Source organism: Triticum dicoccoides, chromosome 6B, assembly GCF_002162155.2.
Source record: "Triticum dicoccoides isolate Atlit2015 ecotype Zavitan chromosome 6B, WEW_v2.0, whole genome shotgun sequence".
Lineage (NCBI taxonomy): Eukaryota > Viridiplantae > Streptophyta > Magnoliopsida > Poales > Poaceae > Triticum > Triticum dicoccoides.
In genome coordinates, this window is record NC_041391.1 from 309493606 (window position 1) to 309565694 (window position 72089).

Consider the following 72089-nt stretch of genomic DNA (forward strand, 5'->3'; position numbering starts at 1 on the left):
CTTTGACGCCGAGGAGGGCCCGACTGTATCATTGTTTGCCTTTCTTTTCGAAAAGGCGACATGTGCAAGCGTCGTCTTCTTAGAGGACGCCTTTGCTGTATCACGTTGGCTCAAGCGTCGCCCCTTGGGAGTATGATATGGTACAGTAGGTGAGTCACGGTGGGAAAACCCTTTTTGAGGAGACGTCTCCTGGGTACTTACATGGGAGGAAGGAAGGAGGCCGGGGTAGAAGGCTATAATGGCCACCTCCGTACCGTCGTAGCTTGTCTGATAAAAGACTCCATCCTCAAAATCTTCGAATATGTCTGGATCTTCTTCGTATCCTGGAGCTCAGTCTCAATTATGGTCCTCTGGCTGCGGAGCGGGGCAGTAGATCCCCTCAACAACCTTTCTCCATTCCTATTAAAGGCAGTTGGATTAAACTCATTTATAAAACATACTTGAGAAAAAACAGATCAATTAAGGCGTATAATTGAAGACTCACCCAGTCATGGGTTATACATGGACAAACCTTCTCGTCACTTCAGGCGAGCAAAGTCTTCTTTTCCCCTTTGAAATGGTCGGGCAATGTGGCACCCAGCGTGGCAAAATTAGCCAGAAATTGTGCCCACAACTTGTGTCGTCGTCCTCACCATTATAACGCCACATGAGAAACCCCTGGATTGAAGTGGATGAATGCATCGCGTTATGGAAATTGCCATTACCTCGACTATGGGTAGTCCGGAATGGGCAAGTATTTGGACCTTGCTCCCTAACCGCTTAACCTCCACGCTATCTTCTTGTTCATAGCTTTGGGGACGCCAGCTGGCGCGCTTCTTTAAAGCAGCAGAGCAGAATTTGGGAAGACCATGCTGGACAGGGTCCAGAAGGGCAACATCGTCAGTATAGAACCACTTTGAGGGCCAGCCTTTGGATACCTTCTTTAGAGTACCGGGCAGGTATGCTGTTCCGCCTATACGCCATACTTCGGCGCCGCCCACCTCAAAAATAGATCCCTTCTGGGAGCAGGCGACGAGGCAGAAATATTTTCTCCATAAATCGAAATGGGCCTCGCAGCCTAGGAACAGCTCGCAAAGGGCAACAAAGCCCGCGATATGCAAAATGGAGCCGGGCGTGAGGTCGTGTAGTTGGAGACCGTAGTACTCTAGAAGACCTTTGGGGAAGGGGTGGATTGGATATCCCACGCCCCTCAGTAGAAAGGAAACAAAGCACACCCGCTCCCCTGGATTGGGATTGGGGAATTTCTTCGACTGGGCTTCGCCATTGTAGGTGGTTAATCCCGCTCGAACGGGGACCAAATCCAATGGAGGGAGGTACCCTGCACCTGCAGCATGGCCAATTGAGTGTGGGACACCAAGCATATCTCCCATTCACCTTCTTGAGGGCCTTGGGGACGCGAGGAAGAGCAAGGAGTGTTAGCCATCTTTGGCTGGTTTCTTGTGGCAAGCCCTAAGGATTTTCGTCTGGTGAGGAATGGAGTCTGAGATTCAATCTCTCTTTATAAGCACCTTATCTATATGGTCAAGGGGTTATTTGTAAATATGCTTAGACCCTTCGTTTTCATCTGCCACGCAGAAGCCGAGGCAACGGCGGCGCGGAAGCTGGAGAGCACAATATTTAATGCAAAAGTTGAACTATATGAAGCATAGTGAGGAACTTACCTTGCAAAGGCCGAAGACATAAATCCGGATACAACATCGTCATTGAAGGCAAGTTCGGGGGCTACTAAGGGAGTCCTAGATTATGGGGTCCTCTCGAAGCCGACCTATGTGACATGGGCCGGACTATCAGGCCGTGAAGATGCAACAACAGAAGGCCTCCTCTCATGTCCGGATGGGACTCTCCTTGGCGTGGACGGCAACCTTGCCGTCTGGATGAATAGTTTCCTTCCTATGTAAACTGACTTTGTTCACCCCTAGTCCCCTCTGGTGCCTATATAAACCGGAGGTTTTTAGTCTATAGGCCTGATCACAATCATACATGCTAGACATATAGGGTTTAGCCATTACAATATCGAGGTAGATCAACTCTTGTATCCCCTATATTTATCATAGTCAATCAAGCAGGAAGTAGGGTATTACCTCTGTTAAGAGGGACCGAACCTGGGTAAACATCATGTCCCCTGGCTCCTTGTTACCTTCAATCCTCAGACGCACAGTTCGGGACCATCTACCCAAGATCTGCCCATTTTGTCGGTGTACTAAAGTAGGGGCACTCCTTTGTACCCCATACTTGTGCGTGGGCAGTCAGAGCCACAGGCCGAGGCCACACTCAGGAGGGAAGCCGGAGAAAAGCCGAAGGCACAAGACAATCAACGCAATGCCAAGGACCGAGACCACAGAGAGCAGATGTACGAAGCAGGTTTCCCTAGCAAGACCCTTGCCGGGACGGCTCGCCCACACTAGCAGATTAAGCCACCATCGAACCCACGGTCTCCAACACCATCAACCACGTTGGGCCAGGGCTCGGGAGGCACCTCCATGGTGGCATGTAGATCTTTGTGAAGAAAAAGAACTTTCAAGATCAGATGAGGATTGGAAGGCAACAATCGTCGTCAAGATTCTTGCCAAGGAAACCCACAATACCCCCGGCAAGATCCTTGCCGGGGACGACGGCGCGCCACGACAAGACCCTTGCGGGGCCACCCGGCATGACCCTTGCCAGGCGCGTCAGTGGGGCCACTGCCAGGCCTGCACCAGCCAAGTATCCATCACCGTTCACATGCAGCTGCCAGCCCGACCAGCTGGGCAGGCACCTGCGTGGCAACATGCAGCTTCTAGGCCAACTTAGCACACGCCTGCGTGCTGGCATTCAGATCTTCGTGGAGGCTCCACCACCGTGCCATCTCAGCTGCTTGCCTGCCTACATGGCGCCGCATGCATCGCTGGCTAGGGCGCGTGTCAAAGCGAGGAGGAGAGGCGACGGACGGGACGGGCCTCGCTCCCATCCCCGATAAAGCAAGAGGACACCTAAGCTACGCATTAAATGCGTCTTGTCTTGTAATATGAGCGATAAGCTCGTGGCACTGTAGGCCTTTCCACCTCCTGTGTGCCACTGTGGCAGCCCCTTTCGACTATAAAAGGAGGCCCGTGGCGTACTGGGGGGGGGTCGGCTCTTTTGGACCACGCGGCCTCCGTAGCTAGTTCAAGAGCTCAAGAACACTCAATACATCCACCAAAGCAGGACTAGGGTTTTACGCATCCTCGCGGCCTAAACCTTGGTAAACGATCCTTGTGCTGGTTACTAATCCTGCTCTTCTCACAACCCCGCGCCCGCAATCGTAGTAGGGATTCTTGTGATCCCATAGGTGTCGTTTCCTACCGACATCTTTGGCACGCCAGGTAGGGGGCGGAACTATGAGAATCTGGTCTAGTAGTTGGCCCAGTAGTTCTTCATCGCCATGGCTCCTAAGAAGAAGACGACCACGGCATCGGTTCATCTGGGACCGGACTGCTAGTACCGGTGCGGACCAGTAGCGGGCCAGTCGTGGAGAGAACCCATGGTGCAGCCCGCAAACATCCACATCACCCTGGCAGTCCAGGCCTGGTGAGCGGCGTCGTTCATACGCCAGGCGACAAGCCATGCGTCGCGGGCTCCAGAGACGGAGTCGGACCCCCCGCAGCCGGCGCGGGGCCCTCCAAGGGCATCGTCGTGCCGCCAGACGGCGGCACGGCGACCTCGAAGACACCAACACCGGCGCCCATGGTGCGCACTTCTCAGGTCGTGCGCGATGAGCAGCGCCGCCCTGCTGGTGACCCTGGGCGCCTCCCTGGTAAGAGTCCCATGCGCCCTTCACGGGATGAAGAGGCCCAGCATGCATGCCGAGGTGCTGGCGGAGGTGGCGAACGGCAGCGGGGCTGTGATGGGGCTCCTTCTAACGCGGTTAGAAGTCAAGGCGCATCACGGTCCACACTGCTTTCGCCGCCGCCCACGCCAGCAGAAGCCCTAGCACGCGCGCAGCTGCTCCTTAACTTTCCTCCCGCTGCGAAGAAGCTTGACGAATGGAGGGCCACCTTCTGGAGCCTCGTCGGTATCGCTAACAACGATGAGTTGCGGCCGGCAGGACCCGTTGGCCATCGCTCCGTCGAACCACCGCATGCTAGCGAAGGTCGGGCCGGAGGCGATGCGTCCACGGTGCACTCCCCTCTCCATCCCGGCCACTACAGGTGTCGGTCCGTCGCGACGACGCTCGTGATGATATCTCCATAGCGTCGTCCGACCCGCGAACCCACCGCGACCAGCACCAAGTTCTTCGGGAGCGAGCTCATGTAGACGCTCGAACCACCATCGAGCGCCGATGTGATGCCCGCCACCAGTCGGACAGACGGGCAGGGCCCACTACGGACCACCCGGCACCAGGAGGCTACGGTGGCTTACCCTACGAGGTGGGCTTTCCGGCCTTCACCCGTGAGCTGCGGTAGTTCTAGTGGCCCTCCCACCGCATGTTCAAGCCCGACGTTGAAGAGAAGTACAACGACAAGACTCACCCGTCAGAGTTCCTCCGCATCTACACCATCGCGATGCAAGCTGCTGGGGCCCACGGCGATAAGGTGCTTGCCAATTACTTCCTGCTGGCACTCAAGCCCAATGTTATGTCATGGTTGATGCACTTGCCGGTGGACTCCATTTCTTCCTGGGTGGATCTGTGTCATGAGTTTGTTGGCGCCTTTACTGGAGGCCACCAAGCTCATGGCCAAGCGAGCGACTTGCACATCATCCCCCAGAAAGAAGGAGAAAACTTGCGTAAGTACATCCAAAGGTTCAATCAAGTGCAGTATAACATCCCGACGTTCATCCTGCCGCCGTGATCAGTGCATTCCATCGGAATGTGCGCAATCGTAAGACGCGTGAGGAGCTGGTGATGAACATGGTCAGGGATGTGGCCAAACTTTATGTTCTGGCCGATCGGTGTGCTCGCGCTGAAGAGGGAAGGAAGTACCCTGGCGAAGACGCCGGCGCGGAAACCGACTCCACGGATGATACCGCCACCCCGGTGAAGAAGGGTCGGCGCCGTAACAGTAAGCGCAAGGGCAAGACCGTGCTTGCTGTCAAGGGGTCCGACGATACTGGCGCCACCAAGAAACCCAAGGCAAGTGACCCCGACAAGGAGGTTGCCGGGTGTGCCGCTTGCCGGGCCTTGGCGGCTGCCGAGAAGCCAGGGGGCTCTGACAAGCAGTATTGCAAGATCCACCGCACCGAGGGCCATGACCTCTAGAACTGCCGACAAGTGGAGCTACTCGTTGAGAAGCAGAAAGCCGAATACGAGTGGCGGGACAACGAGAAGGGGCAAGAAGGTGTCGAGGGATCTGGCAAGAAGCATGGCGTCCAAGGAGGCCGCCGTGGCAAAGATAATCCGCAGGAGAGGCCCGCCCGGGGCCATGACAAGAAGCAGGAAGACGATGATCACGACGAGGACGATGAGTCCGACGACCACGAGTTCCAGAAAGCCACAGAAGCCATGTGCATCGACGGTGGCGCCTCGCTGCATACATCCCACCACCAACTCGAGCAGTGGGTGCGTGAGATCACAGCGGTGGAGCCGTCACTCGACGCACATAAGCCGCTGAGCTGGTCTAGCACGCCTATCATATTCGACACCGAGGACCATCCTGACTGCACTACGGTGGTTGGGTCCTTGTCGTTGTTGGTTTCACCAACAATCCGCAACCTCAAGGTGACGAAGATACTGGTTGACGGCGGGGCCGGTCTGAACTTGATCTCGCCTGTTGTGATCAAGAGGTTGTAGATCCCTGATGGAGACCACGAGGAGATGGGCACGTTCCAAGGGGTCAACCGGGGAGAAGCCAGCCGAAGGGAAATGTCACGCTGCTCGTGACGTTCGGAGGCGAGCTGAACCACAGGATGGAGATGATTCTTTTTGATGTAGCCGAGATCCCCTTACCCTACAACGGGATCCTCGGCCGCCCGGCACTAGCCAAGTTCATCGCGGCTTCACATTACACCTACAACACACTGAAGATGCCTGGGCCGATGAACATAATCACCATCCCCTCCGACAAGAAAGACCCGTTGATTTGCGCCGACCAACTCTACCGGGAAGCAGTTGCAGCAGCTGTCGCCAAGGCACCTGCTCCTGCGGACGGAGCCCAGGGAGGGAAAAAGACCGGCGAGACCCCTCGCACCCACTCCGGCAAGCGCACCTCTTCGGGGTGTTGCGCTCCCGTTTAGGACGTGCTAGAGAGATCCGCCGGCAAGAGCAAGAAGTCCAGAGCTGCACCCCCGGAGACAAAGAAGGTTCCCGTCAAGGAGGACGGCACGGGGGGAGCTTTTACCATAAGCTCCACCCTCAACAGCAAATAGGAAAGTGAGCTCGTCACTTTCCTGCAGGCGAATGTCGATGTGTTTGCATGGCAAGCCTCCGACATCCCCGGCGTTCCCAGGGAAGTGATTGAGCACCATCTTGCTATCTGTCCTCATGCACGACCCGTCAAGCAAAAGGTTAGGAAGCAAGCTCTAGAGAGGCAGGAGTTCATCACGGAGGAGATCAGGAAACTAGAGGCGGCAGGCTTGGTAAGGGGGGGTGCTCCATCCGACGTGGTTGGCCAACCCGGTAGTAGTGCGCAAGGCAAACGGGAAGTGGAGGTTGTGTATTGATTACACAGACATCAATAGAGCTTGTCCTAAGGATCCCTTCCCATTACCGCGCATCGACCAAATTGTTGACTCCACGGCTGTGTGTGACCTGTTATCATTCCTCGACGCCTACTCAGGGTACCACCAGATCTTCATGGCAAAAGAAGACGAGGAGAATAAAGCATTCATCACCCCATGTGGTACGTATTGCTTTTGACGGATGCCTTTTAGGTTGAAGAGTGCTGGCCCAACCTTTGCAAGAGTAGTCCAAATTGGTTTTAAGCCCCAGCTACATAGAAATATGGAAGCCTATATGGATAACATAGTGGTTAGAACCAAGGACAAAGCAACACTTGTGCAAGATCTGGAGGAAACATTTGCAAACCTGCGCAAGATCAACCTCAAGTTGAACCCTGAGAAGTGTGTCTTCGGTGTCCCGTCGGGCAAGCTTCTCGGGTTCTTTGTGTCGCAGCGTGGGATTAGGGCAAACCCAGACACGATCAAGTCCATCAAGTAGATTGAGGCACCTAAACACATCAAGGACGTGCGTGGGCTCACTAGTTGTGTTGCCGCCATGAGAAGATTCATCTCTCAGTCCGCGGAGCGTGCCCTTCCCTTTTTCAAGATCTTGAAGAAGACAGGCCCAATGGAGTGGACCCCGGAGGCCGAAGCAGCGCTACAGGATTTGAAGAAGTACCTTTCCACTACCACAGTGCTGGTTGCGCCCAGACCACAAGAACCATTGCTGCTGTACCTGGCGGCAACGAATCAAGTGGTTAGCGCCGCACTAGTGGCGCAGTGAGAGGACGACGAAGAGGCAGCGACAGCGGCGAAATAAGCGGTTCACGAGCCGGAACCCTCCCCGACAGGGCTCGGTCCCGGCAAGACCGAGTCCCCGGCAGAGGATGACGCCAACACGACAGGGCCCGCACGACCGGGTGAAGTGATGCAGAAGAAGAAAATGGTGCAGCACCTAGTCTACACTGTCAGCTCCCTCTTGCAGGGGGCTAGGTCGAGGTACTCAGGTGTGCAAAAATTGCTCTTCGGCCTCCTTATGGCCTCGAGGAAGCTGTGTCATTACATCCAAGCGCACGAGATCACCGTGGTCACCCGCCTCCCATTGCAACGGATACTACATAACACTGATGCAACGGGGAGGATGTGGTATGGGCCCTGCAGCTTTGAAGTTTTGGTTTAAAGTTCGAAACCACCTCGACGATTCGGAGCAGAGTCTTGGTGGAGTTTGTTGCAGAATGGACCTTGACGCCCGACAAAGAGGTACAGGAGACCACTCTCCCTGGCAAGGAAACGAGCCGCAACTAGATCATGTACTTTGATGGGGCTTTTTCGCTGCAAGGCACCGGTGCTGGTGTGCTGCTTGTCGCACCCGCCGGAGAGCCCCTCAAGTATGTCATCCAAATGCACTTTCCCCGGGAGATCTCAACTAACAACACCGCCGAGTACGAGGGCTTGCTTGCCGGTCTCAGGATCGCGGCGGACCTCGGAGTCAAAAAGCTCATCGTCAGGGGTGATTCGCAGCTCGCCGTTGTCAGGCAAATTAACAAAGATTATCAAAGCCTGTTGATGTAAGCTTACGTGGATGAAGTGAGGAAACTAAAGGAGCACTTTGACGGTATACGGGCAGAGCATGTCCCTCGGACGGAAAATGACGTCACCGACTACCTGTCAAAGCGCACTGCCCTCAAGCTACCTGTGGAACCAGGTACTTTTGTGCTTCGTTTAACTCAACCATCCGTCGAAGCATCAACCGGGCAGAACAAGCGGAGGAAGCTGGGCCCTGTCAAGTACTTCCCCGCCGATCTCCCCGGAGCCGCTGGCGAAGATGTTGCCGTGGATGCCGATCCTGCCGCGGGGCAGCCAGCTCCGGCAGGGCCTCAGGCCACGGCCGTAGAGACGGCCACTCCCGTGGTAGAAGAGATGCCTTTGGTCCTTGTCGTCGAGCCACAGGCTCCGGCATTGGCGTAGCACACCGTCCGATTCCTCCAAAAAGGAGAGCTTCCTGAGGAGCAGGAAGAGGAAGAAAGAGTAGCCCACCGGTCTGCTCTGTCCCAATTCATTGACAACAACTTGTACAGAAAAAGACCGAATGGGGTGAAATTGAAGTGCATCTCCCGGGAGGAAGGACTAGAGCTGTTGGCAGAGATACATGGAGGCATATGTGGCTCCCACATAGGGTCGAGGGCCCTTGCCGGCAAGACTTTCGGGCAAGGTTTCTTCTGGCCCATTGCCCTCTAGGATGCGACGGCACTAGTAACCAAGTGTGAAGTGTGCCAGTTCCATTCAAAGAAGCTTCATCAACTAGCTCAAGCCCTTCAAACCATCCCTCTCTCCTGGCCCTTCTCGGTCTGTGGGCTCGACATATTGGGCCCTTTCCCTCGTGCCGTCGGGGGCTTTGAGTACTTGTACGTTGCAATCGACAAGTTCACAAAGTGGCCAGAGGTGGAAGCGGCGAGAAAGGTGACAACGCAGTCGGCCATCAAGTACTTCAAGGGGCTAGTTTGCCATTTGGGGTACCCAACAGGGTCATCACCGACAACAGCACACAGTTCACAAGCCACACCTTCATGCAGTACATTGAGGATCTCGGTAGCAAGGTCTGTTTTGCTTCCATGGCATACCCACGAAGCAACGGTCAAGCAGAGAGAGCAAATGCTGAAGTTATGCGAGGCTTGAGAACGAAGACTTTTGACAGGCTGCGCAAGAGTGGAAGGCGCTGGATAGATGAGTTGCTGGTGCTTTGGTCGATCAGAGCGACGCCAAATCGAGCCACCAGCTAGACACCCTTTGCCCTGGTCTATGGGGCAGAAGCAGTTCTCCCCATGGAACTCATATACGGGTCACCTCGAGTGCTCGCTTATGATGAGCTTGAGGAAGAGCGATTGCGGAAAGATGACGCAACATTCCTTGAGGAAGGTCATCCCCGGGCGGCTGTGAGAGCAGCACGCTACCAGCAAGCCTTGCGCCACTACCATAGCCACAAGGTTCATGCCCGGAGCTTTGAGGAAGGCGACCTTGTTCTTTGGCACGTTCAGTCGGCCAAGAATTCAAACAAGTTGACGCTGAAGTGGGAAGGCCCTTATCCGGTAACACGAGTCACCAGGCCCGACACAGTCCGCCTGGAGACCGAAGATGCCATACCAGTGAGCAACTCCTAGAACATCGAGCATCTTCGCAAGTTTTACCCATAAGGCGCGGCTGTCGGGCTTCCCGGCAAGCCACCTTTTGTAAAAGCCTTGCCAGCAAGGCATGTAACACTTTGTACAAAGCCAGGCGCAGACCCTAAGCATAAATAAACGAAGCGCTGGCACCCTAAGTTATAGCATGCATGCTAGGTCGAGTCTCTCCCTCGGCTAGGGTTGATAGTGCTTAGCGGCGGCTAACCCCTAGCTTAGAGGTCGAGTGAGCGTCTCTCTGTTCTTTTCTATCCTCTTTGGTTCGCAGGGCACATGAGCACTTCTGCCGAGCTATTTGGAAGAAAGGGGACAGACCGGCACCCCGACCCCATCAAACCAAAGTTGCCGGGGGCTGCAAGTATAAGGATCCAACCGCGGCAAGCCAAGCCTGCCAGGGGCTGCAGATCCAGATAAGTCTTGTATCCTCTATCATGCATTTCGATATGGAACTGGGATATGTGAAACCTCGTTTTATTTCTAGGCTATCGTACTCCCCTATTTCTGTACCCAAGGATTATCTCCTGGGTCCGGATTTGGTTGTAGTCGCGGCAGCAAGGAAATGGAACGAGGAGCCTAACCCACTTCATACCTGCCTCCGCCAAGGACGCGAGAAAGGTTGAAGCAAAGTGGGGGGACGACAAGGCCTGTTGCCGCGCGAAAAATGTTTATCTTAAATAATAACAAGGATTCGCTCCTTGTCACGGGGTTCACCCATGAACGAAAAACCCGGCAAACATCCCTTTTTCATTAAAAACATCCCGTACAGGTACAGTTCATTTGGAATGAAAAACATGAGCAAGAGGATTACAAGTTCTCAATTTAACAAAGGCCCGAAGTCTTACAGACTAAAAAGAGATAAGATGCCCGTAATCCCTTTCTTGACCCTCTCCTTAGGAGGCAGGTCAAGGAAGCAAAAAGGGGCAAAAGGGGCGCCTAAGCGAGCAACGAGCGGCAGAAAGCACCAAGAGAACATCACGGTGGCCGTCCAAAGGCTGGCTGGTGATGACGGCGCCGGGGGAAGAGCTCGAAGACGAGGCGGCAAGACGTCAATACGCGACGAAGGCGTCGGTGCCCGCGTACTCCGACTTGACGGCCTTGGCGCCCGCTCTCTTCCTCTTCCGCAGCCTCCCAACGCCAGCCTCCCAAGGAGACGACCCCGAGAAGTTCAAGGAGCAAGTGACACGGATGATGGGGTTGCCGGTGTCACCCGGAGCGGCGCCCGACGCTTAGTCAGACCCGTCATCCCGCCGCCCGCTACCCTCGTCGTTGCTGCCGCTGTCCTCCTCGCCACTCTTGCTCGATGAGGAATCTTCATCGTCAGAGGAGCTCTTCACGCAGCACCTTATGCGAGTCCCGAAGTGCCCAAAGACCTTGATAGAGAGGAGGCCGCTCTCCATTAATTTGAAATGGAGAATGAGCCCCTTCGTCAGGCTGTGGACACGGGCAAAAGACTTCCACCCTCGATGAAGATACATGACGTGAGGGGCGGGGAACACTATGTCCGCCCATGTGCGGCTGTTCCCACAACCCCTCATATGCAGCCGCAGCACCTGCGGCGGGTCCAGCTCCATCTCCCGTGCAAATAAGGTCGGGAGGCGAAGACGACAGCGCAGCGGCTGGCGTAGCCTGATCAAGAACTCGTAAGAGTTATCCCAGACGTGGCCCTCCACCAGGGAAGGGGCCGATGGCGGAGGCGAGGCCGATCTGTCGCCCCATCCTCCTCTCCCTCGAGTGCCGCGACGGCCTCGACCTCGCCCCCTCCCCCTCCCTCTAACGGCCCGCTCCTCTGCTAAGAGCTCTTGGGGAGGAGCAATGGGTTATCTAGCCGAGATCCTCGCCGCCACCGATGAAGTGTCGCCATGCCCCCTCGCCATGGCAGAAGGAAGGAGGAAGCAGGAATGGGGAGAAGCGGATGATGAAGGATTGAGAGGCATCATTCCTCCCGCTCCCTCTTTATAAAGGCGCGGGGGCGAGGCTCGGCCGCCCCTCTCGGCCAATCTGGCCCATTGAGTGACAACGGGCGGGGCAGTCGACCGCCCTCCCTGCTCAATTGAAGGCGCGTGGGAATCGACCCACGCACGCGCGACTTCTTGTATCCCGCGCACCTGTCATTCGCTCTGTGTCATGCATGCAGCAAACATGGCGCAAGAGACGGGTGCAGTGGGACCCGTGGAGCGACAGTTCCCAAGTAAGGGCAGTAAATGGGCAGTGGCCCTGCGGTCTCTAGGAGACATGCATGCCGCCTCTTTGCTATCCACCACAAGATGACGCCAGCATGCTTCGGTCAGGCGCACACGCGCGACCCCCACTTCGCGCATTCAGCGCGGGTCGTGGAGAAGCACAGCGGACGAAAGGTTTTTACCACGGTAAAAAATGCCCCGCCTGCACGCGCACCGTTTTAGGCGTGGCCCAACAATGCGTTGCGCCTATGTGTGACCCAGGACCGGGGGCTCTTATCGGTGTACTAAAGTAGGGGCACTCTTTTGTACCCCTTACTTATGCGCGGGCAGTCGGAGCCATAGGTCGAGGCCACACTTAGGAGGGGAGCCAGAGAGAAGCCGAAGGCCCAAGACAATCAACACAACGCCAAGGACCGAGACCATAGAGAGCGGATGGACGAAGCAGGTTTCCCCGGCAAGACCCTTGCCGGGGGCAGCCTCAGCAGCCGCGGCAAGTCCCTTGCCGGGGCGGCTCGCCCACACCAGCAAAGTAAGCCACCCTCGAACCCACGGTCTCCAACACCATCAACCACGTTGGTCCAGGGCTCGGGAGGCACCTCCATGGTGGCATGCAAATCTTTTTGAAGACAAAGAACATTCAAGCTCCGATGAGGATTGGAAGGCAATAATCCTCGTCAAGATTCTTTCCAAGGAAACCCAAAAGTCCCCCGGCAAGATCCTTGCCAGGGACGACAGCGCGCCACGGCAAAACCCTTGCCAGTCCACCCGACAAGACCGTTGCCAAGGGCGTCCGTGGGGCCACTGCCAGGCCTGCACCAGCCAAGTCTCCATCGCCGTTCACATGCAGCTGCCAGCCCGACCAGCCGGGCGGGCACCTGCATGGAAACATGTAGATTCCAGGACAACTCAGCACACGCCTGCATGGCGGCATGCAGATCTTCGTCGAGGCTCCACCGCCGCGCCACCTTAGCTGCTTGCCTGCCTACATGGCGCCGCATGCATCGCTGGCCAGGGCGTGTGTCGAAGCAAGGAGGAGTGGCGACGGACGGGACGGGCCTCGCTCTCGTCCCTGATAAAGCAAGAGGACACCTAAGCTACGCATTAAATGCGTCTTGTCCTGTAATACGAGCAATAAGCTCATGGCACTGTAGGCCTTTCCACCTCATGTGTGCCACTGTGGCAGCCCCTTTTGACTATAAAAGGAGGCCCATGGCATACTAGGGGGGATTCGGCTCTTTTGAACCACGCGGCCACCATAGCTAGTGCAAGAGCTTAAGAACACTCAATACATCCAACAAAGCAGGACTAGGGTTTTACGCATCCTCGCGGCCCGAACCTGGGTAAACGATCCTTGTGCTATTTACAAATCATGCTCTTCTCACAACCCCGCGCCCCGCAACCGTAGTAGGGATTCTTGTGATCCCATGGGTGTCGTTTCCTACCGATAGTTTTGACACCGACACTTGCCACTCATAAACTTCTTTGTGGAGGCATGCCACCTCATGTTCTTGCGTAGGCTAGACAAGAACAGTATGCCTCACAAACAAAGGAGTAGCTTTGAACTTCTTGTGCTTTGGTACACCCTGGACAACATGCCTGACAACAGTGAGTCTAGAATACATCTCGACATTTGTGTAAGTGCAAATGGCTTCCAGGATCCAACAGCCTAAGAACTCTATTATCCCAGTGCGTATATTCAGGTCATCTGCCTCATAGCGGGTGACATGTACAACCACACAATACTTCTCTGCATCAGGGCTCTAATTGAAACAGAAACAAATTCTAAATTACTTTCCAATATAAGAAACACAAGTTATTTAAACCACTATGTAGAGCCAAAAGTATGCATGATAGGGAAGGTAGAATGGCATCGAAGCTAATACAATTTTGCATTATTTATCACCACACACTTAGATGAAAAACCACAATCGAGATCAGCAAAGAAGAAAACTCACCTTGGGAGCACAGCAGGGGGACACATCCTTGAAGGGGGAAAACAGCTCCTGTGGGGCCACGGGAGCTGTAACCTCAAATGGGGCGTTGACCATCCCATTAGTGGTCGTGAGCATATCTGGGGTCGGCTTGGTGGCTGCCTCCATCTTCTTGAAGCTCTCTATCTCGTGGGTATCAGCCTCGCGCATCTGGCCCAACATCGGCAGATCTTTTCCTGGTTCTCCTTGGTCCATCATGAAACTGACGAATACTAGGAGATCACTGAAAGGAAAACACAATCTCCATGACAATGAAACAAAAAAGAGAGTGAGGATGGATTACTACTTTTCAAAAGTTAATTTTTTTTTCTGAACAAAAATATACCAACATCACAGATCCGCTTGCCTTCCCTTCGATGGGAGAGAAGAACAGTGGCAGATGTGTGTGTTTGCTTTCTTGAAGACGGTGAGGGAGAAGGGGATTCAGCAAAGAGTGAAATGATGGTTTCTTTGTCCGTCAAACTTAGACTGTGAGGAGGTGGGGTTTTGTGATACGACGGCTCGTTACTACCGCGCTACGACCGGGTGACTCTCTGCCTGCATACTGCCTTCTAATTTGGTGGATAGAATTTGGCCCCACGTGCTGCATGGCCCGCATGTCGGTGAACAAAAGTAAAATGGCATTCAGTAGAGGGAGACACTTCGATGACCTCGGAGGAGCCAGAAGCGGTTGAGGGAGTCCTGGACTAGGGGGTGTCCGGATAGCCGAACTATCATCATCGGCCGGACTCCAAGACTATGAAGATACAAGATTGAATACTTCGTCCCGTGTCCGGATGGGACTTTCCTTGGCGTGGAAGGCAAGCTTGGCGATACGGATATGTAGATCTCCTACCATTGTAACCGACTCTGTGTAACCCTAGCCCTCTCCGGTGTCTATATAAACCGGAGGGTTTTAGTCCATAGGACACAACAACAATCATACCATAGGCTAACTTCTAGGGTTTAGCCTCCTTGATCTCGTGGTAGATCCACTCTTGTACTACCCATATCATCAATATCAATCAAGCAGGAGTAGGGTTTTACCTCCATCGAGAGATCCCAAACCTGGGTAAAAACATCGTGTCCCTTGTCTCCTGTTACCATCCGCCTAGACGCACAGTTCGGGACCCCCTACCCAAGATCTGCCGGTTTTGACACCGACATTGGTGCTTTCATTGAGAGTTCCTTTGTGTCGTCATCGATAGGCTCGATGGCTCCTTCGATCATCAACAACAACGACGCAGTCCAGGGTGAGACTTTTCTCCCCAGACAGATCTTCGTATTCGGTGGCTTTGCACTGCAGGACAATTCGCTTGGCCATATAGAGCAGATCGAAAGCTACGCCCCTGGCCGTCAGGTCAGATTTGGAAGTGTGAACTTCACGGCTGACATCCGCGGAGACTTGATCTTCGATGGATTCGAGCCACAGCCAAGCGCGCCACACTGTCACGATGGGCATGATTTAGCTCTGCTGCCGGACAGTGCCCTGGAGGCCGCACACGAGTCCTCTTCGACCCTCAATTCGGAGTTGGCTGCGCAGATCGAGGACGGGTGGCTAGACACCGCCTCGGGGGCTGCAACCTCTACGGCTATGAAGCCGAATACTGACCTTGTCCCTTGTGAAGCTCGTGACTCCGAGGTGCCGGACTCCTCGCCGGACTCCGAACCTCCCGCGCCCCCTCCAATCGAATCCGATTGGGCGCCGATCATGGAGTTCACCGCTGCGGACATCTTTCAACACTCACGTTTCGGTGACATCCTGAATTCGCTAAAGTATCTCTCGTTATCAGGAGAGCCCTGGCCGAACTGCGGTCAGGACGGTTGGGATGCGGACGATGAAGAAATTCAAAGCCCACCCACCACCCACTTAGTAGCCACTGTCGATGATCTAACCGACATGCTAGACTTCGACTCCGAAGACATCGACGGTATGGACGACGATGCCGGAGACGACCAAGAACCAGCACCTACTGGGCACTGGAAAGCCACCTCGTCATACGACATATACATGGTGGATATCCCAAAGGATGGGAATGGCGAGGGAACAGCGGGGGAAGACCCCTCCAAGAAACAGCCTAAGCGCCGGCGTCAGTGGCGCCGCTCTAAATCCCGCCACAGCAAGAATGGAGATTCCGGCACCAGAGACAATAACACCCCAGACAGTGCCAAAGACAACCCCCTCCAGCAAGATTCAGCACAGGAGGACGGAGAAGCCAGCCCTCACGAGAGAGCGGCAGACGAAGAGGTAGAGGATGATAATTACATGCCTCCCTCTGGAGACGAGGCAAGCCTTGACGACGAAGAATTCGTCGTGCCTAAGGATCCCATCGAACAAGAGCGTTTTAAATGCAGGCTTATGGCCACGGCAAACAGCCTCAAGAAAAAGTAGCAACAGCTTAGAGCTGATCAAGATATGCTAGCCGACAGATGGACTGAAGTCCTTGCGGCCGAAGAGCATGAACTCGAACGCCCCTCCAAAAGTTACCCCAAACGCAAGTTGCTCCCCTGATTAGAGGAGGAGGCATATAAACCTGCATCACCAGTGCACAATATGGCTGACCGACCACCTCGTGGCCGCGACAGAGAGGCCTCTAGGCCCTCCACTAGAACCTTACCCTGGCATCGCTCGAAAAGCACAAAGCCACAGGGGAACGCTCCGGACTTGCGAGATATATTGGAGGATAAGGCAAGACAATCAAGATCGATCTACGGATCGCGTGGGCGCCCCATGATACGCGACGACATCCGTCGCGCCGGACACAGCAAGTCCGGCCGGGCCGAACACAGTAGACAAAGCTCGTTTGAGCTACGTCGTGATATAGCCCAATACAGAGGCGCCGCACACCCACTATGCTTCACAGATGAATATTGAATCCTACGATGGCACAACAGACCCCGCGGTTTGGATCGAAGACTATCTCCTTCATGTCCACATGGCCCGCGGTGATGATCTTCACGCCATCAAATACCTCCCACTCAAGCTTAAAGGACCAGCTCGGCATTGGCTTAACAGCTTGCCAGCAGAATCAATTGGGTGTTGGGACGACTTGGAAGCCACATTCCTTGATAACTTCCAGGGCACGTATGTGCGATCACCAGACGTTGACGACCTAAGCCATATAATTCAGCAGCCAGACGAATCGGCCAGACAATTCTGGACACGGTTCTTAACTAAGAAAAATCAAATTGTCGACTGCCGGATGCGGAGGCCCTCGCGGCCTTCAAACATAACATCCGCAACGAGTGGCTTGCCCGGCACCTGGGACAGGAAAAGCCGAAATCCATGGCAGCCCTCACATCACTCATGAGCCGCGTCTGTGTGGGAGAGGACAGCTGGCTAGCCCGCAGCAACAACCTCAGCAAAAATTATGGCTGTCCGGATACCAAGGACCGCAACGGCAGGTCGCGTTGCAACAAGCACAAACGCCGCATTAACAGCGACAATACTGAGGATACGGCAGTCAATGCCAGATTCAGAGGCTCCAAACCCGGTCAGCGGAAAAAGCCATTCAAAAGAACTACTCCGGGTCCGTCCAATTTGGACCGAATACTCGACCGCTCGTGCCAGATACACGGCTCCCCCGAAAAGCCAGCTAACCACACCAACAGGGACTGTTGGGTATTCAAGCAGGCAGGCAAGCTAATTGCCGAAAACAATGACAAAGGGCTGCATAGCGATGACGAGGAAGAGACCCGACCGCCGAACAATAGAGGAAAGAAGGGTTTCCCCCCACAAGTGCGGATGGTGAACATGATATACGCAACCCACATACCCAAGAGGGAGCGGAAGCATGCACTCAGGGACGTATACGCGATGGAGCCAGTCGCCCCGAAGTTCAACCCATGGTCCTCCTGCCCGATCACTTTTGATCGAAGGGACCACCCCACCAGCATCCACCACGGCGGATTCACCGCATTGGTTTTAGACCCAATCGTCGATGGATTTCACCTCACCAGAGTCCTGATGGACGGCGGCAGCAGCCTGAACCTGCTTTATTAGGACACAGTGCGAAAGATGGGCATAGACCGCTCAAGGATTAAAACCACAAAGACGACCTTCAAAGGTGTCATACCAGGTGTAGAGACCAATTGTACAGGCTCAGTTACACTGGAAGTGGTCTTCGGATCCCCGGATAACTTCCGAAGCAAGGAGTTAATCTTCGACATAGTTCCGTTCTGCAACGGCTATCATGCTCTGCTCGGACGGACCGCGTTTGCAAAGTTCAACGCGGTGCCGCAGTACGCATACCTCAAGCTCAAGATGTCAGGCCCTCGAGGAGTCATCACTGTCAACGGAAACACTGAACGCTCTCTCTGAACGGAGGAACATACAGCGGCTCTCGCGGCAGAAGTACAGTGCAGCCTCTTAAGGCAATTCTCGAGTCCGGCCGTTAAGCGACCGGACACGGCTAAACGCGCCCGGAGTAACCTACAACAAGACCACCTGGCACATTCCGAGCATGCGTAGCAATGCGGCCCCAACCCTAGCCCTTGCAAAATTGCAAGACTGGTCCTTTGCGTACATCATTACGCTCTAGAGATACCATGGGCATAGCGGGAGGGGCACGACCACGACAGGCCCAGAATGCGGCTTAACCACACCAGGGGCTCCCAAGTGTGTCATCCTTTTTTTCCTTTTCTTTTTTTCTTATCCACAGGACTCCGTTCACCAGAGGCCCTGTCCGGCAGTAGACCTGCCGAACTCACGATGCAATAGCCAGGGAAGGAGAAAGGCTACGACGAGTATCCAGGTGGTCTCCACTGCGAGCATTAAATCTGTCTTATACACCATTCCGCAGCCTACCCCTGGAGGGGCACATGTTTAATAGTCCCATCCCTTGCTTACCGCACTATTTGTATCGTTCTGCATTCACGGCAGTATTTCTTGAATAAACAATGCATCGCTTTTTTGCTTATAATTGCATTCCTTTCTTATACATATGTTCATTTATGACATGTTGCATCCATACACTTTGGTACGGCTAAATACACCAGGGGCTTAAGTTCCCCACATTATGGTGTGATAAGTTCGAACACTTTCACAAGTGCGGCACCCCAAACTTATAGCATTATATGCATCGGCTCCGAATCATGTCTTGGATCAATAGTTGGGTTTGCCCGGCTCCCATGTTTTGGTACCTTACGTTCCATTGTATCGGCTAAGGTAGCGCTGGGAGAACCACTACGATTGCGCCCCAGTTGAGCTGGGCGAGCACCTCAGTGGAGAAAGCTAAAACTGACCGTCATGATGAGGCGACAGCCGGTCGCTGTTCGAATAGGTTTTTTCGAGTCCCTAAAGACTTATGCCGCTTAGAGCGAGGAACCGGCTTTGTCCGGCCCAGGCGTGGATAGCGCCCCGAATTCGGCCTTCCAAACACTAGGGGCTTCGCCGAAATTTAAAATTATAGAATTCTATGGCTAAGTGAGAGTGTTCAAGCATTATAAGTCCGGTTGCCTCGTTCGTTGTGTTGAGCGCCTCCCTAGATGGACCCAAAAATGGGAACAAGAGTGCTCAAATTTATCCCGAACACCCCAGCACTCGTGGCATGGGGGCTGAAGCCGATGACTTGCCATCTCTCAGATTTGATAAACGGCCGCACAGAAGGTAATATTTTAAATTAACAAGTATTGCTTAGCGCACATGAACAAAGTTTTCAGCGCACAGGATAACAAAATGCGAGTCTACTCAAATATTACATATTTGGAGCACTCACCCACAATAATGCGGGCACCCTTCAGGACACCCTTATAATACATCTCGGGCATGCGATACTCCTTGCCCGGTGGTGGCGCGTCCGTCACAAGCTTCTCAGCGTCCATTTTGCCCAGTGCACCTTAGCACAGGCAAGGGCCCGACGGGCACCTTCAATGTAGGAGGAGTGCTTGATGACTTCAACCCATGGACAAGCATCCACCAGCTGCCACACCAGGCCGAAGTAGCTCCCAGGCATGGCCTCCTTGGGCCCCAGCCGAACTATGAGGCCCTTCATGGCCTGTTCGGCCACCTTGTGGAGCTCGACCAGCTGCTTCAGCTGGTAGCTAAGGGGCACCGGATGTCCGGCCTCAGCATACTGAGACCAGAAGACCTTCTCCGTCGAGCTCCCCTCCTCGGCCCTGTAGAAAGCGGTAGCATCGGACACGCTGCGGGGCAGATCTGCGAACGCTCCTGGAGAGCTCCGAATTCGGGTAAGTAATAGGTAATTTACATTCACATGCTTGCTTTGCATGAAAAATGCCATACCCGCCGCTATTTTATTCAACGCCTCGATTTCCCGGAGGGCCTTGTGGGCTTCGGCCTTAGCGGCTTTGGCACTCTCAAGAGCCGATCCAAGCTCGGACTCTCGAGTCTTCGAGTCACGCTCCAAACTCTCATGTTTTTCCATGAGAGCCTGGAGCTCTTGCTGTACCTCCGCCACCCGCGCCTCCTGTTTCTCTCGCCCAGCACGCTCCGCAGCCGCATTAAGTTCGGCCACGGACACCGCCTCCTTCAGGGTCGCCACCTCATTTGTGGCCCCTAGAGTACCCACGTTATCCTTGCCATTCCTCTTGCAACCAAATCCTTTTCTGTAAGGTACAACTTTAATAAGGTGTTACTCACCTTCCTTGTCCTCGAGCTGCTTCTTGGCATGGCCGAGCTCGCTCTCGGACCGCTCGAGGCTTTGCTTCAAAGCATTGACCTCCGTAGTCAGTGCGGCAGAGGTCAGCAGCGCAACCTGCAATCCCATATTGACATATTTTTTTAAGACTCCTGCGTATAAATTTTTAGATCCTTAGTCCGGCTTTTCTTTCTGAACACCGAACCGAGCATCAGGGGCTACTGTCTATGCGGTACTATTTTACATATATTAAAATACTTACCTCAAAGCCTGTTAGAAAAGCTGTTGCAGGCCTCGGTCAGCCCGCTTTTGGTGAGCTCAACCTTTTGAATCACCGCACTCATGACAGTGCGGTGTTCCTCTTTGATGGAAGCGCCGTTGAGCGCCTCAAGCAAGTTATCCGGCGCCTCCGTTTGGACGGAGGCCGCTGGCATCACAGTCTTGCCCTTCTTACGAAGGGGCCACCCACCGGACTCCGAAACCACTGCAGGTTCCGGTGCGGAGTCCAGTACGAAGTCCGGGAGGTTACTCTATGGCACCTCCGGGGCCTCCTCCTCCGGGTGGGTCCCTCTCTAGGATCCCACCTCGGTGTCGTCGGCGTCACGAGGGGTGGAGGCGGTCGGAAGTGAAGTACTATACACATCTGACATACCCAAGGACCCGCTCAACGAGCGGGAAGATCGTCCTTGGGCGGACTGCGGGGCTGTATGCGGCATTAGAAAGACACCGTGTGGCAAAAAGAAAAATCATGAAGTTATTCGGGAGCCCGGATACTTACGATCTCGCCAGGGGCTTGGCCCTTGAGGGCCACTCCTCGTCGCCATCGCCGACGTTGGCGGAACAGTCCGGGGGAAGGGTCCTTCCCCTCTTGGAATCTTCGGCCTCCCTCGTTGGGGAGGCCTTCCTCTTCTTCTCTACCGCCGCTGGGGGAGAGGCCTCTTTCTTCTCCTCCTCGTCCTCGTGGGAGGAGTCCACCTCGGAATCATCGGACGATGAGTCCGATACCACCTGACGCCGGGAACACCTTCGGGTTCCCGTGGCCTTCTTCTTGGCCTTTTTCTCCGGCACTACGTAAAGTGCCGGGACCAGCAGCCTTGTCAAGCGGGCATCCGTTGGGTCTTCTGGAAGGGGAGCCAGACAGTTAACCTGTCCAGACGTCGCCTGCCAAGCCTGTTAAAGGTATTGGGAGTTTAGATCCCGCATAAAGTGAAAACATGAAAAGCAAGTGTCCCATAAAGGATAACATGGCTTACATCGCCAGCCGGACGCTGCGAGCTGAATCCGCGATCTTCGGTAGCGGATACGGGAGCTTCGGCTCCCTTAAACAGCACCCTCCAGGCATCTTCATACATAGTGTCGAAGAGCCCGCTCAAGTTCCGGTGCTGTGCCGGATCAAACTCCCACAAATTGAAGTCCCATTGTTGGCAGGGAAGAATCCGGCGGACGAGCATGACCTGGATCATGTTGACAAGCTTGAGCTTCTTGTTCACCAGGGTTTGGAGACAGGACTGGAGTCCGGTCAGCTCTTCCGAACTAGCCCACAGCAGGCCCTTCTCCTTCCAGGAAGTGAGCCACATGGGGACGCCATATCTGAATTCAGGGACCGCTGCCCATTTAGGGCCACGCGGCTCGGTGATGTAGAACCACCCTGATTGCCACCCTTTGATGGTTTCCATGAAGGCGCCCTTGAGTCAAGTGACGTTGGGCATCTTGCCCACCATGGCGCCTCCGCACTCCGCTTGGCTTCCCTTCACAATCTTCGGCTTGACGTTGAAGGTCTTGAGCCACAAGCCGAAGTGGGGCTGGATGCAGAGGAAGGCCTCGCACACGACGATAAATGCCGAGATGTTGAGGATGAAATTCGGGGCCAGATCGTGGAAATCCAGGTCGTAGTAGAACATGAGCCCCTGGACAAAGGGGTGGAGTGGGAAGCCCAGTCCACGGAGGAAATGGGGAAGGAATACCACCCTCTCATGGGGCCCGGGGGGTGGGGATGAGATGCCCCTCATCGGGGAGCCGATGCGCGATGTCGCTGGACAGATATCCGGTGCTTCCACTTGCCTCCCGCTCTGGACATGGCTGGAGAAGGTCGAGGTGAGGTGTGTGGACTTGGGCGCTGGAGGTCAAGTGCGCAGAGATGGATAAGCAAAGGAGGAAGAAGGCATAGGTAAAAAAAGGTGGATCCTTATCCCCTTATATATGGAGGGACGAAACTATGCGTCCCCACCGGCCTGGTAAAACTCGCTTATCTCCCAAGCGCCGCAATCAATGGCGCGGTTGGGTTACCCATGTCTGTATTGATGGGAATCCCGGAATAAGGGGAACACGATCTCTGCTTCGACAAGACGTGCCAAGGAAACCACTTCTCTACACGCGCTGAGGTGGTATAATAAAAACGATTCGAGTAAAGGCTTGGTTGTGGTGTGATGTCATGCCACAAAATACGTCAGCAGATTGAACTTGTGTAAATATTATTCTCTCTACGGTGGTATGTGGAATTTATTTTACAGAGTCGGACACTATCCTGGTGTTCACAATCTTCTATGAATTATTCGGAGGAGGAACCCGCCTTGCAATGCTGAAGACAATATGCACGCCGGACTTGTCGTCATTGAAGCCTGGTTCAGGGGCTACTGAGGGAGTCCTGGACTAGGGGGTGTCCGGATAACCGAACTATCATCATCGGTCGGACTCCAAGACTATGAAAATACAAGATTGAAGACTTCGTCCCGTGTCCGGATGGAACTTTCCTTGGCGTGGAAGGCAAGCTTGGCGATACGGATATGTAGATCTCCTACCATTGTAACCGACTCTGTGTAACCCTAGCCCTCTCCGGTGTCTATATAAACCGAAGGGTTTTAGTCCATAGGACACAACAACAATCATACCATAGGCTAACTTCTAGGTTTAGCCTCCTTGATCTCGTGGTAGATCCACTCTTGTACTACCCATATCATCAATATCAATCAAGCAGGAGTAGGGTTTTACCTCCATCGAGAGGGCCCGAACCTGGGTAAAAACATCGTGTCCCTTGTCTCCTGTTACCATCCGCCTAGATGCACAGTTCGGGACCCCCTACCCGAGATCCGCCGGTTTTGACACCGACAGCGGTAGTGTATCTATTTTACTAGTAGTAATTGTTTTTCTGGTAGCTGTAGAGTGTCTCCACTATAGTAGTAGTAATTGTTTCTCTAGGCCCAAGGCAAAACAGCCCATCAACCCTAGTAAATAACAATAAATTCAAAAGCCCATATATTTACTTAATGAGAGGCGCTACCCAGCAGACCGCCACCAAAAAACCTGGGTGCACTTATTCCTCCTCACTCCCACCCACCTCACGTCAACTTGCTCCACTCATACCTCCAAATTTCTCACCTCACTCCTATAGAAAACCCCAGGTCCCCTTCTTCCTCACTACTACAGAAAAACCCCAGCTCCCCTTCTTCTTAACTCACACTACAACTAGGCTCGTCATTCTTTACTCTGCTCAAATCCGTGAGCTCGACGTGACACCCTCGAGGAAAACAGAGTCGGCTGTCCCCAGTGCCAACAAGATGAGGCTCCCGCCAGCGGCAACGCCTTTGTAGATCCCGCACCCAACAGCACGGGGAGAAGCGGCGATCCCGCCCCCACCGGATCCCAGGAACCCGTAGAATCATGGGTGCACCGCATCAGCGATGTCCCAGACGCCATCCTTGGGGAGATCATCTCTCTTCTCCCCAGCAAGGATTGCTGCCGCACCCAAGTTCTCTCAATTCAGTGGCGCCCTCTATGGCACGCCGTGCCCCTTAATCTCGAGTGTTGTCAGCTATCTATCTTTAATGATTTGAACTCCCTGGAGCCATGATCTCCTCCCACCAGGGCTCCATTCAAAGCCTCTGCATTCCGTCATGATACCTGAGCAAGCATACCATGCCCTGCATGGTGGACGCCCGGCTGAAATCCCCTAAATTCACAAAACTACATCTACTTGAGTTCTACTATTCCCCGAAAAATCACCTACCAGATAGCAAACGCCATGTACTTGTGCCCTCGTCACCAATGTCTATCTCGCGGTATTCCTCCACTCTCCACACCGCCACCTTTGCGCCGTGCTACCTACCATACAATCTAGTACTAAACCTTCGACCCCCATTTCTCAAAAAACTTTCACTTCTGCGGGTTCGTATATCAGAGGCCTCATTGCATAGCATCATCCACTCCAGTTGCCCTTCCCTGGAGGGTGCTTGTTTTCACAGTTAGAATCGGTTGTCTCCAAATAAATTTGCCTAACCTTCTAAGAATTGGAATTTCTTTTGACAGACGGCAACTTATCATCCAAGATGCCCCTTCACTTCAAAGGTTGATCCATGATTCTAGTTATTCACCATCGCAAATAACCATCGTCTCTGTGCATAAACGGGAGACCTTGGGTGTAATACATAATCTCTATGCTCATTTCAAGATGGTGTTTGGCTCCATAGTTCTTCAAGTACACTTGTAACCATAAGCTTCATTTTGAATTTCTGTACATAAGTTATATATCATCTTGGAGTACACATTTTGTACTAATATTATGTTCTATGATCAGTAAAGAGTTTCTCCATGGATAGGATATCAATGGTGCTGGATTCTATCAAGATCTTATATATCCAAATGAATAGTTTTGATCTGAACAAGATTATTGGCTTGCTGCAATGCTTTCCATGTCTGGAGAAGTTGTATGTAAAGGTGATAATTTCACACACATTGGAATCCCACATATAGCGTACTAGATTTAACTATTTAGCAGTTGCTCTTTCGACACTCTATTTTTAGACCTTAACTGTTTTCAATCTTCATGCCTATTTAGGTGTCAGGACCCTGACTCAATGCCACACCGATCTAGCATGTAACACCTCATATCACTTTGCGGCCTCACGCACGGTATTCCCATGGGTGTCGCCTTACCAGGCACGGGACCATTTGCGTCTTTTGGCGCACATATATGATAGTGTCGCTAGCATTCATATGACAAGGAGCCCAAGCTGACATGGCTAGTCGTGAACCCAAACTGGCACTAACTTATAGGGACAGGCATACATGACCCAGCAACGAACGTGTCGGTCATCAGCGAGTGAATCTGGGCTGTAGCAACTGGGCTAGCAGGACTCCGGTAAACCGGGCTGTAGCAGGCTAACAGGACTCCGGTAGACACCGCGTGACATTTCCACGAAGGGTAGGACACAGGAACGAAGAAGGACACATGCCGGCCAGCCTAAGTGTTCCGGAGCAGTAGCAAGCTACCAAGGCTCAGTGGAAGCACTAGGAGACATTTCCTGGTAAGAGAGGCTACCTAGAATAAACAACTAAGCATTTCCTGGTAAGAGACGTGTACCAAGGCTCAGATCCCACACATACCAAGCATTTCAATAACATACACACAATATGCTCGATATGTGAAAATACAACATAGCATCACAACATGACTCTACAACTCAAGTATTTTATTCAATAGGCTCCAAGGAGCGAGATATTACAACATGAGTCTCTCGACCCAGCATTCAGAGCATACAAGTCAAAGCACATCTACAAATGAAAAAGGGTGAGAAGCCTGACTATCTACCAGATCCTGCAAAGGGCACAAGATCGTAGCTGAGGTAACAAGCTAAACATCGAAGTCCACACGAAACTAATAGTGAGACTGAAGTCTCTCTGCAAAAACATAAAATAGGCAAATGTGAGTACAAATGTACCCAACAAGACTTACATCAGAACTAACTGCATATGCATCATTATCAACAAAGGGGGGTGGTGGAGTTTAACTGCAGCAAGCCAGCTTTGACTCGGTGGCTATCCTGAACTACGACTGCAAGTAACACTTTTGAGGTGTCACACACGAGTCCACATATTCACCATATCAATACACTCCTATGGATCGGCTCCCGTCTCCCTACGAGAACGCCATCCATAGCACTCACGCTTATCTTGCGCATTTTAGAGTATCCACTTTCCCTTGTCTATGAACTGTATAAGCAACCCAGAAGTCCTTTACCACGGACACGACTATTCGAATAGATGATGTTAACCCTGCAGGGGTCTACTTCTTCACACACGCTCTCATCACTTACCGTCATTTACACGACATGTACTCAGCAACTTTCAAGCAGAAGCCGAACGAGGGTGTCGGCCACGGCCTACCTAAACACTCTAGTCTCTCATCCAGGTTTATCGCCTATTTAGGTTCCATCTGCAGGGAGTCCGGCCGAAGTTTCCATATACGGCCCCGAACGATGTGTGTAGGGTTCCCGAGACACCAAATGGGCGCCCGGTACACCGTGCCATGTGCCTATCGCATCACAGCCCACCCCTCGGGTCAGCGTTGCCCACGGCCTCCAGCATACTACAAACACCAGAAACTACTTGCAACTCCTGGACAAAGGACAAGGGTGATTCAGAAGCCGAGAGGGTCCATTGGTTTCGGGCCCAATGTGTGGTAGTAACTGTTTCATGGATCACAAACACAGAACTTAGTTCCTAAGGCCGGCTTCAATGAGACAACCCACCATGTACTTCTGCATGGCCTCTCATCGCTACCTTTACCAAATCATATTCCAACACTTAGCTCACACACAGTAGGACATGTTCAACACCATTCCAATTCATCCCCGATGAATTAGACCTGACTCAACTCTAAGCAGTAGTAGGCATGAAACACAAGCATGAATGAGTAGGCACATCAGGGCTCAAACAACTCCTACTCATGCTAGTGGGTTTCATCTATTTACTGTGGCAATGACAAGTCCTGCAGAGGATAAGGGGTTCAGCTACCACAACAAGTAGCAGATGAATCGTTGTTGTCCTAATCCAGTAAAAGAGAGCAAAAGCGTGAGAGTGGGATTGTATCAGAATGAGCAAGGGGTTTTTGCTTGCCTGGCACTTCTGAAGATAGTATAGTTCTTCATCGGTGTCATCGATCACATTGCCGGTACACGTCTACTGAGAGGGGACAAGAACCGACAAACAAAGAAGAAACACAATCAATGCAACGCACAATATGATGCATGATCATGACATGGCAATATGATGTTGTTTGAGCTAATGCAACTAGCAGTAGGTTAAATGGAGTTGGTTTGAATATAAGGTTCAAATTCAAACTCCATATATGACATTTCAAATGCCATTAATTCAAATGGTCATATACAGTAGCGTTAGGTTGATCAAACATGCATGAAAATGCCATAAACAGATTCTTTGGATTTTTTCTGATAATTTTTCATATATAATTTGTTTCATTTGGATTTACGGTTGTTTTTATATGATTTTTAGAAGTTTTGGATATTTTCTGAAATAAATAAATCATTTTTGATTTATTTTAAATCCCAGAAAATATTTACTGTGTCAGCATGACGTAAGGCTGAGGTCAGCAGGTCAACTGACCACATCCGGGTAAAACCTGACCAGTGGAGCCCACTGGTCAGTGACACATCTAACTAACAGCGACAGTTAGTGTTAGATTAAGCACTAATCTAGGTTAATTAGCACTAACCAAACCTAACTAAGAATTAATAGGGGTGGGCCCACGCGTCAGTGACCCTGGGGGGTCAAACAAGGGTCAAACCCGGGTCAACTCTGTAACAACCTGGATTTTGGCCCTTTTCTTTTTCTTTGGATTTATTTTGTTTTTGCTCTGTTTTTCTTTTTGGAGTGGTTTAATGGCTTTGCCACCTGGGAAATCATCCTCATTTCTCCTCCCAAGTTGCTCATAATTCTCAAAACCTTGCCAAGATCATGTCACATCACTCCTTGACCAAACCCTAAAATCTTTTTCTAGGGAAAATTCCTTTTTCATTAAAGGAATAACCCTATCTGCCATAGGTTGTGAAGCAACCTACATTTCTTTCCATCCAAAAATCTCCAAATAATTCTAATAATTCCTTTGGGTCATATATAGCTCAAATATGCCCAAACATTGCCTTGTCCAGTTCAAAAATAATTCCCCAATATTCATTTTTCTATTCTTCCCTAAATGGCACTTTGTGAAGGAAGTGTCATTTATATTTTTCCTAGTGCCTCCCAACCTTTTTGGGAATGTTTATATGTCCAAATAATTGCCCCATGCATAAGTTCAAATTTATTTGCCTAGCCAATCTTCCTCGGTGAATTTTCAAAGTTTCTGTTAGACAGAAGGCTTTGTGAAGGAAGTACTAGCTAGGAGTATCCAAATAAGTTGAACTTTTGCGCACTCCTTAATGTGCTCATTTTAACCCCCTCCACCCATTTGCAGCCCTATCCAATCATCTATGTGAGCACAGGAGCAAATCTTTGATTCCAGGCTTATTTTCAGGTTGTGAAGCAAGTGCATTTTATATTGCTTCAAAAATCCTAATAAATTACCAGATTGTTCTTATACCAAAATAACATCTCTCCACCCAATTTGGAATCATTTCATTGATCCATTTGACCTCCAATATTATTTCAAGTTTCTGGTCACCAGAGATGTTTGTGAAGCAAGTGCTATTTTGGTTTGTCCATTTGGCATGAGCTTTTTACAGCATCATCATATGACCAAATAACTAAGCTTTGACCAATTTGAGATCAAGTGGACACTCCATGTGAGTGCATCTTTTTGATCTTCATTTCTGGACCAAAAATGCAGTTGTGAAGACCCTACTTTAAATCTTGATCCAAATCTCCTCAAACTTACCAGGATGGAAGTCCTTCTTTACCCCAACCTAGCAGACAAACTCTTTGGCTCCAAACCCTTTCCTGTTGACCACCAGTTCTCACCCAAGTTTACTGCAGTAAACTTCAGAGGGTGATAACTATTTAACCAGAGCAGGTTTAACCAAGTTACCACCACAGATCAAACCACCCTTCGAAGGACTTACCACTAGACATCAATTGCCAACTGTTTGCCTGCCCCCACATGCAGGCACTGGTGGTGACCATCATTTTGGCATGCCATGAGCGTGTCCAGTGGGTGTTTGTGCTGGACCCCCTCCCCCTCTCGTCGTCTTGGCGCCTGTGATGTTGTCCAGTAGATAGCCCTCATCGTCGCCGTTCTCCTGGACCCCTCTCCCCCTCCGTCCTCTTCCTCACCGACACTCGCCGATGCTCGCCCACGGGAGCACTATGGCCGACCGAGCTTTAATGGCGCTCGGCTCCTTCCTCTGCTTCTCCTCGACCCCTCCTTCCCTGTGCACCACTATCGCTCGTCCGCACCTCCCTCGTCGTGATCCCGCACCCTCCTGTGCTCGCTGGCCGTCGCCCGAGCTTCAGCCGGACGTGCCTGACGGCACCCGAGGATGTGCCCCTCGCCCCGCGGCTATTTAAGCCTTCCACGAGCCCTCCGAGCTCTCTATCGACCTCTCCACATGCCCCTGACCCCGCCCAACCTCTCCTCTAAGCTCCAGGAGCTCCCGTTGCTGCCCATGGCTCGGCTAAATTAGCCCGAAGTCGAGCTTCCCCCTCCCGTTCTCCACCAACAGTAGCTCCACACCACTCCGGCGAGTCTCCCCTTCTCTTCCACTCGTTGCCAGAGGCCCTCCAGGGCCGTGCCCCTCGACCAGCCGTCGCCTCTGTAGTCCCCGTCGTCGCGGCCTTCCCTCCGCTCCACCCCTCCCCGGCGGTCGTGTTGACCCTGAATGGATCCGCCTCATCGCCCTGAGCTCGCCGGTGTGCTCTGCGTCGCCGAAGACGGCCGAAGCTGCCCAGGCCATCATCGGTAGCGCCCCTGCCTCTGCTTCGGTCGGGTCATGGTGGGGACGAAGACGACGTCTCGCCAGGCCCCACCCCCCTGCCTGCGGGCCCCGCCAGTTAGTGGCTGGGCGTTGACCCAGCCCAGCCCACGTGGATAAGTGACAGGCGCCACCCGTGGGACCCGCACGTGTTAGCCCCGCCACTGTTCTAACAGATAAGGTGAAGGCGTATTTCCCTGATTACGTTTTCCTTTTTTCTGTTCAGGCCCCTAGTTGAAAAGATTTTCATTAGAGATGAGTCCCTGGCAGAAAAACATCCATATCTTTTTATCCGTAGCTCCAAATGAGGTGATTCCAAAGCCCACTTCTTCGTTTCGTCGATCCCGTTCTGTTGGTCATGCTTTCACTATGGTTTGACACTCTGAAATTGACCATTTTGCCCCTTCCCTTAATCAGCCCCCTCCTAGAGAGAAAGATTTCCGGTGATTCTTTCCGCGAGCTTCTAACACTTTCTCCTGGTGATTTCTTCCACCCCAGGCAAGCCATACCCTCCATTTGCATCACTGTATTGCAGTGACATGGTTTAATCTATTTTAACATGTTTAAAATTTTAGCCACATGACTCTGTGCATGGCATTTTCTCAGAGTATTATTTTTATCTTGTTGTTGCCATGCTATTGTTTGGATTACTAGGAGTTATGTGTGTAGTTGATGAGTATCATGTTGCCATTGGAGTATTAGTGGTTGGTATTATGATTATTTCCATGATGATATTTGTGATTATATTCTTGGAGTATTACTTTGGATATCATGCTACCTTTGGATTGTTAGTGGTTAGTATGATTATCTTCATGATGCTAGTTGATGTTCTGTTGCTTGGAGTACTGTTGCGGAGATGATGGTTACATGTGGATCTTAGCTGGATAGCTGTATTCTTGTTGTTGGAGTAGTAGGATTGTTGTTTCAGATTCACCATGATAGTAGTGTTATGCTATCCTCGGAGTATTATGAGATGATGATATTATGCTTGGATTATTTGTTGGATATTGCTATGACTTGGATTATAGTTTGATGGTTGACACCGGAGTATCAGTTATCATGGTTATAGTTTTGTGGATAAATTCTGTCAGTAAGTTGGTCAGGTGTCATCGAATCGAACTTTTCCAGTGCAACCACATTCGCCGGTATGGGACGGCCCTAACGCGGTCTATTGTCATGCCTCTCGCCGGTGCCTCCAACGAGGGAAGGTTATGGGTGCGCGCTACCCTGATCAGGTAGGCGGACATAAGCCTTGTGTGCCCGGTTTTGATTTTGCACGACGGTCCTAGAGTGGATCGGGCCACGACGGTGGTCGTTGTCTCTGGAGGTAGACACGGGGCCACCCATGACTAGCCCAGTGGGGAGTCAGTCGGAGTGGCTGGGAGCGTGTCATGGCAGTAGATCGCTTTTGTCAGAATGTCGTTGGTCCACCCGAATGGGAGTGCGAGGCCTTGGGTTCTGTGGTGTGGGTACAGTGCGCTACCTCTACAGTGTGTGTGTGTGTGTGTGTGTGTGTGTGTGTGTGTGTGTGTTTAATCTATCGGTAGCTTCGTCCTCGGTCATGGTCTTGGGTTCGTACTAGGGTACACCGTTCGATCAACACTCACCTGACGGAATGACGTATAGTTGATGGATATGTGGATATTTGGAGCAGTACCGATTGGCCAAGTATTGGCCGGGTTGTGATCGCCGTAAGTATCATGAGACATTTATTGGTCGGGTGGTGATCGTCATAAGGATCACAATTACAGTTTGGTTCTGATCACGAGGTGATCAAGATGGTATATTGCTTGGCCGGTTAGCCAAGAGAGATATGGTTATGGAGATCGTAGATGGTGATTTATCAGTATTGTAGTAGTTTCATATTATGCTTTGGAGTTGCTTTTGTATCAGGGTAGCTTTTAGTTTAATTAACCTCCTTAATGCTATGTTGTTGCCTTGCCTTAATGTTTTTGGTTGTTGTGAGCTTGCAAGTACATTCAATGTACTGACCTGGCATGTCATGCCAGATTGCATGTGATGCCATGATTGCTTGATTGCTTGTCGTGGTTTTCCGTCGTGCGAGCTAGATCGTGTCCCAGCCAGAGTCCCTGCAGATTGTAGTTCACCACCTTCGTCGTTGTTCCGCTGCTAGAAGATTTCTGCTGCTACAAGTTGTTCCGCTGCTAGCATAGAGCAAGTGTAGTATCGCAGGTTAGTGTCGCCGTGCTGATGTGAACCTTTGTAACATCAGACCTTTGTATTCATATTCATGTAATAATAGAAAGCTGGTTTGTTCTATGTCAAGCAGTGCCGTATTCCAGAAGACTTCTCCTTGATCTCTGGGCTGGAATATGGGGCGTTCCGGTTTGTCTGAGCCAGGGTGCCACAAACTCGCCGGAGTTGACCCGCGGCTAGTTGCTGGCGGAGCCAGAGTCGGCGGAGGGCGCCGGGGTTCGCCCTCCGGTGACCAAAAGAGCGGCGGAGGGGCTCTACGAGACGCCCAGGCTCGTGCGCATCCATTGCAGCCAACGATAGCAGCTGGGGTGCACTACAGCGACGATGGCGATGGCAAGTGCAGCGGCCGGAGCTCGGCGAGCTCAGGCGCGAGGCGTACGGTGCACAAGCGAGCGATCTGAGACATGATGCGGCTTCCTAGGGATGCCCGGAGCACGACTACGTGCTTGGTTTGGCTAGGCGGAGCTGCTAGCGACAGCGAGCTTCGTGGCGGTGGCAGCGGGCTTCGGACGAGGTGGGAACCACGACTAGAGGTTGCAAGAGACGACGGGGAAAGGGGCGGAGGAAGGAGGGGCTCACAGGGAACTCGTGGACCAGGCTAGTGAGCTCGGGGAAGGCCGGACGGCGACGTACGGGCGGCGGTGATCTCGGACAACCGAGGGGGAAAACGGCGGCATTGGCGGCGTCCAGGGGCTTCCGGCACTGGGCGGCTTGGTGAGAAGGAAGAGGGGGACCAGGCGGAGCTCGTAGGCCGATCGAGGGAGTGAGTGAGGGTGATGCGGTGGACACGGCGACGGCGAACGGTGGCAACAAGCGCAGTCGGGCGTTCGCGGGAGGGAGAAACACAGGAGGGGGAGGAGCGCAGGGAGAGTGAGAGAGGTTGGGGGGTTGCGTGGCGTCGTCTGGAGTCATCTAGGGCGTCGGAAGAAGCAGGAGGTGGCCGTCGGTGGCCGCGCGCATGGTAGCGCACCGCGGGCAAACGCCCATGCCTACTGGCGCGAGGAGGAAGGCGACAGAAGGGGCTGCTGTGGTGGACTGGGCCAGTTGGCTGGGCCGCCAGCTGGGCTGGCCAGGTGGGCTGCACGGGTGAGGCCAGGTACTAACTCTTTCTCTCTTTTATTTATTGTTTCTATTTTCTATTATTCTTTAGTCTTTAGGGCTTTATTTAAAATACTTAAACAGATCCAAAAATCGTGAAACTAATCATGGCTACTATTTAGAATATATCCAAAAGTAAACATTTTAGTTTATGAATATTTGATCATTTAAAATATTTAATATAATTTAAATGCACAAATGCAAATACTATATGATTTATTTCAGAGCCCAAATATGTCATGGAAAAATGTGCAACACCTCTGGTTATTGTTTCTAGCATTTTCCTGAAATGATGAACATTTTTGAAAGCTATTTGGATTCACTGAGAATATTTTCGTTGAACCTAGTGAATTCCTTTGATGCTAGGGTTTAGACAATCCCCATTACAAGTTTCTTTCAAGATTAAACATGATGCACACACGAAGCTAGTCTAGTGCATTGCCAGGATCTAGGAATGTGACAACTCACCCCCACTAAACAAGAATCTCGTCCCGATATTCAAGCATAGGGTAAGATGAAGGGAGAATGCAAACTAGCATAATCTTCACAATCCAAGTTGCACTTCATAAGAACATTGATTCGGTCACCATCATTGTCTCGATGTCTTGCTCGGAGAACTCCAGCCAACATGTCAACGAGAGGAAAAGGAAACTCTGGAAGGATCGATCTTCTTGAAGATCAAAAAACTGAGGATCAACTCACGGGGTGGGTCTTAGCAACATCTCTCGAGCTGAGACACGAAGCACACATCTAGAGGAATGGAGTGGAACAGATGACGGAGGTTCACCAGGTAGACAATAATTTCACACTTAAGAAGGTGGTGAACAGTTGTCAACGTAGCGAGGAGTTGCATTGCCATGATACCATAACGATACATCTTAGAGAAGGTGACTCCTAGAAATATCCCCTTAAGTGGCAAAAAGAATTACCTTTGATTCAGAGATCATCGAAACTCTTTATACCAGCCTAAGGCAACTCACAATCGATCATTTGGAGGAGTCCGAAAGAATGACATTCTCAGGCCAGAATGGATGATGTGGACTACCTTGTTGAAGACAATGCATGGATGATTTTTGATTATCATCAGAAATGGATGGAGCCCATGGTAGAACCACTTGGAAATGATCCTAATCAGTAATTACTGAGAAGGGTAGTCCATGGTAGAATGGCACAGTGGCGGTGCAAGGTAGGAACAAAATGCTAATGCTTGGAGTGATTCTAGTAACTGGGGAGAAGTTCGACAATAGAGAGTGAATCCACTGTTGGAATGATCACAGCATAACCAAGGAAGCTGGGAGCAATCCCAGTTAGTGCCAATGATAACACCTAGCGCTTGTGTATGCTCTCAAGAACTTGGGCATTCCCATATTCATCAAGGTTTACGAATATCCGTGTCAAGGATCCTGGCAACACAATGTACTACCATGAAGAACAGCGATGGAGGATGCAGATGCAAAGGAAGATAACCATCTGAGATTTCACCTTAGCGGGGCCAAGGAAACAAAATCTGGAAGATCGACCGAGGGACATTTAGCACTCCGCCTCTAATGTTCTCCTTGATGTGCTAGCATAATCCATTCATAGATAAGGTTTGATATCTAGAACATCAAGTAAAAGGTCTGTAACGCCCCGGATACAACTTTCCATATTCGTAACTCCGACTCTTGCCTTTTCCGGAGATGCTATATGATATTTCCTTCGTGGTTGGGTTTTGTCTGTTGTTTTGCATTTGGTTGTTGGTATGCATCTCATCTCATAGCATCATGCGCATTGCATCGGCATTGTTTTCATAAAACTTGCATCCGTTCGGGTTCCCCTGGTTCTCTCCGTTGTCCGTTCTGAGCCAGACACACTTGCACGCGCCTGCGGCACCTCCGAAATATTATTTTATAAGTGGCATAAAAATGTTCTCGGAATGGGTTGCAACTTGTCGTGCGGTCTTATTATAGTGTAGACAGGCCGCCTGCCAAGTTTCGTCGCATTCGGAGTCCATTTGATAGCCCAACCGTTAAATATATAGCGGCACCGTTGCCGGTACCTTCATCGGACGTTTCGGTCTCCGAAACTGCCACCGGGTCGCTCTGTTTCTCTCCCTTCTCAGCTCGAGGCATTCTACACAGCCTACCTGTAGCCACCTAGTTCCCCCTCTATTCGGAGCCGCTCGATCGCGATCCGAGGGTCCCAAAACCCCTCCTAACCCCCAAACCCTAGCTTTTTGCTATATATGGACACCCCCCCCTCCAAATTTGGCAGCCTACCCCCTTCCCTAACCCAGCCACAGCCATCCCTCTCCTCCTCGTTTTCAGTGCCTCCTCCCACCTCGAGGGGCGCGCCGCCGCCTCCCCCCCTCCAGATCCGGCGCGCCCCAGCCTCTCTCCGCCACTTGGCAAGCCCCCAATGGCTAGCCGCCGCCCGCAGCCTCTCCCCGTACGCCACCTGGCCTCCCCGCGTCTCCTCGCCCCAAACCACCAGGCCGTGCTCCTCCCTGCCGCCATGGGAGCCGAGCTCCGCCGCGCTCGGCCGCGCCTCCCCTTCGCCACCCGGGCCCCGTTGTCGCCAGATCCGGCCGGGGACGGGCTCCACTCGCCCCGTCGCCGCCAGACATCGGCCGCCCCTTGCCGCAGCCCCTCCGCCGCCGCACGACCTCGCCGTCCGGGACGGATCGGGAGGAGCCCTGATCCCGACTACGAGCGTTGACCCGCCCGCGTGGGCCTCCTCCACCGCGGCGCCTCGTGGGCCCCGGCCCAGAACCCCGCCGGCCATCTCCACCGACCTGGGCCAAGGCCCGATGTGAGCTGCCCCGCGCCTGGGCCGGCCTCGACTTCGGTCCAGCTGGCTCTGCCCGCTGCTTCCTCCTCCACCGACTGGGCCGAGCCCATGGTGAGCCTCCAGCCTATCCCTCGCCCCAGCGCACCGCATGCTAGCTTGTGCCCACCAGATTCGGCACGCATGCGTTTTTTTTTCAGTCCTGCGAAGTTGCTAATTTCCAGGGAATTACAGAATTGCAGAAAAGTCCCTAGAGTTCATGCATTTAATATCTCTTAAACCATGCATCGGATTAAAATGTTTTATATATGTAAAATGCTCAGAAAATTGTGTAGATTAATAATATGCCATTTTCATCCATGTTTAAAATGTTTAACATGCTGTTTGCTTAAATTTTCTCCTATGCCATGTTAAAATGATTTATTTCATAACTAAATAACCGTAGCTCCAAATTTAATAAACTTTATATCTAAATGGGGTGGAAAAATGCCTAGATTAACATGGTGCACTTTATTTTCCTGTTTAACAACATTAAAATTGTGTTTAGGGCAGAACAGTACCGAATCCATAATTTGCATATGGGGATTTTCCGGAATTGTTGTTTGTTATTTCCGACCTCATTTAAACTTGCCTAGATAGGTAGTTTTCATATGTTTCACCCATTGCCAAGTTTAAAAACATTTAATATTGTTTGGTAGCTTAAACGAGATGAACTAAATAATTCTTGTGGTGTTTTGTCAATATGCAACTCGTTGCATATTGAGCTCCACTTAACTTGTAGTATTGTTTGTTGCACTTTGCCATGCCATGCCTCATTAAACCGGACATGCATCATACTTGATTGTGCATCATGCCATGTTTATGCTTGTGTGTTTACCATGTTGTTTTCTTCTTTCCGATATTGCTTCTTCTTGATAGTTCCGGTAATGTTGCGATTGTGAGGATTCGTTCGACTACTCCCGTTCATCTTCTTCATGGACTCGTTCTTCTTCCTTGCGGGATCTTAGGCAAGATGACCGCTACCCTGGATCTCACTACTATCATTGCTATGCTAGTTGCTTCGTTCTATCGCTATGCTGCGCTACCTATTACCTGTTTATCAAGCCATCCCATATTGCCATGAACCTCTAACCTTTGACACCTTTCCTATGCAAACCATTGATTGGCTATGTTACCGCTTTTGCTCAGCCCCTCTTATAGCGTTGCTAGTTGCAGGTGAAGTTGAAGATTTCTCCATGGTGGACAGGATTTTGGTTGGGATATCACAATATCTCATATATTATTAATGCATCTATATACTTGGTAAAGGGTGGAAGACTCGGCCTTTTGCCTAGTGTTTTGTTCCACTCTTGCCGCCCTAGTTTCCGTCATACCGGTGTTATGTTCCCGGATTTTGCGTTCCTTACGCGGTCGGGTGATTTATGGGACCCCTTGATAGTTCGCTTTGAATAAAACTCCTCCAGCAAGGCCCAACCTTGGTTTTACCATTTGCCTCACCACCACCTATTCTTTCCCTTGGGTCGACCAACCCGAGGGTCTTCTTTATTTTAGCCCCCCCCCCCGGGCCAGTGCTTGTCTAAGTGTTGGTCCGAACCGAGCCGCCTGCGGGGCCCCCTCGGGGCAACTCAAGGTCTGGTTTTACTCGTAGCCTGTCTCATCCGGTGTTGCCCTAAGAACGAGATATGTGCAGCTCCTATTGGGATTGTCGGCGCATCGGGCGGTCTTGCTGGTCTTGTTTTACCATTGTCGAAATGTCTTGTAAACCGGGATTCCGAGTCTGATCGGGTCTTCCTGGGAGAAGGTCTATTCCTTCGTTGATCGCGAGAGCTTGTCATGGGCTAAGTTGGGACACCCCTGCAGGGTATAATCTTTCGAAAGCCGTGCCTGCGGTTATAGGCAGATGGGAATTTGTTAATGTCCGGTTGTAGTTAACTTGACACCAGATCCGAAATAAAACGCATCAACCGCGTGTGTAGCCGTGATGGTCTCTTCTCGGCGGAGTCCGGGAAGTGAACACGGTTTCTGGGTTATGTTTGACGTAAGTAGGAGTTCAGGATCACTTCTTCATCATTACTAGTTGTCGTCCGGTCCTTTTGCTCTCTTCTCGCACTTATTTGCGTATGGTAGCCACCATATATGCTTAGTCGCTGCTGCAGCCTCACCACTTTACCCCTTCCTTTCCCTTTAAGCTTTGCTAGTCTTGATACCCATGGTAATGGGATTGCTGAGTCCTCGTGGCTCACAGATTACTACAACAATAGTTGCAGGTACAGGTTGTGCGATGATCATGACGCGAGAGCGATGTTTGCTTGTCTTGGAGTTCTTCTTCTGCTTCTTCTTCGATCAGGGGATAGGTTCCAGGTCGGCAGCCTGGGCTAGCAGGGTGGATGTCGTTTGAGTTTCTGTTTGTGTTTCATCCGTAGTCGGATGATGCTGTTATGTATTGTGATGTTGTATCCGTGTGGCATCGTATGCCTTATGTATGTATCCCCATATATTTTGTAATGTTGATGTAATGATATCCACCTTGCAAAAGCGTTTCAATATGCGGGTCTATCCTTGGTGGGACCTTCGAGTTCCTTTTGGATAGGGTCGCATATTGGGGGTGACAAGTTGGTATCAAAGCCTCGACCGACCATAGGAGCCCCCTTGATTGTTGGCCATTGTTGAGTCTAGAAGAAAACTATTTTGAGTCTTAGGATTATATATATCGGAGAGTAGGATTCTTTTTACTCCTCAGTCCCTTCGTCGCTCTGGTGAGGTTTCCTGACGTAGATGTTTTGACTGTCCTCTTCTCAAATTTCACTAAAAACTTTTTAGGATCACGTGGGTATCTTGGAATCGTTTCGATGGTTTTGTGACGAGAACATTGTTCTTGGTGCCTCCTGTCTATTTATGTGGCTTTGACCCGGGGAGTTGAGCTCTGAGGAGTTGTCGTCACAATTTTATCGTTGCAGTTCTGGAATACCTGAGATTTGCCGACATTGAAAATCTCTTTTATGCAGTTGTTGGTGAGATAACCTCGATAACCCAGTACTGGGGCGAGCTCGGGAGTATTGCCATAACTCGTATAACGGATGCTTTTCGAAGGATGAGGTACACGATTTCCGAAGGTTTCTTTGTTATGTGTTGACGGATGGATACAGCTGGATGTAGGTATGGTTAGTTTTGGGTGAGATATATATTGCTTCCCCTGTATCCCCAACACCAGATTGCATAACCAGAAAGTTTCAGGAGTTTATAGGAGGGAATTCAAGTAGCTCCTACAATATCTTTTCTACAGATGCATGATATGAGATTGGGGTTCGACGTCTAGTGGTCCGCCTTTCCACGGTCGTTTTTATAGTGGTCTCGTTGTGTCTTAAAGAACCCTTGGCTATGCTGGTTCGGGGACACTTTGTATGTCATCTGCACTGCCTTGTACATGATGGTGCTGTACACTCGAGCCCGTGTGGGCCCCACCATGAAAACTTCGGACGAAATCTCTATCATATGTTTGTTCCGGCTTATTCTGCAAGTCAAATCCTTTGTGTTGTTTTATTTGTGGTATTCAAGTTGCTTCGAAGTCAAGTGTTGATCCATACCTTCCCTAAACGGTGTACTCCTATTTCTATGGGAGTACTCATCCTTTTGATCATCGAGTTTGTCATGTTAATTCTTTTCCAACCGGTGCGCTTCTCTTCGAGATGAACCCATCATTCTCCCCATCCACAAGATCAATTCTAAGTTTTCTCAACGGTGTTTGTTTCGTTCGTCCCAAGTTGTCTTTGTTTTTACCCACCCTCCCACCCCTTTTCTTCAAGGACTCATATATTATAATCAAGTATCCATTTAATCTTGTGAAGTCTCTTCACTCTTTTCAATCATTGTTTTGATCCGGTAATCCCTCGTGAAGATGCTCACGAGCTTCAAGTTCATCAATCTTCATTCTCGTATTCTTCTCCGGTGGATCCAATTCAAGATTTCAGTGTTGATCATATTCCTTTCCTCATGTCAAATGCTTTCTCATGCCGGTGCACCTCTCAATCACTCATCTCTCGCTTTCCATTTGTTCCGGTGTGCTGAAGATATCTCGGAAGATTCGTGTTATCATTCCTAATCTGTTTTAGATATCTCGAGGTTGTTATCTCTTTTGAGCCATTTAATTCAATCGGTGCAATCTCTCTGTAAATCATTTCCAACGGTGTTTTCTTTTGAGTGGGCCCTAACCCACAGGTTTTTCCCAGGATCTTACCTGACTCTTCTAATTTTCCCTGAGCCATTCCCAAAGTCTTTCGAAGTTTGATGTAAGAATGAATTATCATCAGTCATATGTCTTTCTCCAAGATCTTTCAAATTCTTTTCATCGTTGGCTCAACCCCCTTCGCTTTTCATTCTCCCGGAGTATCTCAACAATTCATGGTGGTTCTCATCATCATTCTCAACATTTGAAGACCGAAGAAGGGTTTCTCTTAAATCTTGGTCCATTCTCTTGAATATTCATGGTTCTAGCTTCATGCTATCCTCATAATTGTTTTGATTGTGACAATTCTTTTCTTACCAGCCGGAGCATTTCATTAGTTGTTTCCATTTCTTTCCTCCGAAAACCATCATGTCATAATTCTTCATTCTCGGCGTGTAGCTATCGTTCTCCAAATCTTACCGGTGAATCGTTCAAATACCCTCTAATCAGGTCATGATCTCTTCGTTCTCACGTATCTAAATCCCCTCAAGTATCTTCTTTTGTTTTCCAATTCTTCCCGGTGAATTGTGCTTTTGCTACTTTCATTTTCAATTCTTACAGTGGTTCATTCAAGATTTCACTTCCTTCATTACCATACCAATCCATTCATTCTTTCGTTGTTTCAATCCCACCGGTGGTTCCATCAATACCTTCTCAAGTTGCGTTATATCTCTCTTAATCCTTTCTACGAGAATAAGTAGTATGTCAAACCCATTGCTTGTCATCAATTTAATTTGATGAAGGATAAGCATACAAGAAATCTTATTCTTATTTCTTCGAGGTGATTCAATTCTTTTCTTCCGGAGATTGTTCATGATGAAGTAATTCTCGGTTCTAGTGTTCATCTTTTCCTTTTCCGAAGTTCCAAGTTTTCTTGGTTATATCGTCGCAAAGCTCCACCTAAATCATTGCAAGGCTTCACCTTGTGTTTTCAACTTCTCCTTCTTTTTATCATCCTTTCATTACCGGAGTTCTCCATGGAAGATCTACATGATGGTTCGTCAAGGATTCTTTTCATTCTTCAATTGTTCTTCAAGATTTCTCTCGAAGTTCTGATCTGCTAAGCTATACTCTAAAATAAACATGGTGCTCAACACATGTTTTATTTTGAGGAGTTCAAGTATTCTTCATCTTGCATTTTGAGGTGCAATTCTCCTACCTTATCTTTGAGGTGGTGTTATGTCATTCTTGACAATTCGAGTTCGTGTTTGATGACTCACATATTGTCAAGAACGAGGTATTTTAAATCCATCAATCTCTTCTTTGGAGTTATCTTGGTATAGATTTCACCTAAAGCCTTCCCTAAGGAATGTTGCTATTGTGGTGCTCATCAATGATCCAATTCTCTCCTTCTCATCTCGGTGAAGAAGTTTTTCATCTCTTTGGTGCTCTCAGTCAAATCAATTGTTTTCCATTAGTGGTCGGTTGTCACCTCATCATTTTGAGATGTTTTCCATAAGCCCACAACAAGCCTATCCTTTCGTTGTTGTTAATCCAACAACTCCGTTCTAGCTTTTCCTGTAAGCGTGCTCTTTCAAGATCAAGTTTTCCTCCGTTCATTCCATTCCATTCTTACATTGTGATGTTGCTCTCTTCACTCCTCTTCTCGAATTAAGGATCGTGTTCTTTTCATGCTTATCCATTTAACCTGAGTGTTGTGTCATCTCTTCAAGTGTTTTCTTCTTTTCAAGTTTTGCCCCCCTTCTCAACCTGAGTGCTATCTGAAATCCTTCTTACCCATTATGCCATTCTTTCGATAGTTCCGGAGGTAGTGTGTTGTTGATTTCATCAAGTATCTTCCCATCTTCTCAAGTTCATGTTCAATTTCTTCCATTTACAGTCGGAGTGCTGTCAAAATGTCACATCCCTAGTTCTGGCCTGTCCTATGCCTGCTTCCATCTGAGCATCATGTTTAAATTTTTTGAAACCTGAACTGAGGAATTCAGAAGCCTCAAAACCCTAAATAAAAGAGGGGCAAAAACCCTAGAAATCTCATTAATTGCTCCAAAGTTCTCTTCTTAAATGTTTGATAATTTTTGGTAAGGGTTCTGGTCCCAACCAAAATATTGAACATTTTTAAGGATTTATTTTTGGGACTTTGGATTTAATTCATTAGCTATTTGAATTTGAATTATATTCATATAATTAGAATATAATTTAAAATACCCCTGAAATATTTTATAAGCTTTTGGAAAAGTCCATCTAGCAATATAAAATATTCAGAGGAGCTTTGGCATTGTTTGAATTATTATTTTTTAATTCAAAACAGTGGCAAAAGAATTAAATAAAAGAAAAACAGAACAGAAATAAAAGACAGAGAGAGAGAAGGAAGTTACCTGTCAGCCCACCCGGCCCAAACCTACCTGGCGGCCTAGCTGGCAGGCCCAGCCCACCTCCTCCTCCCTGTCGCCTTCCTCCTCGCGCCAGTAGGCAGAGGAGGGACTCGGCGCACGTGCCCGAGCTCGCCACGCCACCACCCTGCTCGTCTGCATCGCCTGGACACCGCGACGCCTCGCGTCATCCTCTCGGCGCTGCCCCGACCCCTGGAACCCCCTCGACCTCTCCCATCGCCTCTCCCCTTCCCCGTCCCTCTCGCACACAACCGGCCGAGCACCACCGTCGCTGACCCTCGCTGCCCTCGCGGCCACCGCAACCCCCTCTCCTCCCCGACGCGCCCCCGAGCTCTGCAGTGCCTCCCTCGACCTCTCCGTTGGCTCACGCGACCGGAGAAGCCCCGAAGCGCCGTCCCGACGCTTTTCCCCTCCTCGGCCACCGAGGACCGCCGCTGTCGATTCGCCGCCTCCGACGCCTCCCCGAGGCCGCTGAGATCACCTACGACCCCGCCGTGAGCTCCTCTTCTCTTCCCCTCACTCCACGCACTTGATTTCGTCCCCTAGCTCCATCTTCCACCACGGCCGAAGCTCGCCGCCGCCGTGCCTCGTCGCCGTCGTGGCCAGAGCCACTGTGGCTCGAAGCCGGGCACACCACCGTGCTCCACACCTCACCAGGAGCACGTAGCACGCACCAACGCCTCCCCTAGTGCCCTGCATCGCCTAACCCGCGGGTGCCCGAACTCCGGCCGCCGCCTCCCTCGCCGCTGCCGACGCCACAGCCAACCCCAACTCCTCTGGCTTGCTCCATTGGATGCGCACGAGCTCGAGCTCCCTGTAGAACCCCTCCGCGCGTCGAATGGGCGCCGGAGCAGCCATTCCGGCGAGCCACTGCCGCGTCTGGTCGTTGCCGGCGGTTAGACGCCGGTGGATTAGCCGGGCTGACCAGGGATTTGACCCCCCTGGGTCACTGACGTGTGGGCCCGTCCCCTGCTAACCTTTGGTTAAGTTAATAACTAAGTTTAATTAAGCCACTGACTCACTGACATGCGGGCCCGGGCCGACTAATTAAACTAGGTTAGGTTTAAGTTATATTAGGATTAGCCGTAGTCACTGACCAGTGGGCCCCACTGGTCAGGTTTGACCAGCAGCAGCGTCTGTTGACCTGCTGACGTCATGGTGACGCAGTGCTGACGCAGTAAATTCATTTCTGGATTTATTATAATCAGGAAATTCCAGAAAATAGCTAAAACTTCAATAAATCATAGAAATTCAACCGTAACTCCAAATTAAATAATTTATATATGAAAAATTATCAGAAAAATTCAAGGAATCCATCTGAACCATTTTCATGCATGTTAGAACAACTTATCACTACTGTTTAGGGCAAATGAAGTGAATGACATTTAAATAACCACATATGGAGTTTGAATTTGAATCTTGGATTCAAACCAACTTCATTTAATCTGGTTTTAGGTGCATTAGCCCAAAACACATTCATATTGCCATGTCATAGCATGCATCATATTTTGCATTGCATTGATCGTGTTTTTCTGTATTTGCCGGTAATTGTCCCCTCTCGATAGACGTGTACCGGCGATGTGATCGTTGACACCGATGAAGAGCTATATTATCTTCAGAAGTGCCAGGCAAGCAAAACCCCCTTGTTCATTCCGATAAAATCCCACTCTCTCGCTCCTGCTCTCTTTTACTGCATTAGGACAACAACGATATATTTGTTACTTGCTGCGGTAGCTGAACCCCTTTATCCTCTGCATGACCTGTCATTGCCACAGTAAATAGATGAAACCCACTAGCATGAGTAGGAGTTGTTTGAGCCCTGTTGTGCCTACTCATTCATGCTTGTTTGTCATGCCTGCTACTGCTTAGAGTTGTGTCAGGTCTGATTCATCGGGGATGAATCAGAGGCGTGTCAACATGTCCCAATGTGTGTGAGCTAAGTGTGTGAACACGATTTGGTAAAGGTAGCGTTGAGAGGCCATGTAGGAGTACATGGTGGGTTGTCTCATTGCAGCCGTTCTCAGGAACTGAGTTCTGTGTTTGTGATCCATGACCAGCTACTACCACACATTGGAATGCTTAAGTGCCCCTCTCGACTTATTAATCAACATGATCTCTGTCCAGGAGTTGCAACTAGTTTCTGGTGTTTGTAGGTAGTGTTAGTAGTCTACCAAGTGGCACCCGGTACAGGTGGGCTTGGGACAGACTAGGCACAGTGGCACGGTGTACCAAGTGGCACCCGGTTGGTGGGCTTGGGAACCCTGCTCACATCGTTTGGGGCCGTAAGCGACACCCCGGCCGGATCTCCTTGCGGATGGAACCCGAATAGGCGATAAACCTGGACTAGAGACTTGTTCGGTTAGTCAGGTCGTGGCCGACTCCCTCGCCTGGCTTCCGCTTGAAGGTTGCCGAGGTACATGACGTGTACAGGGCGGTAAGTGGCGAGAGCGTGTGTGAAGAAGTACACCCCTGCAGGGTTATCATCATCTATTCGAATAGCCGGATTCCTCGGATATGGAAACTTGGACCCCTTGTACAGTTCATAGACAATTGAAAGTGGATACTCTAAAATACGCAAGATAAGCGTGAGTGCTATGGATGGCGTTCTCGTAGGGAGACGGGAGCGGATCCATAGTGGTGTATTGATATGGTGAATATGTGGACTCGTGTGCGCCACCTCAAAAGAGTTACTTGCAGTCGTAGTTCAGGATAGCCACCGAGTCAAAGCTGGCTTGCTGCAGTTAAACTCCACCACCCCTTTGTTGATAATGATGCATATGTAGATAGTTCTGATGTAAGTCTTGCTGGGTACATTTGTACTCACGTTTGCCTATTTTATGTTTTTTGCAGAGAGACTTCAGTCTCACTAGTAATTCCGCGTGGTCTTCGACGTTTAGCTTGTTACCTCAGCTACGATCTTGTGCCCTCGGCAGGATCTGGTAGATAGTCAGGCTTCTCAGCCTTTTTCATTTATAGTTGTCTGTACTCAGACATGTTAAGCTTCCGCATGTGCTTTGACTTGTATGCTCTGATTGTTGGGTCATGAGACTCATGTTTGTAATATCTCGCTCCTCGGAGCCTATTGATAAATTACTGAGTCGTAGAGTCATTTTGTGATGCCATGTTGTATTGCACATATCGAGCATATTGTGTGTGTGTTATTGAAATGCTTGGTATGTGTGGGATCTGACTATCTAGTTGTTTATCTTTAGTAGCCTCTCTTACCGGGAAATGTCTCCTAGTGTTTCCACCGAGCCATGGTAGCTTGCTACTGCTCTGGAACACTTAGGCTGGCCAGCATGTGTCCTTCTTCGTTCCTGTGTCTGTCCCTTCGGGGAAATGTCACGCGATGAATACCGGAGTCCTGTTAGCCTGCTACAGCCCGGTTCACCGGAGTCCTGCTAGCCCAGTGCTACAGCCTGGATTCACTCGCTGATGACCGACACGTTCGATGCTGGGTCATGGATGCCTGTCCCTGTAAGTCTGTGCCACTTTGGGTTTACGACTAGCCATGTCAGCCCGGGCTCCTTATCATATGGATGCTAGCGACACTGTCATATACGTGTGCCAAAAGGCGCAAACGGTCCCGGGTTAAGGTAAGGCGACACCCGTGGGAATACCGTGCGTGAGGCCGCAAAGTGATATGAGGTGTTACATGCTAGATCGATGTGGCATTGAGTCGGGGTCCTGACATCGTTGGTATCAGAGCTTGACTGCCTGTAGGATTACCAAGCCAAACTGGTCGAAGTTGAGTCTAGAAATTCTTTAGTTATATAAGGGAATTGATTGTGGGATGGAACGTAAGGCTCTTTTTACTCCTTATACATTATGCCCTTCTGATCTGAGTCATCATCTTCTCTTCTACGGGGATTAAGAACTAGGCTTTCTCTTCTTTCTATCAGGATCACGTGTTACTAATCCGTAGACTTATAGATTGTTGGATTAAGCCTCAGTTTAGTTTCTACCTCTGTCTGTTAATTGTTGATCTCCAAACCTTGATATTGTGCTTCTGAGTGGTTATGCCACCATTTTTGTGAATGTCTCAAATCTTTTCTGAGCATTTACAGCCGTTATGCTGTCTGAGTCATCCCAGGTTTCTAAGTAGTCTGATGCATTTGCAAATCCTTTCTTCCCGTTTCAATGTTCCCATGGGCCAGATTAACCACACTAATCAGTGAGTTGAGGTACTCTGTTACCTTGACATATATGTTGGAGATATTATTATGACCCTAGGTGTCTTAGGGGATCATCTAGTAATTTAGCCAAGAATTGTGTTTCCAATGTGAAGATTCTGGCCTTTATTATCGAAAGCATCCTGTGATGCCATTTAGTTAGTAGGTATTCTATTCCTGGGTTCTTAAACCCGATATTCACCCTACTTACATCATGTTGATAGTGTTGCTAGTTCCTTTAGTATATTAGTAACCTTTGCGATAGTCCTCGAGGTCCGTGGTATATCATTCTTCCAAATACCAAGAACCATTATGGCAGAAGTTTGTTGGATCAAAAGATCACAACAGGCCCTCTATGAGTTCTCCATGCTATATTGTGGCTCTGCCAGTTCTACCTTTCTGCATGGGTTATCCGGAAGAATTATGTTGAACTTTGTTCGGCATACCAACCCATGTATCCACAACTCAGAAAGTTATATGTTCCTTTGAGTTGTCCCTCTTTAGTTGTCTACTAACCTTCGTCTATCAGTTGATAGTCAAGTTGATGTCGTGCATTCGTGTTCACCGATGCTCATTATTCTTGTGGTCCGTCAAGCCGTTCTAGTTCGGAATGACTAGGAGAAACAAACTCCAGTACCTCTTCCATATCCAGGATTGGGTCAAAGAAGTTGTGCTCCGCAGATCAAATTGCTAATCCAGCTTTTGTTCTGTTCTACCTTGGAGTATTACCCCCTTTATGTCAGAATTGTCATGAGAACTGCACCAACTCCCATGAATTTTGACGTAGTGATACTTCTCACCATCATTAGTCATTCCTCGGCCCCCGTGTTGATGCAACCGGAATACTGACAAATGAATTGTGATGTGTGAAATCAATACTCCCAGCAACCTCGTTGCTTGGTAGTTAAAGGACAATAATTTCATTCTTAGTGTGTTGGTTATTGGAATCATCCTTCTAAGACTGATCGTGCTACCTAGTCCTTATTTCGGTGCACCCTTCGATTGATGAGTTAGGATCTTGTCAAGTCCTCACTCATTTGATCATATCGTCTTGCCCTCAAAAGCGAGATTGTTGTCAAGCTTAGTAACATACCGGTGGTTCGTGATTTTCTGAATGTCTTCTCGGAAGTATCACCAGGTCGTCACCTGACCGTTATGTTGAGCTCGTGATCAAGTTGGTTTCTTATGAACCACCTTCTCTCCAAGAATCGGTGTTAGATATCCCTGAGCTAGTTGGTTAAGCTAGACAACAACTTGGAGAGTTGGAAGATAAAATCTTGACTAACTTAGTTCGTTCCAAAGGGATATTCTTGTGTAGTGTGTGTTGAAGAAAGATGATATCTTCATTGATTGGTCCCTGTGATCAGTTGTTGGACCTATTGTCTTATCAATCCTTTGATTTGAGTGTGGGCTATTGTCAAATCAAATCAGTACCAACGATGCTCGTAATGTTGTCTTATTCGTGGTTGATCCCTCGAGCATACACCATTACATCTTTGGTCTGACCAATGCTATCACCGTGTTCACTTAACTATGGGATTCCTTTTAAAAGGAAACCTAGATGAATTGTTGTTGAGCCCATTGACAACATCCTTATCTCCTCCATGATTTTGTTGAACATTAAGCTAGTGTTGGAAACTTTTGAAAGCATTTGTTCATGCTAGTTCATGAAGCATATGTTCGGATGTAAGAAGTGACTTCCTCCAGTTCATGTGCATTTGATGCAAGTTGCCGCCATGGATTCGAGAAAGTCAATGTTGTTTCCTTTGGAATCATCCCAAATCAGTCATGCACACGTGCGAAGAATTCTGTGGTTTGAAGACTTGCAACCTTCAATCTATATGTACCCCTAGCACACCAAGCCACTGATTGATTTGTTCAAGGAGAAGGAGTTCCTTCATAAGAGCTAATCCGGACTTATGTAAGGACTTCGATACCCTCGTTGATGGTTCCCCCTCCTGAACTCGGTAGTGTTTTATTATAAGACTACTTTGTGGTCATGCTTGTCTGGAACAACGTGTTCACATGTGTGTAGCAGAACCAGCTCATGTTTTGGAGCTTACTATCGTAGTTCATTCCCCGAGAATCTCGCAACATCATCTCATCGATTTGTGTTGCAAACTTTTGTTCTTTTTCCTAGACTCAATGAGTCTGAAATATCCTGACACCAACCAGATCTGAATCTCAGGCAGATATGATGGTTGGAACATTTCCCCAAGAACTATAATATTGGTTCCTCGATAACTGGTAAAGTGGATGTCGTGGCTAGCACCACCCAGCCGGAAGACCTGTTATTATAATATCTTGATTGAAGAAGTTGGCCACCTCCCCATAGGGATTTCGTAGGATTTACTCCCTAGTTGCCCCTATGGATTTCTATGTTCCGAAGTCCGACCTTTTTACTTGATGTTCTAGATATCAAACCATATCTATGAATGGGTTACACTAGCACATCAAGGAGAACATTAGAAACGGAGTGCTAAGTGTCTCTCGGTCGATCATCCAGATTTTGTTTCCTTGGCCTCGCTAAGGTGAAATCTGAGAAAGTGTTATCTTCCTTTGCATCTGCATCATCCATCATCATTCACCATGGTAGTATGATGTGTTGCCAGGATCCTTGACACGGATGCTGGTAAAACCCTGATGAATATGGAAATGCTCAAGTTCTTGAGAGCACGCACAAGCGCTATGTGTTACCATCGGCTCTAACTGGATTCCTCTCAGTTTCCTCGGCAATGCTATGACCTTTTCAAACAGTGAATTCACTCTCTATTGTTGGGTTCTTCCCCAGTTACCAGAATCATTCCCAGCATTTGCATTTTGTTCCCAGCTTGCACCGCCAATGTGCCATACTACCATGGGTCTCTTCCATTTCCGGTGGTAAGCAAATTCATCCATTACGTTGTCTTCAACAAGGTAATCCACATCATCCAAGTTCGAGTATGCCATTCTACCGAACCCCTCTAAATGATCGATTATGATTTGCCTTAAGCTGGTATAAAGAGTTTCAATGATCTCTATATCAAAGGTAATTCTTTTTGCCACTTAAGGTAATAATCTACGAATCACCCTCCTCCAGAATGTCCCGCGGTGGCATCATGGAAACTCAACTCCTCGCTACGTTGACAATCATTTACCACCTTTTTAAAGTGTGGAATTATTGTCCACCTAGTGAACCTTCGTCATCCGTTTCTTTCCACCCCTCTTGATGTGTATCTCGTGTCTCAACCCGAGAGATGGTTCTATGTCTCATTCCGTGAGTTAATCCTGAGTTGTTCGACCTCCGAGAAGAACGATTCTTTTAGGGTCTTTTCCTTTCCTCTCGTTGTCATGTTAGTAGGAGTTCTCAGAGCAAGACTTCGAGACAATGATGGTGATCGAATCAACGTTCACTTGAAGTGCACCCTGGATCATGAAGATTATACTAGTTTGCGTTTCCCCTTCATCTTACCCTACGCTTGAATCTCGAGACGAGATTCTTGTTTAGTGGGGGTGAGTTGTCACATCCCTAGTTCTGGCCTGTCCTATGCCTGCTTCCATCTGAGCATCATGTTTAAATTTTTTGAAACCTGAACTGAGGAATTCAGAAGCCTCAAAACCCTAAATAAAAGAGGGGCAAAAACCCTAGAAATCTCATTCATTGCTCCAAAGTGCTCTTCTTAAATGTTTGATAATTTTTGGTAAGGGTTCTGGTCCCAACCAAAATATTGAAAATTTTTAAGGATTTATTTTTGGGACTTTGGATTTAATTCATTAGCTATTTGAATTTGAATTGTATTCATATAATTAGAATATAATTTCAAATACCCCTGAAATATTTTATAAGCTTTTGGAAAAGTCCATCTAGCAATATAAAATATTCATAGGAGCTTTGGCATTGTTTGAATTATTATTTTTTAATTCAAAACAGTGGCAAAAGAATTAAATAAAAGAAAAACAGAACAGAAATAAAAGACAGAGAGAGAGAAGGAAGTTACCTGTCAGCCCACCCGGCCCAAACCTACCTGGCGGCCTAGCTGGCAGGCCCAGCCCACCTCCTCCTCCCTGTCGCCTTCCTCCTCGCGCCAGTAGGCAGAGGAGGGACTCGGCGCACGCGCCCGAGCTCGCCACGCCACCACCCTGCTCGTCTGCATCGCTTGGACACCGCGACGCCTCGCATCATCCTCTCGGCGCTGCCCCGACCCCTGGAACCCCCTCGACCTCTCCCATCGCCTCTCCCCTTCCCCGTCCCTCTCGCACACAACCGGCCGAGCGCCACCGTCCCTGACCCTCGCTGCCCTCGCGGCCACCGCCACCCCCTCTCCTCCCCGACGCGCCCCCGAGCTCTGCAGTGCCTCCCTCGACCTCTCCATTGGCTCACGCGACCGGAGAAGCCCCGAAGCACCGTCCCGACGCTTTTCCCCTCCTCGGCCACCGAGGACCGCCGCTGTCGATTCGCCGCCTCCGACGCCTCCCCGAGGCCGCTGAGATCACCTACGACCCCGCCGTGAGCTCCTCTTCTCTTCCCCTCACTCCGCGCACTTGATTTCGTCCCCTAGCTCCATCTTCCACCACGGCCGAAGCTCGCCGCTGCCGTGCCTCGTCGCCGTCGTGGCCAGAGCCACTGTGGCTCGAAGCCGGGCACACCACCGTGCTCCACACCTCACCAGGAGCACGTAGCACGCACCAACGCCTCCCCTAGCACCCTGCATCGCCTAACCCGCGGGTGCCCGAACTCCGGCCGCCGGCTCCCACGCCGCTGCCGACGCTACAGCCAACCCCAACTCCTCTGGCTTGCTCCATTGGATGCGCACGAGCTCGAGCTCCCTGTAGAACCCCTCCGCGCGTCGAATGGGCGCCGGAGCAGCCATTCCGGCGAGCCACCGCCGCGTCTGGTCGTTGCCGGCGGTTAGACGCCGGTGGATTAGCCGGGCTGACCAGGGATTTGACCCCCCTGGGTCACTAACGTGTGGGCTCGTCCCCTGCTAACCTTTGGTTAAGTTAATAACTAAGTTTAATTAAGCCACTGACTCACTGACATGCGGGCCCGGGCCGACTAATTAAACTAGGTTAGGTTTAAGTTATATTAGGATTAGCCGTAGTCACTGACCAGTGGGCCCCACTGGTCAGGTTTGACCAGCAGCAGCGTCTGTTGACCTGCTGACATGACGGTGACGCAGTGCCGACGCAGTAAATTCATTTCTGGATTTATTATAATCAGGAAATTCCAGAAAATAGCTAAAACTTCAATAAATCATAGAAATTCAACCGTAACTCCAAATTAAATAATTTATATATGAAAAATTATCAGAAAAATTCAAGGAATCCATCTGTACCATTTTCATGCATGTTAGGACAACTTATCACTACTGTTTAGGGCAAATGAAGTGAATGACATTTAAATAACCACATATGGAGTTTGAATTTGAATCTTGGATTCAAACCAACTTCATTTAATCTGGTTTTAGGTGCATTAGCCCAAAACACATTCATATTGCCATGTCATAGCATGCATCATATTGTGCATTGCATTGATCGTGTTTTTCTGTATTTGCCGGTAATTGTCCCCTCTCGATAGACGTGTACCGGCGATGTGATCGTTGACACCGATGAAGAGCTATATTATCTTCAGAAGTGCCAGGCAAGCAAAACCCCCTTGTTCATTCCGATAAAATCCCACTCTCTCGCTCCTGCTCTCTTTTACTGCATTAGGACAACAACGATATATTTGTTACTTGCTGCGGTAGCTGAACCCTTTATCCTCTTCATGACCTGTCATTGCCACAGTAAATAGATGAAACCCCCTAGCATGAGTAGGAGTTGTTTGAGCCCTGTTGTGCCTACTCATTCATGCTTGTTTGTCATGCCTGCTACTGCTTAGAGTTGTGTCAGGTCTGATTCATCGGGGATGAATCAGAGGCGTGTCAACATGTCCCAATGTGTGTGAGCTAAGTGTGTGAACACGATTTGGTAAAGGTAGCGGTGAGAGGCCATGTAGGAGTACATGGTGGGTTGTCTCATTGCAGCCGTTCTCAGGAACTGAGTTCTGTATTTGTGATCCATGACCAGCTACTACCACACATTTGAATGCTTAAGTGCCCCTCTCGACTTATTAATCAACATGATCTCTGTCCAGGAGTTGCAACTAGTTTCTGGTGTTTGTAGGTAGTGTTAGTAGTCTACCAAGTGGCACCCGGTACAGGTGGGCTTGGGACAGACTAGGCACAGTGGCACGGTGTACCAAGTGGCACCCGGTTGGTGGGCTTGGGAACCCTGCTCACATCGTTTGGGGCCGTAAGCGACACCCCGGCCGGATCTCCTTGCGGATGGAACCCGAATAGGCGATAAACCTGGACTAGAGACTTGTTCGGTTAGTCAGGTCGTGGCCGACTCCCTCGCCCGGCTTCCGCTTGAAGGTTGCCGAGGTACATGACGTGTACAGGGCGGTAAGTGGCGAGAGCGTGTGTGAAGAAGTACACCCCTGCAGGGTTATCATCATCTATTCGAATAGCCGGATTCCTCGGATATGGAAACTTGGACCCCTTGTACAGTTCATAGACAATTGAAAGTGGATACTCTAAAATACGCAAGATAAGCGTGAGTGCTATGGATGGCGTTCTCGTAGGGAGACGGGAGCGGATCCATAGTGGTGTATTGATATGGTGAATATGTGGACTCGTGTGCGCCACCTCAAAAGAGTTACTTGCAGTCGTAGTTCAGGATAGCCACCGAGTCAAAGCTGGCTTGCTGCAGTTAAACTCCACCACCCCTTTGTTGATAATGATGCATATGTAGATAGTTCTGATGTAAGTCTTGTTGGGTACATTTGTACTCACGTTTGCCTATTTTATGTTTTTTGCAGAGAGACTTCAGTCTCACTAGTAATTCCGCGTGGTCTTCGATGTTTAGCTTGTTACCTCAGCTACGATCTTGTGCCCTCGGCAGGATCTGGTAGATAGTCAGGCTTCTCAGCCTTTTTCATTTATAGTTGTCTGTACTCAGACATGTTAAGCTTCCGCATGTGCTTTGACTTGTATGCTCTGATTGTTGGGTCATGAGACTCATGTTTGTAATATCTCGCTCCTCGGAGCCTATTGATAAATTACTGAGTCGTAGAGTCATTTTGTGATGCCATGTTGTATTGCACATATCGAGCATATTGTGTGTGTGTTATTGAAATGCTTGGTATGTGTGGGATCTGACTATCTAGTTGTTTATCTTTAGTAGCCTCTCTTACCGGGAAATGTCTCCTAGTGTTTCCACCGAGCCATGGTAGCTTGCTACTGCTCCGGCACACTTAGGCTGGCCGGCATGTGTCCTTCTTCGTTCCTGTGTCTGTCCCTTCGGGGAAATGTCACGCGATGAATACCGGAGTCCTGTTAGCCTGCTACAGTCCGGTTCACCGGAGTCCTGCTAGCCCAGTGCTACAACCTGGATTCACTCGCTGATGACCGACACGTTCGATGCTGGGTCATGGATGCCTATCCCTGTAAGTCTGTACCACTTTGGGTTTACGACTAGCCATGTCAGCCCGGGCTTCTTATCATATGGATGCTAGCGACACTGTCATATACGTGTGCCAAAAGGCGCAAACGGTCCCGGGTTAAGGTAAGGCGACACCCGTGGGAATACCGTGCGTGAGGCCGCAAAGTGATATGAGGTGTTACATGCTAGATCGATGTGGCATTGAGTCGGGGTCCTGACACAAAATTATATCATTCTTATTCATTCTTATCTCGTTTCAACCAGAGTGGTTGCAATTCCTTCTTGTCCATTGTACTCGTCATTCATAGCTTTGCAACCTCCAAGGTTCACTTGGTGTTCCTTGTTTCTATTTTCTACCGCAGTGCTCTCAATTGTCTTAAACTCCGTTGTGTTCTTTCTTTCAAGTTTTTCAACCTCTCAAGGATCGTGGTTTCACTCGTTTGTCGAAGAAGCAACTTAGTTTACCTCCTCTCTTCCTCTTCCTTTTCCCTCCGGTGCCATCCTAGATCTCGGGACGAGATCCTCTCGTAGTGGTGGAGTGTTGTAACGCCCCGGATACAACTTTCCATATTCGTAACTCCGACTCTTGCCTTTTCCGGAGATGCTATATGATATTTCCTTCGTGGTTGGGTTTTGTCTGTTGTTTTGCATTTTGTTCTTGGTATGCATCTCGTCTCATAGCATCATGTGCATTGCATCGGCATTGTTTTCATAAAACTAGCATTCATTCGGGTTCCCCTGGTTCTCTCCGTTGTCCGTTCTGAGCCAGACACACTTGCACGCGCCCGCGGCACCTCCGAAATATTATTTTATAAGTGGCATAAAAATGTTCTCGGAATGGTTTGCAACTTGTCGTGCGGTCTTATTATAGTGTAGACAGGCCGCCTGCCAAGTTTCGTCGCATTCGGAGTCCATTTGATAGCCCAACCGTTAAATATATAGCGGCACCGTTGTCGGTACCTTCGTCGGACGTTTTGGTCTCCGAAACTGCCACCGGGTCGCTTTGTTTCTCTCTCTTCTCAGCTTGAGGCATTCTACACAGCCTACCTGTAGCCACCTAGTTCCCCCTCTGTCCGGAGCCGCTCGACCGCGATCCGAGGGTCCCGAAACCCCTCCTAACCCCCAAACCCTAGCTTTTTGCTATATATGGACACCCCCCTCCAAATTTGGCAGCCTACCCCCCTTCCCTAACCCAGTCGCAGCCATCCCTCTCCTCCTTGTTTTCAGTGCCTCCTCCCACCTCAAGGGCCGCGCCACCGCCTCCCCCCCTCCAGATCCGGCGCGCCCAAGCCTCCCTCCGCCACTTGGCAAGCCCCTAGTGGCTAGCCGCCGCCCGCAGCCTCTCCCCGTACGCCACCTGGCCTCCCCGCGTCTCCTCGCCCCAAACCACCAGGCCGTGCTCCTCCCTGCCGCCATGGGAGCCGAGCTCCGCCGCGCCCGGCCGCGCCTCCCCTTCACCACCCGGGCCCCGTTGTCGCCGGATCCAGCTGGGGACGGGCTCCCCTCGCCCCGTCGCCGCCAGACATCGGCCGCCCCTCGCCGCAGCCCCTCCGCCGCCGCACGACCTCGCCGTCCGGGACGGATCGGGAGGAGCCCCGATCCCGACTGCGAGTGTTGACCCGCCCGCGTGGGCCTCCTCCACCGCGGCGCCTCGTGGGCCCCGGCCCAGAACCCCGCCGGCCATATCCACCGACCTGGGCCAAGGCCCGATGTGAGCTGCCCCGCGCCTGGGCCGGCCTCGACTTCGGTCCAGCTGGCTCTGCCCGCTGCTTCCTCCTCCACCGACTGGGCCGAGCCCATGGTCAGCCTCTAGCCTATCCCTCGCCCCAGCGCACCGCATGCTAGCTTGCGCCCACCAGATTCGGCCCGCATGCGTTTTTTTTTCAGTCCTGCGAATTTGCTAATTTCCAGGGAATTACAGAATTGCAGAAAAGTCCCTAGAGTTCATGCATTTAATATCTCTTAAACCGTGCAAAGGATTATAATGTTTTATATATGTAAAATGCTCAGAAAATTGTGTAGATTAATAATATGCCATTTTCATCCATGTTTAATATGTTTAACATGCTGTTGCTTAAATTTGCTCCTATGCCATGTTAAAATGATTTATTTCATAACTAAATAACCGTAGCTCCGAATTTAATAAACTTTATATGTAAATGGGGTGGAAAAATGCCTAGATTAACATGTTGCACTTCATTTTCCTGTTTAACAACATTAAAATTGTGTTTAGGGCAGAACAGTACCGAATCCATAATTTGCATATGGGGATTTTCCGGAATTGTTGTTTGTTATTTCCGGCCTCATTTAAACTTGCCTAGATAGGTAGTTTTCATATGTTTCACCCATTGCCATGTTTAACAACATTTAATATTGTTTGGTAGCTTAAACGAGATGCACTAAATAACTGTTGTGGTGTTTTGTCAATATGCAACTCGTTGCATATTGAGCTCCACTTAACTTGTAGTATTGTTTGTTGCACTTTGCCATGCCATGCCTCATTAAACCGGACATGCATCATACTTGATTGTGCATCATGCCATGTTTATGCTTGTGTGTTTACCATGTTGTTTGCTTCTTTCCGGTATTGCTTCTTCTTGATAGTTCCGGTAATGTTGCGATTGTGATGATTCGTTCGACTACTCCCGTTCATATTCTTCATGGACTCGTTCTTCTTCCTTGCGGGATCTCAGGCAAGATGACCGCTACCCTGGATCTCACTACTATCATTGCTATGCTAGTTGCTTCGTTCTATCACTATGCTGCGCTACCTATTACCTGTTTATCAAGCCATCTCATATTGCCATGAACCTCTAACCTTTGACACCTTTCCTATGAAAACCATTGATTGGCTATGTTACCGCTTTTGCTCAGCCCCTCTTATAGCGTTGCTAGTTGCAGGTGAAGTTGAAGATTTCTCCATGGTGGACAGGATTTTGTTTGGGATATCACAATATCTCATATATTATTAATGCATCTATATACTTGGTAAAGGGTGGAAGACTCGGCCTTTTGCCTAGTGTTTTGTTCCACTCTTGCCGCCCTAGTTTTCGTCATACCGGTGTTATGTTCCCGGATTTTGCGTTCCTTACGCGGTCGGGTGATTTATGGGACCCCTTGATAGTTCGCTTTGAATAAAACTCCTCCAGCAAGGCCCAACCTTGGTTTTACCATTTGCCTCACCACCACCTATTCTTTCTCTTGGGTCGGCCAACCCGAGGGTCATGTTTATTTTAGCCCCCCCCCTCGGGCCAGTGCTTGTCTAAGTGTTGGTCCGAACCGAGCCGCCTGCGGGGCCCCCTCGGGGCAACTCGAGGTCTGGTTTTACTCGTAGCATGTCTCATCCGGTGTTGCCCTGAGAACGAGATATGTGCATCTCCTATCGGGATTGTCGGTGCATCGGGCGGTCTTGCTGGTCTTGTTTTACCATTGTCGAAATGTCTTGTAAACCAGGATTCCGAGTCTGATCGGGTCTTCCTGGGAGAAGGTCTCTTCCTTCGTTGATCGCGAGAGCTTGTCATGGGCTAAGTTGGGACACCCCTGCAGGGTATAATCTTTCAAAAGCCGTGCCTGCGGTTATAGGCAGATGGGAATTTGTTAATGTCCGGTTGTGGTTAACTTGACACCAGATCCGAAATAAAACGCATCAACCACGTGTGTAGCCGTGATGGTCTCTTCTCGGCGGAGTCCAGGAAGTGAACACGGTTTCTGGGTTATGTTTGACGTAAGTAGGAGTTCAGGATCACTTCTTGATCATTACTAGTTGACGTCCGTTCCTTTTGCTCTCTTCTCGCTCTTATTTGCATACGGTAGCCACCATATATGCTTAGTCGCTGCTGCAGCCTCACCACTTTACCCCTTCCTTTCCCTTTAAGCTTTGCTAGTCTTGATACCCATGGTAATGGGATTGCTGAGTCCTCGTGGCTCACAAGATTACTACAACAACAGTTGCAGGTACAGGTTGTGCGATGATCATGACGCGAGAGCGATGTTTGCTTGTCTTGGAGTTCTTCTTCTTCTTCTTCTTCTTCGTTCAGGGGATAGGTTCCAGGTCGGCAGCCTGGGCTAGCAGGGTGGATGTCGTTTGAGTTTGTGTTTGTGTTTCATCCGTAGTCGGATGATGCTGTTATGTATTGTGATGTTGTATCCGTGTGGCAGTATGACTTATGTATGTATCCCCATCTATTTTGTAATGTTTATGTAATGATATCCACCTTGCAAAAGCGTTTCAATATGCGGGTCTATCCTTGGTGGGACCTTCGAGTTCCTTTTGGATAGGGTTGCATATTGGGCATGACAAGGTCGGACTTCAGGAACACAAAAATCATAAGGCACAACTAGGGAGTAATTCCTACGAAGTCCTTATGGGGAGGTGGCCAACTTCCTCAATCAAGATACTACAATATTAGGTCCTCCGGCTGGGTGTGTTGGCCACGACATCCACTTTACTGGATTACAGAGGGACCGATACTATAGTTCTTGGGTAAACGTTCCAACCATCATATCAGCCTGAGATTCGGATCTGGTTTGTGTCAGGATATTCCAGACTCATTAAGTCTAGAAATAAAAATGGAGTTTGCAACACAATTCGACGAGATGACGTTGCAAGATTCTCGGGAAATGAACTACGGTAGTAAGCTCCAAAACATGAGCTAATTATGCTACAAACATGTGAACACATTGTCCCAGACAAGCATGGCCACATAGTAGTCTTATAATAAAACACTACTGAGTTCAGGTGGGGAACCATCATCGAGGGTATCAAAGTCCTTGCATATGGTATACTCTTAAGAAGGAACTTCTTCTCCTTGAACAAGTAAATCAGTGGCTTGGTGTGATAGGGAAAACATATAGAATGGAGGCGGCTAACCTATCAAACCATGGAGCACTTCGCACATGTGCGACTAACTTGGGATGATTCCAAGGATACAACATTGACTTTCTCAAATCCAAGGCGGCAACTTGCATCAAATGCACATGAATTAGAGGAAGTCACTTGTTTCTTCAACATATGCTTCAGGAATGGGTCATGAAGATAATGCTTATAAAAGTTTCCAGTACTAACTTAGATCAAGATTCCCATCGAGATGGTATTCCACAACTATGTGAACAAGGTGATAGCATTGGTTAGACCAAAAGATATAATGGTGTATGCTCGAGGAAACAACCACGAGTAAGACAACATTACCAATATCGTTGGTTCTGATTTGATTTTATGATAGCCCATACTCAAATCAAGGACTAGATAATATGATAGGTCCATTAACTGATCACAAGGGTCAATCGATGAAGATATCATCTTTCTTCAACACACACAAGATATCCCTTAAAATGAACTAAGTCGGGCAAGCTTTTATCTTCCAACTCTCCAAGTTGTTGTTTAGCTTAACTAACTAGCTCGGGGTATCCAACACAGATTCTTGGAGAAGGGGTGGTTCATAGAGAGACCAACTTGATCACAAACTCAACATAGCGGTCAGGTGACAACCTGGTGATACTTCCGAGAAGACATTCGGAAAATCACAAACCACCGGTATGTAACTAAGCTTGAGAACAATCTTGCTTTCGAGACAAGACGATATGATGAAAAGAGCAAGGGATTGGCACAATCCTAACTCAAAGATCGAAGGGTGCACCAGAAATAAGGACAAGGTAGCACGATCAATCCTAGAATGATGATTTGATAACCAACATGCTAAGAGTGAGAGTATTGTCCATTAACTACCAAGTAACGAAGTTGCTAGGAGTATTGAGTTCACACATCACAGTTCACTTGTCGGCATTCCGGTTACAACAACACGGGACTGAGGAATGAATAATGATGGCGAGAGGTATCACTGTGTCAAGAATTCATGAGAGATACTGCAATTCTCATGAAAATCCTGACATAAAGAGGGTAATACTCCAAGGTAGAACAGAACAAATGTTGGATTGGCATTTTGATCTGCGGAGTACGACTGCTTTGACCCAATCTTGCAAATGGACAAGGTACTGGAGTTTGTTTCTCCTAGTCATTCCAGAATAGAATGGCTTGACGGACCACAAGAGTACTAGGTATCGATGAATGAATGCATACATACTCTTGACTCTCAATTGATAGACGAGGGTCGGAATACAACTAAAGAGGGACAACTCAAAGGAGCATATAACTTTCTGAGTTGTGGATGCATAGATTAGTATGTAGAACCAAGTTCAACAAGTTTGTTCCAGATAACCCATGCAGAGAAGGTAGGACTGGCAGAGTCGCGACACAACATCGAGAACTCGTCAAGAGCACTCTAGTTGTGATCTTTTGGTTCAAAGAACTTCTGCCATAAACGATTCATAGTATTTGGAAGAAGGAAATACCACGGGCCTCGAGGACTAACACAAAGGTTACTAACAACCTAAGGTAGCTAGCAATTACTATCAACATCAAGTAAGTAGGGTGAATCTTGGGTTCAAAACCCAGAAGTGGAATACCTACATACTAAGTGGCATCACGGGATGCTTTCGAGAATGATGGCCAGAATCATCACACTGGGAACACAAAGCATGGCTAAATTACTAGGTGATACTCTAGACACCTAGGGTCATAATAATAGCTCCAACATAAATGCTGAGGCAATGAAATACCTCAACACACTAGTTAGTGTGGTTGATCTGGCACAAAGGATCTTTAGAACGGTAAAAAGGAATTTGCAAATGCATCAGACTATTCAGAAACCTGGGATGACTCGGACAACATAACAGCTGTAAATGCTTAAAAGGATTTAAGAAATCCTGCAAATGGTGGCATAACCACTCGATCGTCACAATATCAAGGTTCCGAGATCAACTATGAACACACAAAGGTAGTAGAAACTGAACTGATGCTTAAATCCAACAATCTTATAAGTCTACGGATTAGTAACACGTGATCCTGATAGAGAGAAGAGAAAGCCTAGTTCCTTAACCCCGTAGGAAAGATAAAATGACTCGGATCAGAAGGGCATAAGGTATAAGGAGTAAAAAGAGACTGACGTTCCATCCCACAATCAATTCCCTTATATAACTAAAGCATTTCTAGACTCAACTTCGACCGGGTTGGCTTGGTAATCCTACAGGCAGTCAGGCTCTGATACCAAAGCTGTCAGGACCCTGACTCAATGCCACACCGATCTAGCATGTAACACCTCATATCACTTTGCGGCCTCACGCACGGTATTCCCACGGGTGTCGCCTTACGAGGGCCGGGACCCTTTGTGCCTTTTGGCACACGTATATGATAGTGTCGCTAGCTTCCATATGACAAGGAGCCTGGGCTGACATGGCTAGTCGTGAACCCAAAGTGGCACTAACTTACACGGACAAGCATACATGACCCAGCAACGAACGTGTTGGTCATCAGCGATTGAATCCGGGCTGTAGCAACTGGGCTAGCAGGACTCTGGTAAACCGGGCTGTAGCAGGCTAACAGGACTCCGGTAGACACCGCGTGACATTTCCCGGAAGGGACAGACACAGGAACGAGGAAGGACACATGCCGGTGAGCCTAAGTGTTCCGGAGCAATAGCAAGCTACCAAGGCTCAGTGGAAGCACTAGGAGGCATTTCCGGTAAGAGAGGCTACCAAGGATAAACAAGTAGATAGTCAGATCCCACAGATACCAAGCATTTCAATAACATACACACAATATGCTCGATATGTGCAAATACAACATGGCATCACAACATGACTCTACAACTCAAGTATTTTATTCAATAGGCTCCGAGGAGCGAGATATTACGACATGGGTCTCTCGACCCAGCATTTAGAGCATACAAGTCAAAGCACATGCGGAAGCTTAACATGTCTGAGTACAGACATCTACAAACGAAAAAGGATGAGAAGCCTGACTATCTACCAGATCCGGCCGAGGTCACAAGATCGTAGCTGAGGTAACAAGCTAAACGTCGAAGTCCACACGGAACTACTAGTGAGACAGAAGTCTCTCTGCAAAAACATAAAATAGGCAAACGTGAGTACAAATGTACCCAGCAAGACTTACATCAGAACTAACTACATATGCATCATTATCAACAAAGGGGGTGGTGGAGTTTAACTGCAGCAAGCCAGCTTTGACTCGGTAGCTATCCTGAACTACGACTGCAAGTAACTCTTTTGAGGTGGCGCACACGAGTCCACATATTCACCATATGAATACACTACTATGGATCCGCTCCCGTCTCCATAAGAGAACGCCATCCATAGCACTCACGCTTATCTTGCGCATTTTAGAGTATCCACTTTCACTTGTCTATGAACTATATAGGCAACCCATAAGTCCTTTACCGTGGACACGACTATTCGAATAGATGATGTTAACCCTGCAGGGGTGTACTTCTTCACACACGCTCTCACCACTTACCGCCGTTTACACGACATGTACTCAGCAACCTACAAGCGAAAGCCCAACGAGGGTGTCGGCCATGGCCTACCTAAACACTCAAGTCTCTGGTCCAGATTTATCGCCTATTCAAGTTCCATCCGCAGGGAGTCCGGCCGAAGTTTCCACATATGGCCCCGAACAATGTGTGTAGGGTTCCCGAGATACCAAACGGGCGCCCAGTACACCGTGCCATGTGCCTACTGCATCACAGCCCACACCTTGGGTCAGCGCTGCCCACGGCCTCCAGCATACTACAAACACCAGAAACTACTTGCAAATCCTGGACAAAGGACAAGGGTGATTAAGAAGCCGAGAGGGTCCATTAGTTTCGGGCCCAATGCATGGTAGTAACTGTTTCATGGATCACAAACACAAAATTAGTTCCTGAGGATGGCTTCAATGAGACAACCCACCATGTACTCCGACATGGCCTCTCACCGCTATCTTTACCAAATCGTATTCACACACTTAGCTCACACAAAGTAGGACATGTTCAACACCATACCAATTCATCCTCGATGAATCAGACCTGACTCGACTCTAAGCAGTAGCAGGCATGACAAACAAGCATGAATGAGTAGGCAAATCAGGGCTCAAACAACTCCTACTCATGCTAGTGGATTTCATCTATTTACTGTGGCAATGATAGGTCATGTAGAGGATAAGGGGTCCAGCTACCGCAGCAAGTAGCAGATGAATCGTTCTTGTCATAATGCAGTAAAAGAGAGCAGAAGCAAGAGAGTGGAATTGTATTGGAATGAACAAGGGGGTTTTGCTTGCCTAGCACTTCTGAAGATAGTATAGTTCTTCATCAGTGTCATCGATCACATCATCGGTACACGTCTACTGAGAGGGGACAAGCACCGACAAACAAAGAAGAAACACAATCAATGCAATGCACAATATGATGCATGATCATGACATGGCAATATGCTGTGGTTTGAGCTAATGCAACTAGCAGCAGGTTAAATGGAGTTGGTTTGAATCTAAGATTCAAATTCAAACTCCATATATGACATTTCAAATGCCATTAATTCAAATTGTCATATACAGTAACTTTAGGTTTCTCAAACATGCATGAAAATGCCATAAACAGATTATTTGGATTTTTCTGATAATTTTTCATATATAATTTGTTTCATTTGGAGTTACGGTTGATTTTATATGATTTTTTGAAATTTTGGATATTTTCTGAAATAAATAAATCATTCTAGATTTATTTTAAATCCCAGAAAATATTTACTGCGTCAGCATGACGTAAGGCTGAGGTTAGCAGGTCAAACCTGACCAGTGGGGCCCACTGGTCAGTGACACATCTAACTAACACCGTTAGTTAGTGTTAGATTAAGCACTAATCTAGGTTAATTAGCACTAACTAAACCTAACTAAGAATTAAAAGGGGCGGGCCCACGCGTTAGTGACCCTGGGGGGTCAAACAAGGGTCAAACCCGGGTCAACTCGTCGGAGTTGACCCGTGGCTCATTGCCGGCGGAGCCAGAGACGGCGGAGGGCGCCGGGTTTCGTCCTCCGATGACCAAAAGAGCGTGTGTGAAGAAGCATCCATTGCGGCCAGCAACAGTAGCTGGGGTGCACTACAGCGATGGCGGCAATGGAAAGTGCGGCTGCCGGAGCTCGGCGATCTCGGGCGCGAGGGGTACGGTGCACTAGCAAGCAATCTGAGACATGTTGTGGCTTCCTGGGGATGCCCGAAGCACGACTACGTGCTAGGTTTGGCCAGGCGGAGCTGCTAGCGACAGTGAGCTTCATGGCGGCGGCGGCGGGCTCGGGCTGAGGTGGGAACCACAGCTAGAGGTTGCAAGAGACGACGGGGAGAGGGGCGGAGGAAGGAGGGTGTAGGATCGAAAGTATGTCTAGAGGGGGGGTGATTAGACTACTTGACCAAGTAAAAACTTATCCTTTTCCCAATTTTAGTCTTTGGCAGATTTTAGCTAACTTACCACAATTCAAGCAATATTAACACAATTCAAGCAAGCATGCAAAGAGTATATGAGCAGCGGAAAGTAAAGCATGCAACTTGCAAGAATGTAAAGGGAAGGGTTTGGAGAATTCAAATGCAATTGGAGACATCGATGATTTTGTCGTGGTTCCGATAGGTGGTGCTATCTTACATCCACTATGATGGAGACTTCAACCCACGAAGGGTAACGGTTGCGCGAGTCCACGGAGGGCTCCACCCACGAAGGGTCCACGAAGTAGCAACCTTGTCTATCCCACCATGGCCATCGCCCACGAAGGACTTGCGCCACTAGCTGTAGATCTTCACGAAGGAGGCGATCTCCTTGCCCTTACAAACTCATTGGTTCAACTCCACAATCTTGTCGGAGGCTCCCAAATGACACCTAGCCAATCTTGGAGACACCACTCTCCAAGAAGTAACAAATGGTGTGTTGATGTTGAACTCCTTGATCTTGTGCTTCAAATGATAGTCTCCCCAACACTAACCTCTCTCTCACTGGATTTGGAATTGGTGGAAAGAAGATTTGAGTGGAAAGCAACTTGGGGAAGGCTAGAGATCAGGATTCATATGGTAGGAATGGAATATCTTGGCCTCAACACAAGTGTAGGTGGTTCTCTCTCAGAAAATGTAAGTTGGAAGTGTAGGTTCGTTTTGATGGCTCTCTCCATGAATGAAGAGGAGGTGGAGGGGTATATATAGCCTCCACACAAAATCTAACCGTTACACACAACTTGCCAATCTCGGTGGGACCGAACTGAGAAACTTGGTCGGACCGATTCAGAAAATCTAGTGACCGTTAGGATTTTCGGTGGGACCGACATGCAACTCGGTAGGACCGATATGGTTTGGGTTAGGGCATAGCGTAATCTCGGTGAGACCGATTACACAAACTCGGTGAGACCGATTTTGGTAATAAGATAACCAGAGAGTTGGTCAGGTAAACTCGGTGGGACCGATTATCTCATTTTGGTGAGACCGAAATGTTACAAAAAGGAAACAGAGAGTTTAGATTGCAATCTCGGTGGGACCGATCACTCATCTCGGTGGTACCGAAACGTTTCGAAGGGAAACAGAGAGATTACAATCCCATCTCGGTGAGACCCAGATGTCAGGACCCCGATCCTAAGTCACACCGATCTAGCATGTAACACATCATATCACTTTGCGGCCTCACGCACGGTATTCCCACGGGTGCCACCTTACCTGGCCCGGGACCGTTTGCGCCTTTTGGCTCACGTATATGATAGTGTCGCTAGCATCCATATGACAAAGAACCCGGGCTGACATGGCTAGTCGTGAACCCAAAGTGGCACTAACTTACAGGGACAGGCATCCATGACCCAGCATCGAACGTGTCGGTCATCAGCGAGTGAATCCAGGCTGTAGCACTGGGCTAGCAGGACTGCGGTGAACCGGGCTGTAGCGGGCTAACAGGACTCCGGTATTCATCGCGTGACATTTCCCCGAAGGGACAGACACAGGAACGAAGAAGGACACATGCCGGCCAGCCTAAGTGTTCCGGAGCAGTAGCAAGCTACCATGGCTCAGTGGAAACACGAGACATTTCCCGGTAAGAGAGGCTACTAAAGATAAACAACTAGATAGTCAGATCCCACACATACCAAGCATTTCAATAACATACACACAATATGCTCGATATGTGCAAATACAACATGGCATCACAACATGACTCTACAACTCAAGTATTTTATTAGGCTCCGAGGAGAGAGATATTACAAACAGGGGTCTCATTACCCAACACTCAGAGCATACAAATCAGAGCACAAGCGGAAGCTTAACATGTCTGAGTACAGACAACTATAAATGAAAAAGGCTGAGAAGCCTGACTATCTACCAGATCCTGCCGAGGGCACAAGATCGTAGCTGAGGTAACAAGCTAAACATCGAAGTCCACGTGGAACTACTAGTGAGACTGAAGTCTCTCTTCAAAAACATAAATTAGGCAAACGTGAGTACAAATGTACCCAGCAAGACTTACATCAGAACTAACTACATATGCACCATTATCAACAAAGGGGATGGTGAGGTTTAACTGCAGCAAGCCAGCTTTGACTCGGTGGCTATCCTGAACTACGACTGCAAGTAACTCTTTGAGGTGGCGCACACGAGTCCACATATTCACCATATCAATACACCACTATGGATCCGCTCCCGTCTCCCTACGAGAACGCCATCCATAGCACTCACGCTTATCTTGCGTATTTTAGAGTATCCACTTTCACTTGTCTATGAACTGATATAAGCAACCCAGAAGTCCTTTTCCGCGGACACGGCTATTCGAATAGATGATGTTAACCCTGCAGGGGTGTACTTCTTCACACACGCTCTCACCACTTACCGCCGTTTACACGACATGTACTCGGCAACCTTCAAGCGGAAGCCCAACGTGGGTGTCGGCCACGGCCTGCCTAAACACTCAAGTCTCTAGTCCAGGTTTATCGCCTATTCGGGTTCCATCCATGAGGAGATCCGGCCGGAGTTTCGCTCACAGCCCCAAACGATGTGAACAGGGTTCCCGAGACACCAAACGGGCGCCCGGTACACCGTGCCACGTGCCTACCGCATCACAGCCCACCCCTCCGGTCAGCGCTGCCCACGGCCTCCAGCATACTACAAACACCAGAAACTACTTGCAACTCCTGGACAGAGGACAAGGGTGATTAAGAAGCCGAGAGGGTCCATTGGTTTCGGGCCCAATGCGTGGTAGTAGCTGAATCATGGATCACAAACACAGAACTCAGTTCCTGAGGACGGCTGCAATGAGACGACCCACCATGTACTCCTACATGGCCTCTCATCGCTACCTTTACCAAATCGTATTCACACACTTAGCTCACACACAGTAGGACATGTTCACACACCTCTGATTCATTCCCGATGAATCAGACCTGACACAACTCTAAGCAGTAGCAGGCATGACAAACAAGCAAGAATGGGTAGGCACAACAGGGCTCAAGCAACTCCTACTCATGCTAGTGGGTTTCATCTATTTACTGTGGCAATGACATGTCATGCAAAGGATAAAGGGGTTCAGCTACCGCAGCAACTAACAGATGAATCGGTGTTGTCCTAATGCATTAAAAGAGAGCAGGAGCGAGAGAGTAGGATTGTATCGGAATGAACAAGGGGGTTTTGCTTGCCTGGCACTTCTGAAGATAGCATTGAGTCTTCATCAGTGTCAATGATCACAACGTCCGAACATCGTTTACCGGGAGGGAACAGATACCGGCAACAAAGAAGAAATACAATCAATGCAATGCACAATATGATGCATGCTCATGACATGGCAATATGAATGTGTTTTGAGCTAATGCAACTAGCAACAGATTAAATGAGGTTGGTTTGAATATAAGATTCAAATTCAAACTCCATATGTGATTATTCAAATGCAATTTAATTGATTTGTGCTATACAGCAGCTATAAGTTGTTCTAACATGCATGAAAATGGTGAAGATGGATTCCTTGAATTTTTCTGATAATTTTTCATATATAAATTATTTAATTTGGAGTTACGGTTGAATTTCTAGGAATTTTAGAAGTTTTAGGCATTTTCTGAAATTTCCTGATTATAATAAATCCAGTAAATGATTTAACTGCGTCAGCCTGACGCCAGCATGACGTCAGCGAGTCAACGGCCGGGTCCAGGTCAAACCTGACGTGCGGGGTCCACACGTCAGTGACACAGGATCTAATCCCGGTCAAACCCAGCGCTGACTGGGGTTTGACCAGGGGTGGGGCCCACTGTCAGTGGTTGTAGGTTTCTTAACTAGCTGGGTTAGCTCCTAATGACGGAGCCACATCAGCTCCCGCCGGAGTTTCGCCGGCGGTGACCTTGAACCGCGGCTGAGTTCGCTCGGAACTCGCCAGAGTCCACGGATCGACGCGCCAGGGGCACCAGAGGATAGCCCGTGCCCGTGCGCATCTAGGGGGACCAACGGGAGGTGCGGGGGTGGCCGGAGTTCGCCAGAGTGGAACCCGCGGCGGCTGCCGGAGTTCGGGTCTCAGCGGTTTCGGCACTAGGGTGCACGGGAGGGGAAACGGGTGGTGGACTTGGCCTTCTGGGGAGCTCCTGAGCACGGGCCTGAGGTCGGACGCGAGCTACGCTAGCTAGAGCGACGGCGGCGGCATGGCCGGCGGCGGTGGGGTTTCGGCCTTGGTAGATAACCTAGCTACGGCGCGCGAACGACGAAACAGAGAGGGGGAAACGGACGGAGAGCTCACGTAGACCCTGTAGAGGTGGACGGCGAGCTTGAGGGAGGCCGGACGGGGACGGAATTGACGGCGGCGACCCGCGGTGGCCGAGGAGGGGAACGGCGAAGCTGGCAGCATCCAGGGCTTCCGGCGCCTTCCGTCTTGGTGAGGAGGAAGAGGGGGACGGGGCGGAGCTTCTTGGCGCTTAGGCGAGGCGTGGGGTGGCCGGTGGCCGCGGCGAACGGTGTCGGTGGCGACGGCCGTGCGTGTGAGAGAGAGACAGAGGAGGGGATGAGGCGAGGGAGAGTGCGAGAGGGAGTCGGGGCAGCGTGGCGTCATCCAGGGACGGGGTCAGGGAGGAGGACGAGCCTCCAGCGTGAAGCAGGAGGTGGCCAGAGCAGGGTGGAGGTGGCGCGCGCGGCGGCGTCGCGGTGTCCCTCCTCTGCCTACTGGCACGAGGAGGAAGGCGACAGGGGGAGGCGCCTGGTGGGCTGGGCCGCACCGGTGGGCTGCCAGCACAGGAGCTGGGCCGGTTGCTGGCGCCAGGTGGGGCGCTAGGTGGGCTGCAGGTAGGTGGCCCAGGTAGGCTTCTGCTCTTTTTTTATATTTCTGTTCTGTTTTCTTTTATTTAATCTTTTGCCACTGTTTTGAATTTAAAATAATCCAAACAATGCTAAAAACTCCTCTGAATATTTTTATTTGCTAGATGGACTTTTCCAAAAGCTCATAAAATATTTCAGGGGTATTTGAAATTATATTCTAATTATATGAATATAATTCAAATTCAAATATCTAATGATTTAAATTCAAAGTCCCAAGATTAAGTCCTTAAAAATGTTCAATATTTTGGTTGGGACCAGAACCCTTTCCAAAAATTATCAAACATTTAAGAAGAGCATTTTGGAACAATGAATGAGATTTTAGGGTTTTTGCCCTTCTTTTATTTAGGGTTTTGAGGCTTCCAAATTTCCCCAGTTCAAGTTTTTCAGAAATTTAAACATGATGCAAACACTAGGCAGCACCAGAAGCTAGGGATGTGACACCAGATCTCCATCGGTGAGACCAATTTGCCTAGGGTTTGTGGCAGTGGCTATGACATCTGAACTCGGTGGCACGGATAGAAAGAATCGGTGGGGCCGAGTTTGACGTTTGGTTTAGGTCATATGTGGATGTGAGAAAGTAGTTGGGGGTTTTGGAGCATATCACTAAGCATTTTGAGCAAGTAAGCCATTAAGCAACACCTCATCCCTCCTTGATAGTATTGTCTTTTCCTATAGACTAAATGTGATCTTGGATCACTAAAATATGAAATGTAGAGTCTTGAGCTTTGAACTTGAGCCAATTCTTTTGTCCTTAGCATTTTGAGGGGTCCACTTTTCTCATCCATGCCATGCAAATCATTGAGCTTTCCTGAAATATTCATCTTGCAATAGCATTAGCTCAATGAGCTATATGTTGTTAGGAATTACCAAAACCACCTAGGGATAGTTGCACTTTCAATCACCCCCTTTTTGGTAATTGATGACAACATGTAGATCAAAGCTTCGACAAATGATAATAAGAGTGAAAAACATTGTCGCTTTGAGAAGTATGTGAAATGTAAGAGCTCCCCCTAAATGTGTGCATAGTTTAAGATTTGCTTTGGACTGCAAATGCACAATGAGTTGGGATCATGGGATACTCTTCTATGTCACATACATCTTGGTGGAGCGCTCAAAATGATAATAATTAAATACATGCACTCATCACCAAGCAAAGTGAATGATCGTAAAGAGATAAAGGGATAAAGTCATCCAACAAGCATTAAGGTAGCATATGATCAAACACATGATCATCCAAGTATCTCACAAAAGCATAAAGTATCTGAAACAAGGAAATAAAGTTCAACCACCAAAACAAGAGAGAACAAAAGCAACACTCTCTCTCGAGGCCTATGATCTATACATTTTTCTCCCCCTTTGGCAACAAGTTACCAAAAAGTTCATAGAAAATGCATAGCACTAAGACTCTCAGGCTTGGTCTTCAGGTGGTGGTGTAGAGATGGCTCCTTGGACGAAGACTTCAGTTGATGTGGATGGAGCTGGTGGAGTAGGTGCTGGAGCTGGTTGCACAGAAGCTGTAGCTGGTGCAGATGAAGTTGCTCTAGTGTCTGGAACAGGCACTGCAGCTGATCTCTGACTCCTGGGCACTCTAGCAAAAGCATCAGTAGTAGTCTTGCCCTTCCTCTCCTACATGTCATCCTGAAGTTGCTCAACAACTGACTGTATCTCAGTGACCTTCACATCCAAGTCATAGAACTTCTGCTCCATGATCCTCTCCAGGCTCTCCTGGTTTTGAGTCAGGGTGGCCAATCCCTTCTCAATCCTCAGAGTTGAGGCAATCAAGTAGCCAAGCTGATCCTTCTTGCTCTTCAGGAAGTAAAGAGATGCCTCATCAATGGTTGGCATCTTTGCAGCCTTTTCAGTCCTTGCCTTCTCCTTCTTTGCATGTGCTTGCACAGAAGATGGTTCATTTTCATCCATAACCACTGTGTTGTCCTCAAAATCTGGATAGATGGGCATGTGTTCCTTGTCCAAGAGTTATGTGCCAGTGCCCATCTTGGAGTTGATTAGCTCCTGGATCTGTGGGGCATACCCATAACTTCTCTTCTGATCTGCAGCTGTCCTCTTGATAGTTTCTACTATGAGGCCCATGACCTTGAACTTTTGAGGCCCATCAAATATGTGAAGTAGGTTGATAGCATGGCCTCTGATCATCTTGTGATCACCTGACTTAGGCAAAAGAGTGTGCCTGAGGATCCAGTTAATTGTTGGCAATCTTGACAGAAGGTAATGTACTGATCCAAACTTGTGTGTCTCAACAGTAGCATCTGGGATCTCTCTGTACATATGTGCCATGGAGTTGTGATCCTTCTTCTTCTTGGCATAGACATCCAAGTCATCCTCTTTTTCCTTAGGTGCGTTGATCAACTTTGCCCATTCTTC